Genomic DNA, 71,186 nt, shown 5'->3' with positions numbered 1-71,186 from the left:
TCTTTAAAAAAAAAAAGAAAAAGGAAAAAAAAAGTTGTTTTAAAAATTAATATTGTTTTTTTTTCCAAAAATAGTATTAAATTTATCCTTCATATTAGTGAATAAGGCTTTGGTCTTTATAAAACGTGTTTTATTTTTTTATTTATTTATTTATTTTTTGGGTAGTTTAACTTTTTCTTTTTAAAAAGATGACCAATTTTTACCGATGACAAATCTACTTATTCTACTTGTAGTACTACAACTTTTTGTCACAAATAATCAAACTATTTTTTTTTGTTTCCTCAAAATGTAAAACTTTCTAAAAAATAAATAAATCTAACTTTGACTTGTGATCTATTTTTTCTGGAGAAATTTGACTAAAGTCCATGCAGATTGTTCAATATTTTATAGCGGGCTTGCGTGTTTCCACGTACCCCTTGGCTCTCGTTGGACTCGAAGCAGTCCATGTAGTTGGAGCCTCGGACGCTCCAGGCGCTCAAGAACTTGAGCAGGTTGATCTTGACGGGCGTCTCCACGAAGACAAAGTAGTTTTCCGACATGCCGAAGCTGTGCACGTAGGCGGGCTTGAACCTCTCGGCGCTGGGGAACTGCACCACCACCCGGGACTTCTCGATGGGATCCGACTTGTCTGGGGCGGGGAATGATGTCAGGTGTTGTGATTTGGGTATTGGGACACCTGAACGCGACATCTACGGCAACCTTTCTGCGTGGGCGGAATCCTGACGATGTTGTAGGCCAGCGTGGCACCTTTGCCCATGCAGTTCCCGATGTTGTACACGGTGCCGTCCCTCTCGATGTGGGGGTGCGCCGTCACGCCGTTGATGTTGATGTAGTTGCACATGTCCACCTGCAAGTGTTTTTATTTTAACAAGAGGGCAGAGGTGTTTTGTTTTTTTTTCCCTCCAGGTTACGGTGCACACCTTTTTCAGCGTGTCCAGTGTGTCGGGGTCCACTTTGGTGATGTAGTTGGTTTCAGTGACGGCGTAAAAGTCTTCGCCCACCGGGTAGACGTTAACCAGGCAGTTGTCCGTCACTTCCACTCCCTTAAAGTAAGAGAAAAACCTACACACCAGAGTGAGTTTAGTTTTTGCTTTAGTATTAGTTTTATTTATTGTTTTTGTCTTCATACTAGTGCTGTCAAATTTAAAGCGTTAACTCATTGATTAATCACAAAAAAATGAGCGCATTAATCATGTAGTAACGCAAATTAATCGCACTCTTAATTTTTGACCACAGATTATCCTTTAGCTGAGAACGGATGTTAAAGGTAGCACAGGTTGTGTTTTATGATGTTTGAGCAAGAAACATAACTGCATGCATTAAAGTATAGCATGTAATAAATGTTTGCGGATGACATTCAGAATCAAACTATTGGGGTCATTTCTTTCCCATTTTAAATTATGCATGTAATTAACTGATAGAAAAAGAGGAAGATGAGCGTGCAGTGGATCAAAAAATGATGAAGATGTCCTCATAACATCAAATGTCGAAAGAATTTACATACAACAGGTGCGCTTCAAATTTGGCGGGCAAAAAATGTAAAAAGCCTTTTAAATGATGTGATTAATCGTGATTCTACGATGTACTCGTTTGCCAGCTCTAACTTCATACCTGGAGAAGATGTTTTTGCAAGGATCGGGATAAGCGAACGTGCCAAATTCGGTGATCACCACACGCTTCTCTGTGACGGCCCGCACGTAAGCATCCGTTTTGACGAATCTGCAAAACATCAAACGACTTTCACAGTAAAGGCGCAACACAAGCTGAGAACCCCAAAAGTTGGACAGGTCAGCCTTTGACCAAATGTAGACTCCCAAGGTTACATAAAAACAGCAGAATGCAGCTCGATGATCTTCCAAAGCAAGTGGAAAGCAGTGGTTCTTAAAAATGTTACCCTAACTGTCACCACCATGCCAACAGTAGTGTTGTAGGCCGAAGTATTCTTCAAAAACAGGACAGAGATTTTATTGCTAAAAAGCATATTAAATATTTGTAATGTTATTCAGAGTTTGAACATTAGGTGTAAAATAAAGCTGCACTTAAATATTGATTCAATTGAAATATGTTGCACATTAAAGTTTAATATTTTTTTATGTAAAACAAGCAGTTTTTAAACATTAAATACAAATGTGGAACTTAAAAAGTCAATACAACTGAACTGTTCTTTGCTAGTGATTCTGTCTTATACAACTAGAGGGAGCCCATGTGCCCCACTTTGAGATTCCCTTCTTTGGCTTTTTTTTTTCTTCTTTTTTTTGTGATACCACCTGCAGCAGGGTACCAGTGACAGCCAAATAGGATGTGTGATAACCATAGAACAGGAAATGGAAGGCCTCACAAATGAGACAAACTGTAGCTTATCAATCAAAGCTTAACTTCTTTCAAAAATAGCAAACCTTTTTTTTTTCCTTGAAAATATCTGACTTTTTCCTCGTTTTAATTCCAACTTTTATCAAGAGTAACTGTATGTATTTTTCTTTAGTTGTGTGATAATGGACAATGTTCAAAACATGATATGTGTCAATCACCCCTTATCACACTTGTATAGATTTGTGATGGTAACCATAGAACAGGAAATGGAATGTATTGTAACCAAGAGTAACCATTAACATAGAAAAATTAGATTCTTTTTTTTACTTTTGTCTCAGATGACTTGTTTTTGCATATGTTTTTGTTGAAAAAAAAAAAGTTCTTTATCGATTTTTTCCCCCGAAAATATGTATATTTATTTCTATATCACTTTTTCATTAAAAAAAATATACACTTTGATTGAAAACATGGCTGTTTTTTTCCAATATAGATTTTCCTCCAAAGATTACAACTTTAAAGTAATTTTATCAATTTTTATTTTTTTTCATGCAATGTTTAAAAAACAAACAAACAGATATGTGAATCAATTCATCATTGAACTTAATGCATTTTTATAATCGCGTGACCATTCAGAATATAAAAATGTGACTTAAAACATAACCTGCCTGCACTGTGAATAAAGTTTTTACTGCACGATAGCAACAGTTGACAATCCCTTTAAATTGTTCTTTGGAAAAAATGTATTCTTAATTCAAACAAACAACACGCCTAGAACAAAGTTTCGAAAATGAAGTTGAGGTCCAATTCTACAAATGTTTGTCTTCCCGTACGTCTTACTTGCGAAAGTAGCTGACTTGTCCGTTCTTGAAGTCAAACTTGTGCATGAGTGCCTGTCCATCAAAGAGGTGGTAGAAAGGCTCGTCCCCCACCTCGAAAAGACCCGGACCCAAACGCAGTAGACTTCCCCTCAGAAACGAAGGAATCCTTCCTGGGAGGGGGTGCAGGAAGGACATAAGCCAATCTATATATATGGATATATATATTTGAAACATGGACAGAATGTGAAATGGAACCTATGACTGTTGCTGGAAGAGGCTCGGCAAGCTCCTCGCATGTCTCGAAGATCTTCTTGTAGCCGCCGGCTGGGTGTTCAAATCTGTACGCATAACATTGCAGTCAACTTGAATATCTTAAATTGAATTAAGCACAATTCAATCCATTCAAAATGAATTAATTTCAGTTAAATTCCTCAAAAATGAAATCACTACAATTGCTGTAAATTCAATACGTACATTCAGTTTTAATTGAATGAATTTAGCAATTAAATAAATTAACTTCACTACATTTAAACCGATTACACTAAGTTACATCAAAATAAGTAACTTTGAATCAAGCACAATTTACACCCATAAAAATAAATTGACAACTACAATTTTAGAGATAGAAATATATACATGTAGATTTAGTGACTTATAAATTAGATAAAGCACAATTCAAGTTTTATGAAATTAAATTGATAACAATCAATTCCAACTGACCTGCTGACCATAGCGGGTCTCAGTGCTGGTGAAATAAATCAAAGCAAACTCTTGAAGTACTAGTTTGTGCTTTCTGGCCCGACTGGAGCTATTTATCCGTCTAGTGCCCCTTCGCAAGCTGCGTTTTCAAGCTCCTTTCCTCCCCTACCCCTCTTTGTTTGTGGCCAATCAGGTTAAAGTGTGAACAAGAATTCTATTGTGTCGCTGGATGTCTCAATTGCAAGCCTGCTTGAAGCCGGATTTGTGACACAAAACATTCAGAATTTGAAATCTGTTGCAATGGAGTTGCTGGGAACGTTATTACAATAAGTTATTTAGATTGAATAGAAAGCAAACTTTTTCTGGGGCTAAATCAACGTATTGTGTCACTCACTAGACCAAATTAACAACCGGATGAACCACAATTTCCTTCAGCTGAAAGAAAACAAAATGGTGGTCATTGTTTTCAGCAATAAAGAAAAGATTATTTCTGTTAGAAAACACCGAGTCACTGTCTTGAGAAACCAAAGGCCAAGTTCGAAATCTTGGGGTACTACTAGACTCAGACCTGACCTTCTGCAATCATATTAAATTAATCACTAAAACAGCCTTTTACCAGCTGAAAAACATATCCAGACTGAATGACTGCATGTTTCAAGCAGACCAAGAGAAGCTTATCCATGCTTTTATCTCCAGCAGACTGGATTATTGTAACGGTCTTCTGACTGGACTCTCTCAAAAGAACATGAGACAATTGCAGCTCATTCAGAACGCTGCAGCTTGAGTTCTGACCAAAACAAAAAGATCAGAACATATTACTCCAGTACTTAAGGATTTACACTGGCTCCCTGTCAGCTGTAGAACAGATTTGAAAATTATGCTACTCGTCTATAAATCACTAAATGGTTTGGGTCCTGAATATATCCAAGAAATGCTGATTGAGTACAAATCCAGCAGGGCTCTGAGATCGACAGACTTGGGCCAACTAGTGGAACCCAGAGTTCGAAGCAAACATGGTGAAGCTGCATTTAGCTGTTATGCTGCACACAGATGGAATAGGCTGCCAACAGAAGTGAAGACAGCCCCAAGTGTAAATTCTTTTAAATCCAGGTTGAAAACTTTGCTTATTTCCTCATAACTTTAAGGACTTTTAAACAGCTTTATTTAATCACGTTTTTTGTCCCTTTCAATTATTTTTAATGTTTTTTTTAAAGTTTGCTGTATAATGTTTAACATCGTCAATGTATGTTCTTATAGGAAATTTTGTAACCTACTTTTATTTTCTCTTCTTTGCTCTGAATGTTAACCACTGTTGAAGCTTATGTGTTGTCTTTCCTTGTGTAAAGGACATTGAAGGTCTTGTGTATGAATTGTGCTATACAAATGAACTTACTTTGCCTTGTTGTAAGTTTACGATATTTATTCCTCAAAAATAAACTTTTTTTTTTTAATTGTGTATTTTTTTTTTTTCTCAAAATTTGACTTTTTCTCTTGAAAATGGACCCCTTTCATGGGTACGTCACGATGACGTCATGGTGTTTACTGGACGGCAAAAACAACCACTGGAGGCAACGAAGTGCAGCTAGAAGTAAACAACGCTGGTTGTTTGTTCATTCTATTCTATTTCTATCAGTTTACTCACATATTAACTCAAATGGCCGTTTTCCATGTTCTTTCCGACGTGAACTTTCTGTGAAAATATGCTGACCGGTGTTAGAACCACACGCCACTTAGGTGTTTTTGCCTCCAGCTAAGCCCCGCCCTTTAAATTGTGTCACATTGTTTACAAACTTTGAAGGGGTCTATATGTCTTAAAAAAACATGGCTGAAAAAAAATTGTATAGAAAGCAAACTTTTTATGTGGTTAAGCGTCAACATTAAGTTTGTAAGATGGTGATTTGTATTTCTAAAAAATAAACTACTTCTTGAAGATGTGTATTTTTTTTCTCAAAATGTGACTTTTTTTTTTCCCCCCTCTTGCAAATATGTCTGTTTTCTAAAAACATGACTGAAAAAAATACAAAAAATTCTTGAGACTGACTGATTTTTTTTTCTAGAAAATCTGTGACCTTTTTCTTAAATATACCATTATAAAAATAACCATTTTTCAAAACATATCTTTTTTTTACTTGACCTAAAATACCCTACCCTTTAAAAATAAAATGATAATAATAATAAATACCACTTTTTCATATTTTTTTTCTTGAAGATATTTCACTTTTTCTGTCAAAGTATTAGATTATTTTTCTTCTCTAATAAACAATGTTCTTCTAATAAAATAATCTAGTTTAATTTTACGTTTTAGAAAATGTACTTTTTATTTTATTTTTAGAAGATGTGAACTGCCCCCATAAAAACCTTAAATGTCTTCATTTAACAGACAAAAAATTAAATGTGAGTTAAAACATTGCCTACGCAGATTTTTAGTTGGCTAAAGAAAATGGCTGCTTCAAACCCAATTGGCCGACTTGTGTTGATTTAATGGAAAAGGTTTGCTTGACTTTTTTTTTTTTTTTTGCCTATCTTGCCATGATGAACATGGCTAGTGAATTTTGTTGTCAATTTGTATAAATGATGCTGGACTGCATTTGTTTTACATTCTCCGAGCCCCACAGCACTCTCTGGTGCTTGGGTCAAAATAAAAAATTCTCACAAAAAAAAAGATGTTGCTGATTTGATAAATTTTGGCCAGGGGTTCTTGGATGTAAAAGCTTGTCTTAGTGCAGTTGTAATCTAGGTGTACAGGGAATTATGCTGGACAAATGCTACATTGTTCGTATACCGAGGGGGCCCGCAGTCATGAGTGAAGAGAGTTAATGACGCTTAGTTATTGTGCCACGGGCCTTTTAGGACAAATTTATGATAAATTATAATTATAGAATTAAGATAACGTTGGCACCAACATTTTTGAAAAACAGACAATTTATTTTACTTTGGTTTTGGCATGTTAAGGAACATAGCTGAAAATCAGTGGGGGTTTTGCTGAAGAGTACATACTAGCCGTAGACGTGCTACCTGTTTACTAACTGGTCAAGAACAAACTTAATAAAGAAAATAGCTTAAATTAAAATGATTTTTTTTTTTAAAAGTCAAAGAAATCAATGTCTACTTTCAATAATATGAGTAACAGCCAGTTGCATTGATTTAAGTGACACACTCCATTCTACGGAGCCGACAGGAAACAAAATTATAATTTTCCTTCCCTTCCTTTTACTTTTTTTTTAATGGTCGACGCAAGCGCTGTCGAGGGTCATGCACAACACAAATGTGATGCTGAGATGTGAGAAGAAAAAAAAAGTGATGCTCAAGCATTAATGGCGACCTCTGCAGGAATTTAATTGTAAATAGCATTTCCGTACGACAGATTTTGTATAACATGATTGCCATTAGTGCCAAAAAAAATGCATTCATATTGCTATTTGGTAGTAGCCTGTAATACATCTAACCGCTTTTTACATATAATATTTAATTGGGACGATAATTCGTGTCGGATGAATATTGTATGAAATTGTGTTCCTTAATTGTTGTTTGGAATTATGAATAAAAACAAAATGCTGTAATTTCTCATCAAAACGTCGTAAATCGATTCTGTTGCAAAAAAACAAAAAACGAGTCTTTGCAACATTCGGTTAGCGACTTAACTAGTCTAAACTTTGCCCTTGTAATATTTGACGCGATGTCAATGATAAAAACAGTGCGTTGTGAGACCAGTCAATCATGTCTGATTATAAGGGCTTTGCTTCGAAGACCGTACGAAGAGACGTTGCCATCTGAAAACAATCCTCCATTTTCGAGCTGCACGCACGTCGCATGCGTACTGGTGGCGCATTCAATGACCTCGGAATTTAGTCAATTTATGACGTCAAACCATAATTGTCGAAAGATGTCATTGAATTTGCCAATATTTTTACAAGGTGTAATTTTTCACTTATAGTATTTTTGAAACAGTAAGGTAATGGCATTGAGATTTACTTCCAGTTGTCTTTCAAATAGACATACATGAAATGCATTTCGTAACAACACAAACAAAGACGTTGTCATCAACACGTGCACCTATGAGCACGTAATCTGACGTTGTGGCACGCATAAGTGAACATTTTCGGTTTCAAAATCCTTCGTGAAAAAAATGTTTCCACGACTGTCGAACACAGCAGCCCAGTGGGGCCGCTCGAAATTGCGGTGGCCGATTGTGAATTTACCAATTCCGATTTTCCACTACAACTGGAACGCATCATATAATCCCCATTCCCCAACATGGCCGCGAAATGGTGGTAGGCTGTTGTTGTACCACTTAGCACCAGGGCGGTGAAAATCGAATTAATTCGCTGTTTGAATCACTCAACGGTCACTTGAAGTGTGACGAAAACAACTTTGTTGACGGTAGTGCTGTTTATTAAGTGGAAAAGATGAGTTACACCACGAAGGTAGTCCAGGTGACCAACGTGTCGCCGAGCACAACGTCGGAGCAGATGAGAACTCTTTTTGGCTTCCTGGGAACCATCGAAGAACTCAAATTATTTCCACCTGAGTGAGTGAACGGAGCGTCGTATCGTTTGTTTAATTCTACCGGGGATATCTTTTGTGGCTATTTTGCTATCTTATTGTCAAAGCCCCGCCGAAACGCGACACAAGGCCTAGCCCGCTAACGCGACTTGTGAAGCCTGGCTAGCTAACTCGGCTAAATGTTGCCTTCGAAAACCCGATTTATTTATCGTTTTGGGCTGAAAACATCCACATATAATCGTACCCGTGTGAAGTAAATATCTAAATACGCGGGCTTTACTCTTTGGCTGTAAAACGAACCTATAAACAGATTTATATCTAAAATATTTAGCTCAAGGTCGTAGTGAAACATGCACGCATTGTTATAAAGTCTGATGAGCACTTTTCCTCCCAATAAAATGTCAATACGGGAGTGCACATCAATAAATTCTGCATTGGCTTTTTGCGAGTCCATAGAGAACAATGCACATTCGACAATGACGTCATTGATGCAAAACGCCGCAAACAAAACGAAAGACAAGAAATGACAATGGACTAATGCGCGGTTATTTCAGCAATCCCATGTTTGCCTTTCGAGGTAGTTTAAAAAAATACTGTACATTGAGTTATTAGCATGACAAGATAACTCAAATGCGCAACATATGCTGTATATTAGGCAGAGCATTGGCCTAACACCAAAATGCAAATGGGCAAGTCTTTGGGCAAATTTGTGAATGTGTGGAAACATGTTACATTTGTATTTCACCGCTCCAAGTTGAATTACCCTGATAGGATATTAAATTACAATCTTTTTTCTTTTTTTTTTCCCCCCCCTCTTCAACAGTGACTCCCCTGTGCCAGTGACATCACGTGTGTGTTTTGTGAAGTTCCAGGAGCCCGAGTCTGTTGGCGTGTCCCAACATCTGACCAACACTGTTTTTGTGGACCGAGCACTAATCGTGGTCCCGTTTGCTGAAGGTTTGTGTCCTTGTGAAAACCTGCCAATGATTCAAAAGTCCGCTCAATTGTTAACCACATAAGTGCATTCGGATTACATGTAATGGAGATTTTGGCGTACTGGCCCAATGCAATTCTGACCAAAAGACTCCCATGGCAGTATACCAATTTTTTGATGGAAAATGAGTTAATTTCAAACTGTGGGTTCTGAAATCAATCATCAATTCAATCAATGCATTTAAGTTCTCCCCCCCGCATACCGGACTATCCTCTGTTAAACTTCTCTCTGTCATTTGTGTGTGGCTGTGTGTGTGTGTGTGTGCGCGCGCGAGTGTGTGTGGATTTGTAGTGAAGAAGTGAAAAGCAGCCCCCTGGTTGATGGCTGAAAGTGGTCCTCTGCCCGCCAACAGGGGACTGTAAACATTTGCAAAAGGCCAGGATGCATTCAAGCCCCACCCCTCTCTTATTTTGTCCTCTGTTGTCTCTCTCTCGCTCTCTCCACTTTATCTCTTATTAAATTAATTCCCATCTCTCTTAGGTGCTTTAGAGGGAAGCACTAGATAATACGTACGGTTACAGAATTGCTCAAACATGGACACATCCCACATTTGGAGAAAGTATGCCGAAGGGTGCACTCATAATTGGGTCTTTACCATGTTCAAGCGTGCTTTTAGATTTTAAAAGAAAAAAATTACATCGGGCGTCAAAAGTAATGTTGAAATTTTTCACTGATGTAAGGGCACAAGCATGGTGCGCTAAGTGAAAAAAGTCATAATTAACGAAATAGTCACAATGTTTTGACCCAAAACGTTTTAATTTAAGAGAATAATTTAATCATAAGACTATAACCATATTAATCTCTGGATAAATATAAGAAACTAGTGGAAATAATAAGAGAAAAGGTTGTAATTGTATTGGAGTAATCTAATTTGAGAATCCATTAAATATGAGAAAACAAAATAGTCAAAATGAGAGAAGTAGAATTTAATATTCATTTAGGAAAGTTAAGTTAGAATTTTATGACAAGTTGTAAATTTAAAGTTATCGTTATCAGTATCACAAGACCAAAGTAAAAACTGATGTTTTCAGAGAATAGTCAAAATATAAGAAATGGTTCTATAATTTTAGTAGTTGTAAGTCTGAGGGATGTGTGGAGGTAAATAAATATTTTAGAAAAAGTTTTACGGTTAAGAGCCGACATGTAATTATGCAAGTACCAATAGTTCATTTAAAAACAAACAAAAAAACATAACTGTACTTGATCAGAATGATAATTTTATGAGAATAAACTAATGTCCTTGAACGTGGGTTGGTACAATGTTTGTTATACTAAAACTTAGATTCATCATTAATTCATTATTAGCCCCTAAATACATATTCTAGGGTTATTTTACAATATGTTTTTTCCCCATTGCGGCCCTAAAATGATGATGATGATGATGATGATGATGACCCCTAATGAGCCAACAATTTGTGACTTGCGCAATGTCGTATGATGCAATGCAGCCATGGCTGGGCACAATATGTGACATTTGGCACAGTGAATGCACCGTCCGGATAGACCAAGAAAGCTCCAAATTAAGGATTTGTGTGTGCTAAAACGCCGTAATTAGTTGTAAACATACCGTCTACTTCGGCTCGACACTTTTATGCGAAACAGGTTTAACGAAGCATCCATAGTCGTTAAGAGGTCTTGCATAACATTGTGCATTTGAGACGGCCGCCGACATGACTCACTGGATGTTGCTACACTGCGTAACATTTAACAGTGGTCTTCTTTTTGTTGTTGTGTTTTACAGTTGTTTTTCCCTGGCTCAGCCAGTCCCGCAGGCTGAAACGCTCCTGCAGAAAAAACCACCCGACTTAATTTGTCTCCTGCAGCCATTTTCTCTCCCCCCCTCTTTCTCTCTCACTCTCTCTCCAGTGTGCTCTTTTTGTTTACATGTTGTCATGTGTGTGTGTGTGTGTGTCCACGATGTTTTAGAGGAATTGATGGGGGTTGGGTTGTGTTGGGGAGAGTGGAGGGTCACTTTGGGCTAAACCTCATCATTCTTTTCTGAAAGTAGTCAAATGGAGAATGACATCCAAATGCAGAAGACAGTCAACCAGAACCAAGACCTAAATCCAAAAAATCTGCACTCACAAAAGATGCCCTCTAAAACTGGCATGTTTGTAGTGCTTCTGCGAAGACCAGAATGCAGAGTTTGGTCGTTTAGATGGGTTTTCCACATCGTTTCACGGTTACAAAATACTGTTACAGTTGTGCCTTGAAATACAAGTCACTTGACTTACAAGTTCTTTTTGAGCGTTTTGTGGTGGTGGTCAACTCTGCTCACTCAAAAACAAGCAGCAGTTTGCATCTGGCATGGGCTGGAATTCGATTTGGACGCTATGATAACCCGAAGCAAAAATGTCATAGTATCACAGCTTTTAAAATTACGGTTCAAGAATGGCCTTTTTTTGAGTGGAATGGTTTTCATTTAATAATCAGTTGTTCAAACAATGAAAGAGATTAGTACCGGTGACAGCCAGTATTCGCGGTTATTGAAACCATGACTTTTGAAAATCCCAATAAACCGTCAAATCAGGAATCGGCGCAAGTCTATTTGTTAGATGGTGAACAAGTCTTCAAAAGGAGTTGAGCTTCTCTCAGACGAAACAAAAAAACAGAATTTCATGTGTATTGAAATCCAGCACAATCTGTAAAGCTTGCTTGAAATGTTTAGCTTAATGCTATCAAATAGTGTGAAACAGCATATTGTTGCGGTCCGGTGAAAAACACGCATGTCCATTTTCGTCATTTTGTACATTTATGGGATGAAAGTGAATGCAAACATCCCAAAAACTTATATCTTAAAAAAAAAAAAAAGATGTTTTTCACAGGACAGCGACGATAATGGTCTGATGACTAGCATTGGTGTTTCAGTGTTTAAGCAGCAAATATCGGGGCACATGGCGGAACAATGTGTGTAGACAAATAATGAACCTAACAGCACTCACAGGCATAAATTCTTTATCCCCTATGAAGAACTATGTCTGCAGCTTACTGTGAAGAAGTCTCCATGCATCTCCATATTTGTTATTTGTTATTCTGCCCCCAGGTGGCTAAGGCGCAGCAACATCAGGAGCGGCAGGTTGCTATTTAAGAAAAAAATATATATGTTTGTAGTATTAAAAAGTCTTAAAATGCATTGAGTCCATGATTGTAAAATCAAGGCTATTCCAGTTTTTTAATACTATTTTTCTGAATGTCACTAGGCTCATCTCTCCAAAATAAACTTTTTTTTAATAACACATAGACAATGACTCTTGTGGCGATATCACCAGAACCACCATTGTTGACGACAGCCACCTTTTTACCAAGTACTTCCGCATATTCCGTCAATGCTTTATGACCACCTATAACGAGAGAATCATCGTGAACTTGGTCTTAAATGTCATTTTTTATGGAATTCAGAAACCTGTGGGAACCCTACCGTGCAATCCGACTCCAAATTTGTAAGTCAGCGGCAAAATGGGAGAGCTCACTGGTGCATGATTTGAAAAATCTTGTCCAAATTTTCTTTTGAAAGATCATCCAACAAAGTCAAAGGGAGGTTGCAAACTATTTTTGTCTGACGTTTTGACATGATTTTTGCTTTTGAGTAGTTAAGCAATGCCAGGTAAGCAGAACAAAATGTTACAGCAGGTTGCTGCTGTCATGTGGTTTATATTTCACTGTGATGTACATTTTTTTTTTTCCATTTATTTTGGAGACATTGTCAGACTTCTTGCCAACCGCCCTAAAATTCTCTCTGTTGTTTGTATCTCCGATTTTTTTCTCTGTGTGTGCTTTTTTAGTAGCGAAGGCGCCGTGAGTGAGTCGCTTGTTTGAGTAAACCGTCTAAATGAAAACTCACTGCCCATTGGAGAAGAGCTGGGCTTGCTCACGTTTGGTTCATGACTTAGCAAACACGTTCAGGTGATACATTCTTGGCAGTGTTCATTGGACTTAGTGTGATTGTATTGCCAGCATTAGTTTGTGTCACTGCAATCATTGTGTTGGCGTCTGCACACCCCTGGAAGGTAAAAAAAAAAAAAAAAAAAAAAACACCTCTGTGTGAAGGCACTTAACTTTTTCTTGGACATGTTTGAGGCGCGCGCGCTCGCCGCTTCCCGTCGTGACGCCGCCATGTGTTGTCTTCAGGATCCATCCCGGATGAGGCCAAGGCGTTGTCGCTGCTGGCGCCGGCCAACGCCGTTGCGGGGATCCTGCCCGGAGGAGGACTTCTTCCCACGCCCAACCCCATGCCCAGTCCTGCTGTAAGAATGCAAAACGCCTCTCGTGCCGGAAATCCCGGTCAGTCTACAAAATAAGCTTCTTCTCTGCTCAGATGGGAGCGAACCCGTTTGCTGGTCTCAACATGGATGCCATGGCTGCGTTTGGATTCCCAGGACCCAACATGAATCCTCAGGTGAGCAAAATTTTGGCAGGTGTGGAAAATCATTTCATTCCACAACTGAAACTGAATAGATTCACTACTAATAGAGTGCAATGTTTATTGTGATATAATTTTAATTATAAGCTTGCACCAAACAAATTATATTACACAATCCAAACCATTTTTGCTACTAATCACGGTTCCTACTCACAAATTGAACCCATCCGCTGTTTTTTGAGTGAGAAACCATATTCCATGTTTATCTTGTGTTTCCTGGAAAGTCCAAAGGAGAGTCAAGATGGCGCCAAAGTCCTGTCTAATAGAAAAGTAGTTGCTACACCCCTACAGTCGAGAATTACGAGTCCAAGTGGTTCTTGTTACAACAGGCATTTCTTGCAGTTTAGCATGCCGTGAGAAGTGTACAAAATACAGAATGGATTTTGCTGCTTGTGAAGAAAACGTTTGCGTTAAGTGACTCAACTGGTGCCCTTCATTTTGCCTCAATGGCTTCATGACATCATTCATCAACAATCAGTTTCAAACAATGGATAAAAATATTGATGATAAAAAATTTACCTGCAAGAAAATCAAAGACATTTTATGGCAATGCTGGAAGATCAGAGTGACCCATTGGGTTGTCATCCCTAATGATGTCAACAGCCATTAGGGGGCATACTTCCTCTCCAGCTGCTGATTACTCAGACCCATTTTGTTAATTCTGATCGTTTATTCATCTTGTAAATGTTGTGCCTTGGCAGGCTGCAGACCAGCTGCTGAAGCTCATGGCGGATCCCCAGTAAGTGGACATAAGTGTTGCAGTATGATTCGTTTTTGTTTTCCCACGCAAACTAACCCGCCTTTGTGGTGTAGACTCAACCCACTGGCTGCCGGCTTCAACCTGAGCGCCGGCCTCAAAGCCGACGCCGCCAACAAGGAAATGGAGGAAGCCATGAAGCGGGTGCGAGAGGCGCAGTCGCTCATTTCTGCCGCCATTGAGCCCGGAAGTGAGTTTTTTCGTCTTCATTGACTTCAGCTGTTGGGACGTTTTCTCAAATGACGAGTCTTGTGTCGCTCGACCAGATGAGAGCCGGAAGAAGCGATCTCGGTCCCGGTCCCGAAGGAGGCGCTCCCGATCCAGGTCCAGACGCAGGTACATGTTGAGGAACACTTGATATTGATATTTTATTTTATTTTATTTATTACTTTTTTTCAAAATGTATTATTTATGTTTATTTTCTTTTTGATAATTTAAATTGTTGGTAACACTGGTGCAACGTTGCAGGCGAAGCGGCAGCAGGTCCAGACGGCGCTCGGTCTCCAGAAGCAGGCGGCGCTCCAAAAGCCCTCGCAGGAGGCGGAGCCGCTCCAGAGACAGAGGAAGGCGCTCCAGGACCAGATCCAGGTACGCGCAGCGAGGTCATAGACTTTATTGTTTACACACTGCCAGTAGTTATTGACTGAACTTCTTTTAACTTTGTGGCCAACCAAAACAGCAGCACCTATCAAGAGCCTTCTTGTTGGCTTTGCATCCAGACACAAAATGGATGACAGAACAGGCCAAACAGCTTTTTTTTTTTTTTTTTTTTTTTTTTGTCAGAGCATATTTCTCTGATACAAAAGCTAAAAGCATGAAATGTTCCCGGCAGAGATCGTAAGAAGGAGGAGGCGGTGAGGAGGAGGTCCAAGACGCCGCCCAAGAGTTACAGCACCACTCGGAGGTCACGCAGCGTCAGCCGGTGAGTGGCGGGGACGCTCACCAACTCGTTTTCGTTTCAGAGCCACGCTAACGTCTGCTCTCCTCTCTGCTGTCCTCCTGGCTCAGGAGACACAGACGCAGTCGCAGCGCCAGCCGCTCCCCGAAAAAGTCGCCCAAGAGGAGGAGCTCCAGATCTCCGTCTCCTCGCCGGTGAGCAGACAAAACACATCTGCGTCGTGCTTTGATTGGAGTTTGAAAGACGGATAACCAGTTGACTTTTGGTGTCGACCGCAGACACAAGAAGGAGAAGAAACGTGATAAGGAGCGAGAGCGCCGCAGCGACAAAGACCGAGGACGCGAGGAGAGAGAGCGCTCCACCAGCAAGAAGAAGAGAAGCAGGGACAAGGACAAGGACAGGGACCGCGACAGGGACAGGAAGTCTGACGGAGGAGACAAGGGAGATATTAAGGTAAAAGCAAGCAAAGGGCAAATTACTCTTTTTATTGGTGCCCATTTGAGATTTGACACTTATTGTACACAGCACCATTTACTGCAGAAAAAAATGCTTATTTTTCGCTCTTGTGAAGTTAAATACTGTTATATAATATTGTTAAACTAGAAAAAAATAAAAAAATAAAAAAATTAAAATTATTAAATTATATTATAATTATTAAATTAAAAATTATATACTGTTAGAAATATTGTTAAACAAAAAATAAAAAAAATGCTTATTTTTGTGCTCTTGTAAAGTTAAATACCGTTAGAAATATTAAACTAAAAATAAAAATAAAAATTGCTTATTTTTGTACTCTTGTAAAGTTAAATACTGTTTGAAATATTGTTAAACTAAACAATTTTTAATTTTTGCTTATTTTTTTTGCTCTTGTAAAGTTAAATACTGTTAGAAATATTTTTAAACTAAAAAAAAACAAAACAAATTTTTCTTATTTTTTGCTCTTGTAAAGTTTAAGTACTGTTAAAAAATTAACAAAAAATAAATAAAAATGTTGCTGATTTTTCACTCTTGTAAAGTTAAAAACAATTTTTGTTGATTTCCCACCTGAAAAATGTCTTTTCATCGGACCCAACCAAAATGTGATTAATTCTGTCGCTTTGCGGTTTCAGATCACGAGGGATTACGACGAAGAGGAGCAGGGCTACGACAGCGAGAAGGAGCGCCAGGAGAGGAAGGCGTCCGACTACTCGGACTCGGACTACCCGCCTCAGTTCGCCGACGGCAACGGCGACTCGCGGCAGGCCAACGGTGACGACGACGATGACGATGACGACAACGCAGACGCCCAAGAGGATGACATGGACGTCAGCGACTAAGCGCGCCATCTTCCACTCCATCCGCTCCATCCGGCTCGGCCCATCCGAATATGACATGTGATTCAACAAAGAAGAAGAAGAAGAAAAAAAACAAAAACATTTTTCCCATCGTGATTTGCTTCCTTTTCCACCCGTCACATTAGCGCATTGATGCTCACATTTAAACTGGACGTCCAAGTTGGAAGGTGTTGCATTTCGTCTCACGTTAAGCTACAATTCACATGCGTTATTTTTGGTAGGCTTTCCCTTGTCCATGTTAGCGTCTTGTTATTTGGAAATGTTTCTTTTATCAAGGATTTCTTTTATATAAATAACCGTTTGGTAAATGATGCTGGGTAGAATGAGTGGTTTCTTCGGAGCGGTGCCCTCTGCTGGCCATTAACCCCCACTGTTGGTGTTGGTTATTCTCCAAAAGGAGAATTTAACATAACTGATAATTATATGAAAACTAACCATTGATTTTTTTTCCCCCTTAATTTGAACATGTAATTCTTAGGCGTTTTTACTTCAAACATAAAAAATGTTGCTTCGAAAAATACAGTAACTGTCACATCTTTCACTTGTGGTTTTATTTGGTATTCTATTCATTGATACACAAGGTAAATATTAGCTATATTGCGGGATGTTGATAGACACTTGCTAAACAGCTGGCTGACACGCTGTCGTAGGAAAGTAGCAACACCATCGCTACAAGCTAGGTAGTAATGTCGTTGCTGAATACGGTGAGTGTGATGTCCACTTTTCATATTTTAGCTGACTTTTTAATCCTGGGTGCTGATAGCATCTCAGTCTTTGTTTTCATCCAACTTCCTTTCTGAAACATCTTAAGTTCAACAGTAGCACATTGTGGGGCTGCTATTACATTCCTGCCCGGCTGAAACCACACCTACTCAGGCTTTGAAGTCCAGCATGCTGGCTACTGACTCAATTCCAAGGTGTGAACTTTTACTACAGTAGGCTATGCTTGCTCAGCACAAGATGTCATGACTGTAAAATAATATACCCAGCACGTAGCAGGACATGTAGTTGGAGATATTGCCCAGACCGTTGCAGAAGAGAAACAAACAGAACACCTCCCATGACGGTGCGGTAATCTGCAGCATCATGAACACGAGCTGAATGGTTAAGGTGTAAAACAGAACTGGTTTGCGGCCAAACCTACAAAAACAGGCAAAAAATACTCAGTCGTAAACAGTCGCCTCGTACTGTGATCCGGTGAATAGTTTGTCCTCCGCAAGTACCTGTCAGAAATGACTCCGGAAATGAAGGACCCTATCAGGACACCCAGGAAGAAAATGGTGACGGTCAATGGTTGCTTCCAATTCTGACTGCACACCAAGTCATACTGGAAGTGAAGACACATGTTAGGTGTGTGCTGCTATTCAACATACGGTTTGAATATAGTTATTGATTTTTTACACAACCACGTGCCAAAGTTTGTAACAAAGGTGTGTGCAAAAAAAAAATACAAAATTGACCTCGGAAACCACAGTGGACTGGTAAACCTCAGAGTTATAGATCCAGCCGTCAGCACAGTCCTCCTGCTGCTCAGGTTGACGTCACGGCCTGGCAGCAGCCCGCCGGCTGAGAGGTTGCGGAGCACATCCAACCGATAGCGGCGGCAGCGGCTCAGCCGCGGCTCCCCGTCCACCACCTTGCAAAGTACACAACCCCAACATGTTTTGTATGAATGCTGATAGGTGAGCGTTCATGCAGCACGGCTACACAGTCAATTCTGTCGAGTAAATTTGACTCTATTTAGAGCAGGACCAAATAGACTCAGTTTTAGAGTAATATTTACACTTGGAAGAGAGTAAAATAAAGAATTGGAACAAATACAAAGTAAAAGTGACTCAAGGGCAGGAACGAACTCACGACCATCTTGGGAGACAGCCGATCTAATCCCTGAGCCGCGCAATTCCTGCTTTCTGTTGTCCATGATTGCATGGAATCTTCCTAACTCCAGGAGACCAAAAACGATGGTCGTTTCTCAATATGCATTCGTGTCCGTACTTACGTCCTTAAACGTCATCAGTCGCGGCCCAAGTACTGTTCCAATTGCAAACACGCAAAAAGCCATAAGGGTCGAGCAAAGAACGGACGGAATACCCGCATGTTCTTACTGCGAGCTTCCTGGTTCTGACTCATTGATTGATTGATTTTTATTCTCCACACTTTTTTGCTGCATAACTCCCACATAATACTTCTGTTGAGAGATTGTGTACTCAGCTGATGTGTAATGTTGCGCTTGTGCCACTGTGAGGCGCTCAAACATTTTTCTTTTATCTTTCTTTTACTTCCGTGTTGGCGTATATATATATATATATATATATATATATATATATATATATATATATATATATATATATATATATATATATATATATATATATATATATATCGTCGTGTCCGTACTTACGTCCTTAAACGTCATCAGTCGCGGCCCAAGTACTGTTCCAATTGCAAACACGCAAAAAGCCATAAGGGTCGAGCAAAGAACGGACGGAATACCCGCATGTTCTTACTGCGAGCTTCCTGGTTCTGACTCATTGATTGATTGATTTTTATTCTCCACACTTTTTTGCTGCATAACTCCCACATAATACTTCTGTTGAGAGATTGTGTACTCAGCTGATGTGTAATGTTGCGCTTGTGCCACTGTGAGGCGCTCAAACATTTTTCTTTTATCTTTCTTTTACTTCCGTGTTGGCGTATATATATATATATATATATATATATATATATATATATATATATATATATATATATATATATATATATATATATATATATATCGTCTGATTCCACATTACTTACAGCATTGACACAATTAACATTCCAAATGCATTCAAATCGTAGCATTCAGTTTTCAGCATTCCCACGCAATTTCTCCAGAAATTGCACTTAGTCTAGTATATTAAAGTATCATTTGAAATCATACATGGGATTTATCTAATTTAGGATTATATTGGGGGAAAAAAGGTTCTGGAAAGACACTGATGTGAGTTGCAGGTTTTGTTCTGATTCTACTGAAATTGTACATCTATAAAAATGATTTTTGAATATATGTGTGTGTATAGTAAATCATATTTAATCCATCCATCCATTTTCTGAACCGCTTGCTTCTCACAAGGGTCGCAGATCATATTTAATATATATATTAATAAGTTTATATATAATATTGTAAATTGCAGTTGTTAAACTAAGTGATGTAAAAAAGGACTAGATTTAATAAAGTTGTACTTTACACGTGTCATGTTTCGTTTTTTTGGGTTGGGTTTTTGTTTTATTTTGGTGAGTGTTGGTTGTCTGGTGTTCCTGTCTTTTTCCCCAGTCTCGTTATGCTTAACCTTGTCCACCTGCTTGTGTCTTCCCTTCCTGGTGTGTATTGCTGATTGGTTCCCCCTCCCTGCTGTGTCTCCCAGGTGTGTCCTGTTATTGTCATTAGTGTTGGTATATGGGAGTGGTGTTTGTCTCATGTTTGCATGTTGAGTCACAGTGGTGTCTTCCACCTCGCCAAGTCTCTGCATCTCGCCACGCCAAGTTTCCGCCATGATCAGTCTCCACGTCAAGCCCAGTCTACTCACTTTCCGTCTCGTCCAATCCTTCACCCTCATAGTTAATAAAGTTCCCTACATCATCCTTCCAGTTTGTTTTCCTGCCTGTTTCCTCCGATTTTGGGTCCATCCATACCCCCAACGTAACAACACGTAAATATGTATTATTTTATTTATGTATTCTTTTATTTATTATTATTTTGGTCTCTTGGAGATAAAGGTAGCGAGTTCGTTCCTCAACTCTTGAGTGTTGTCCCCCCCCCCTTTTTTTATTTTACTATCTTCCTACAATAAATCTTAGCCTACTCTACAACTGACTCTATTTTGTCCCTGTCTAAATACGGTCAAATTTACTCTAAATAGTCAAATTTACTCTCCAGAATTTACCGGTACAGTGTAGTTGTGAAAAGTCTTTATGACTAATTCAGTTTTGTATCCGAAACGTCAGTCCAAATAAAAAAATAAAATAAAAATCCAGGAATAGTCTACTAAAACGGCTGAAGTTATAAGAGGGTGTGCACACTTGTGCAACTATATTATGCAGAGTGTAGTAGTTGTACCTCAAGAGGGACCGCAGCCTCTCGCCACTCCAAGCTGAGGTTGGCCTCGGGGATCTGGCATCGGTGCTGGGGTGTGTCGGTGATGAACACCAGTGAGAAGGTGCCCGTCCCGTTGGGCAAGATGGAGGAGCAGAGCAGGAAAAAAAACCATCACCTGGAAACGACCCCACGTTCCCAGGAAGGCCACGCTGCTGTCATAGTTCTGCATGGTGCATGTGTCTTGGGGGGAAATCAATTTCCAAAGGAGAAATAACAGTGACTCTTTTTGTTGTTGTTTTTTAACCACCCGATGCGTCAATTGGACAGACTTGCACTAGAAATACAGCCTCCAAAACGTGGAGACCAGTTTTTCTGCTGTCTTGCTTGCTAAAAGCGCTTATGCCATTCACAATGGGACAAATATTTAAGCAGGATACAAATTAAATATGTACGTAACAGAAGCACAATCAATTAAAATAACAAAAAAACAACAAGATATGTAACCCTAAATCAATACACAAAATACATATTTTCCCAAATGCATTTAAATAAGTGAAAATAGTAATTGGTGATGCAATTGAATGAATTAACACCCACATATGAGCGCTCTACAAGAGCAAGTTCAGGACTTTGCATTATTTAGAATGTTATATACACATACATATACATACATACATACATATATACATATATATATATGTGTGGGTGTGTGTGGTGTGTGGTTTACACAGTGAAAACTATGAAACAGAAATACAGAAAGAAAGCAAAGGGTCAATATCAAATTTACAACGAAAAACTACTTAACTAAACAAACTTTAATAATACAAAATATAAGCACTTTCCAAAAATAAAACACATATACATATACACCACTAATTTTTACCTAGAAATAAACACACTTAATCTAATATTGAAACAGACATTGCAATCCATTAAATAGTTTGAAGTTTGAAGTTTATTGAACATATGCATATATACATATATAATTATATAAACACATAAACACATAAAGAAAGTTAAAAGTAAAAAATAAAAGAAACATCCAATAAATATCGATGTATATGTTCAAGGGAGTAGGAAGAAGTTGAAAACTTATCCAGTCCTACCCCTTATTCTTCATATCCTATCACTTATTTATAATAAATTACATTTTAATAAAAGAAAATATAATCCTACTCGTATTAAAAAAAATAAAATAAATAGAAAAATAAAAAAATACACAATAGTAACACACATATATACAAATTTCATTACACTCATATCAATACATCAAAGAAAAATAAGTAAATGAATAAATCATTTCTACAATCTTCTTAACTCATATCTGATTTAAATAATAATATTGAACTTTACTTTTAAACATTTTTTTAAATTCAACAAGTGAATTACATCTTTTCAGGTCAGTTCCCAAGTTATTCCACAAATTAACTCCTTTAACAGAGACACACCTTTGCTTAATATTTGTTCTTGTTTTGGGTTTTTTGTATACACTTGTACCCCTTATCTCATAAGGACAGTTTCTAATTTCAAACAACTGTTGAGTACTGTGGCAGAGTAGATTATTGTATACTTTATACATTATTTGTGCTATTTTAAACTCAACCAAGTCATAAAATTTCATTGTATTTAATTTAATAAATAGTGGATGTGTTGATTCTGTATATTTCGATCTATTAATAAACCTTATGGCTCTTTTTTGCAATTTAAAAACAGTGTCGGTATTTGTTTTATATGTATTTCCCCAAATTTCCACACAATAGGTCAAATATGGTAATAATAATGTATTATATAATGTATATAGTGAATTCATGTTCAGGGCCTCCTTGGTTTTATAGAGTATCCCTATGATTTTTGACATTTTCCTTTTAACATTTTCTATGTGTGGTTTCCAACATAATTTATCATCAATAACTACTCCAAGGAATTTATTTTCATACACCCTTTCTATTTCAATTAAATTCACCCTAATTTTAACTTGATGAGTGATTGGTCTAGTACCGAAAACTATGAACTTGGTTTTATTTAAATTTAATGATAATTTATTCATATCAAACCAATTTTTTATTGTACTTAATTCATACTCCACAGTAGTCAGAAGCTGCTTCAAGTTGTCTCCAGAACAGTAGAAAGTTGTATCATCCGCAAACAAGACACTCTTGAGTATTTTCGAGACACAACAGATATCATTCATATACAATATAAATAATTTAGGGCCCAGCACAGACCCCTGAGGAACTCCATGAGTAATCTTCAATTGTTTTGAATTTGTATTTTTAAACTGCACATACTGATATCTATCATCCAAATAACTTTTTATCCATTTATATGCTAAGCCTCTTATACCATATTTCACTAATTTATTCATTAATATAGAATGGTCTATGGTGTCAAATGCTTTCTTTAGATCCATAAATATCCCAACAGTAAATTTTTTATTGTCTATGTTGGTAGCTATTTCCTCTACAAGTTCCATGACTGCCATTGAGGTGGTCCGTTTTTCTCTAAAACCGTACTGATATTCACTCAAAATCTTATGTTTCTCAATAAAATTATCCAGTCTATATAAAAATAATTTTTCTAGAATTTTTGAGAACTGTGGCAACAATGATATTGGTCTATCGTTACTAAATATATGTCTATCACCACTTTTGTAAATAGGAATTACTTTTGCTATTTTCATTTTTGATGGAAATATACCAGTTTGGAAAGACAAATTACAAATATATGTAAAAGGTTTTACCAACATATTCTATAATACTTTTTACCAGTGTCATATCAATATTAAAATAGTCGATAGACTTTTTATTTTTTAATGTTTTTACAACATTTAATACTTCAATATCATTAACACCATTTAGGAACATAGTGGATGAATTATTTACAACGTACTTATCTATTTCATGTTTATTTCTTGTCTCTGGAATTTCATTTGCCAAATTACTACCCACATCAACTAAATATTCATTGAAGTTATTGACTATGTCTGAAATTTTATCGATTACACTGTTTTTATCTTTTATAAAATATTCTGGATAATTTATTTTTTTAGATCTATTTTTAATTACATCATTTAGTATTTTCCATATTTCTTGCATATTGTTATTATTCTGCTCTAGTAATGCATGGTAATGATCTTTCTTCCTTATACGTATAATATTTAATATTTTATTTTTATAGGTCTTATACTTTGTTCCAGATTCCATAGTTCTTGTTTTAAGAAATCTTTTATATAAAATATTTTTCTTTTTACATGCATTTTCTATCCCCTTTGTCATCCATACCTTATTTGGACCTTTATACTTCCTTTTAATTTGAACTATTGGACAGTGTTTATTGTATAAAAAGTTAATTGTTGACTGGAATTCACTATATGCAGTGTTAGGATCATTTTTTGAATAGACCTCAGACCAGTTATGCTTTTCTAGGTCCAGCTTCAAGGCAGCCATGGACCTCGGTGTTGTTAATCTTTTTTCAATTGTGTAAGTTGACAGCTTCATAATTTTTTTTATCAAAATAATCATGAAGAACTGCAAAGACCGGAAGATGATCACTTATATCATTAATAAGGAGTCCACTTTCTATTTTAAAATCTATTTTATTTATAAATATATTATCTATTAGTGTAGCTGTATCAATTGTTATTCTACTTGGTTTCGTAATGACAGGGAATAAACTGTTACTATACATCATATTTATAAAGTCGGTTGTTTTCTGGTGTCCATTAGGATTTAACAGGTCAATGTTAAAATCACCACACATTATTCGTGTTTTTTTATCATTTGTATAACTAAGAATTTCTACTAGTTTATCGTTAAATGTGTCAAGACATGACCCAGGTGTCCTATATATACAACTTATAATTACATTTGGTACACTTTTTATATGTACCTCAATTGTCACACATTCCATTACGTTATCCATGGCAGTTGTCAGATGTTCAACTTTACTACATTTAAAAACCTTATCGACATAAATTGCAACCCCTCCTCCTCTTCTGTTTTCCCTATTCATTGTAAACAGTTCATATCCTTCCATCTCAATATCATTTGTTATCTCATTTTCAAGCCATGTCTCTGATATGGCTATTACATGGAATTTGTTAATTTTACGCAAGCATTCTTTAATTTCTGCAACATTTTTATGTAGACTTCTACTATTAAAATGTATAATTGAGAGTGCATAACAATCATTATCTATATTTACATTTAATTGTTCATTTGTATAATACTCACAAACGATATCATAATTGTTGCTACCAAAAAATGTATCTGGGTCAAGGGTATTTTCTAGATCAGATATCTTATGTTCCGTATAATCAAATATTTTAAGGTTATTTCCCTTTGTGTACAAATTTGCCATTTTGCCATTTTGTAGATCTTAGTCAAGTATACTATACCCAGCATACTATATATTCTTTCAGTTTATTAGTGAGTTGCGTTGGTCATGATGTCTTGATGTGCTTGTTCGAGGGTGAATTATCAGCTTGTCATATCTTATGTAGGCAATCTCTCCTCTCTCTCGTGCTTCTTTCATTTTTGGTATGAGTTCTTTCCGTTTTTTCCTAACAGTGTCAGTAAAGTCCTCGTTAATGTATATTTTTGTACCCTTGAGATTTTTTGCTTTTTGTAGGATTTTTGTTTTGTCTTTGTGTTTTTCAACTGTAACAGCTATTGACCTTGGTCTGTTCCTCCCAATTTCAGGTTTGCCTTTGCGATGTACCTGCTCCAATTCTATCGTCTCCTTCATCTGTAGCTTCTCTTTAAACATCTTCATCACTTTCGCTTCGGTGTCTGTCCATGTTTCTCCCGGTGTTTCTTCTATAAACAGATTATTTCTCTTTGACTGTCCTTCCAGGTATTCCATTTTTTCATTTAGAATGTGTAAACTGTCACGTATCTTATAGATTTCTGTTTGCGTAGTTTTACTGTTTTCCGTGTTTTGAATTTGAGTCATTTTGAGCTCATCCACTTCCTTTTGTGTATATTGTAGACTTCCCTTTATTTCTTGTATTTCCCGGGTGATGTTGTCAAGCCTTGCATTATTTGAGTCCAATATTATTTTAACAAAACCTTTGAATTGTTGCTGCTGCTGACTTCGTAATGTATTGAATAGTTCATTTTGTTGTTGCAGTAGTGTGTTTACCTGTGTGAGTGTTAGATAGTCATCCTCCGGTTTTGAGTCCGGTCTTTGTTTTGGTGGCATGATGCGAAATCGGCGATGTAGGCCTGTCGAGCAGCGGCGATGGCAGAATCAGCTATGCCGGTCAGTCGAGCCGCAACAACGGTGCAGCCAACCAGGCAGGCCCGGCTAGCAATAACTCAAGACAATTAACGCACTTCGTTCCACAAACCAAGAGTGCTAAAAGAGTTGCAACAGTTAACTTCAGAGGTCCACATCCTATTTAAATAATGTGTAAACAGATGAACAGCAGTGATGAAAACCCAAGAAAATCGTCAAAAGCAAACTTACATTGAGATCCAAACAACAGGAACAAATGGAGGACACGTTTGGCATGTCAAACAACGACAGTGAAGCAGACTGTGTCACCTGAGCAGGTAAAATCTTTCAAACTTAACTGCTCACCCCAGGCTGACGGCACACAACTGCCACCCAGTGGCCATTTCGCATAACTCGTTTACAACGTCTACTAGACGCCTTTTAGACCGAAAAATGCTCGGTGGGGAATGTGCACTGTGAATTGCAAACATGGGTGATTAATTATGTGCCCTTCAGCAGGGGTGTATGAGGGTAACTGAGGCCAGAAGACATGACCACCGTCAAAGTAAAACAACTGTAACCTGAAGATGTTGTCGTCTCATATGGGTCAGAAGCGGGCTACTAATAGTTCCAAGTTTATACTGATTCCTGGCGCCTTTCCTGCTTAATAAACCACGACAGGACAGGATTCAAGCACGCCAGTCCTTTATTCAACTCCGTTTCTGAACGAGGCTCGCTCCGTTACACCTCTCTCCCTCTCTGCGCTCATGACGTGCGCAGTGCACAAAACACGTCAATGCATTAAAATATATATATATATATATATATATATATATATATATATATATATATATATATATATATGTGACGGGCCACTACTGGATGTGGCAAATGCAGCACCACGTCGCTGTTGCTTCATGTATCACAGACACTCAGGTGGATAGTTGTAGTTTCTTTTAATGTGAGATCACTGCAACACAGTGTGACAATACAAGGCAGTGGTGAATCGCTGGGTCTCGGGCAAGCGGAATCACGCCAAGACTCCTCGTAGCTCTCATTTTACATAAAGTTACTCTATTATCAAATAAAACAACAGTTACACATTTCTATTAAAGTGATCGTATAGTGGTATTTAGTTTTAACATTTCTTCTTAATAAACAACAAAATTCACATAGAAATACAATACAACAGAAAAAGAGCACTTTCACTCTCGTTCACGGAGTGTCCCTGAACGCATCACAAGCAACGTAAAGTGCGTCACGGCAAAATACAAAATAATGGCGGCCACGCTGAGTCGTGAGCTCGAGCCATTAATACAATCAAGGAAAACAAAACAGCACCATGAAAAATAAAACAGCAAAAGGAAAAACATTTACCTGCAACACAGTGTGACAATACAAGGCAGTGGTGAATCGCTGGGTCTCGGGCAAGCGGAATCTGTACAACAAACGACCGTTGGGACGTTACATCAACCGCCAAAAGTTTGGACGACAAAACGCTACTTTTAGAATCAACAGAAAAAGCTATGTGGGTTTACAACAATCAAAGACAACTAGGTGAGCACACCACACAGTATCATAAGTACAACAAATCAAAATTAATACAGTATAATTATTAATTGATCCGGACGCCCACGAGATGCGACTCACCACGCCAAGACTCCTCGTAGCTCTGAGCAAACGCTACGGGGCCGCCCTCCAAGTCCCACTGCGTGCCATTGCGTCACTTCCGCCATAATTTAATACTGAATATATCACTCCGTTACATACACCCCCCTTAAATTATGCAGAAGTGAGGCAACATCACTGAAAAACACAAGACAAACAAATTGTGGTTGACAGGCCATAATGTACGAAATAAAGTCAATTACAGAAATTCTTCCCGAAGAAGTGCGAAGGAATAGGATGGTACCAAATCCCAATCCCATCACTGACCACTAGAAATGCCATTTACATTTCTCATAACTGCACATATCTACGCCTCTTAATGGAGGTATTAAGCTCCCGAGTCATAAAAAAAACAAGCAAACAGTGACAAAATTACACAAACACATCATTCAAAACAAAAACGGACTCGCACAATACCCAGTAGCTTTACTACACCCAAACTAATTCTGGCACCCCAACCCTCTGATAGGACGACATCTCACATATAAGCCTACTAGGGGGTTTAACACTTCTACCACACCTTGTGAAAGCCACAGAGCCCTGTGTGTCTTGTGGTTGTGTGCAAACTACCTCCTCTAACTCAACCTCAACTGGGGAAGGGATGTACAAGGTAACAGGTGAGTCAAAAGTCAAATGTGTAGTGTCAAATACCGGATCCGTCAAAAGTTCAACTTGTGCATGAATATCATGGCTGTGCTCAGATTCAGCATGGGAATTGTGTGGCAGTACCACCGGTTGGCCTCCCTCAATCACATCCTCTTGACAGCCATCATCAGAGTCTTCTTCATCGGAAATGCACCCATTTTCTGTCTCCGCCTGGGCTGGTGATTGCATGAGCCAGTCCTTAGTGCGCTCCTGAGCATCTTCTTGATCATCAGATACAGAGCTCTTGACACTCCCACAATGTGCTTCCACCTGCGACTCTGAATCTGATTGGTACTCCACCTGCCCTGGGAACGTCAGGAAGTCAACTGGGAGCAACAAATTCCTGTGCACGACCTTCTCTCTGCCTGTGACGCCATCACGGATCCTGTAAACATTGATCGACGGCCTCACAGACACCACATCATATGGGGTTGAATCCCAACGATCCGCAACTTTCCTTCTGCCCTTCTCGCCACGGTTGGCTAGCAGCACCCTGTCACCAACAGCTAACTGCAACCCCTTGACTTTGCGGTCGTAGATTTGAGCGTGACGAGTCTGTTCCTTGGCTGCATGCTCTTGAGCAATCTTCGCGGCTTCATTGAGATCTCTCTTCAGGCAGTCCACAAATTCGTTGTGGCTGACAACATTGGCCTTGTCCAAGACATGATGGAACATTATGTCAATGGGCAAGCGGGGAACTCGGCCGAACATCAAGTAAAATGGTGCGAAGCCTGTGGTCTCATGCACTGTGCAGTTGTAGCAGAAAGTCAACATGTTCAGCAATTGTGGCCATCTAGACTTGGACTTCGGGGGAAGTGTTCTGATCATGCTTCCAAGGGTTCTGTTGAATCTTTCCGCAATACCGTTGCCCATGGGATGATATGGCGTCGTGTGGGACTTGTGCACTCCAGCCATCTCCAAAAGATCCTTGATGAGCCTGCTCTCAAAAGTTAGCTCCCTGATCCGAATGGATTCTTTTGGGGAACCCATAAATGCAGAAAAACTTGTCCCACAAGCAGCGGGCAACTTGCTTCGCTGACTGGTTCCTGCAGGGGAAGGCAAGAGCCAACTTTGAAAAATGGTCCGTAACAACAAGGACATCAGTGGTCTTTTTGTCGCTCGACTCTGCCGTCCAGAAATCAATGCACACTAGCTCCATCGGGGAGGAAGTACGGATGTTTTCAAGAGGTGCTCGGGCGTCAGGTTCAGGGGTCTTACCCACGATGCATCTCTGACAGTGCTTTACATGTCTCGTGATGTCCTCTTCCATCCCAGTCCAGAAGAACCGTTCACTGGCCAGAGAGAGTGTTCTTGAACAGCCCTGATGACCGGCAGCATCGTGCACACCATGCAGAACTTGGCGTTTGAGAGACTCAGGTACAAGAAACTGAAAGATCTTCCGGTTCATGAGGCGGTCTTTCTTCACTCTGTAAAGAGCTCCATCACGAACTTTCAACTTCTTCCAGTGCCTCAACAAGACAAGCACACATCTAGACTCGGCCGCTCTTTCGCGTGCGCTTGGTCTGTTATGTCGCTGAACATAGTAGAGGACTCTGCTCACTGTAGCATCCTGCTGCTGCAGATTGCGTAACTGGCTGTGGGGAATGACAACAGAGGGGTCCTCTACGGGCAGCTGCAGCGATGATGGACTTACTCCCGGTAGCCAGGAGACACCTCCAGTCCGATGGGCATCCAAGACTGCAGACACCTCCTCAGCACCAACAGCATTTCCGGACGACTGACCGGGAGCTTGTCTCTGGGGGACTTCTCCATCAGCAGAAACTCCAGAAGCATGAACTGCCTGACAGTTGGTAGTCAAACGGAAAGCATCCTGCACTGTCTCATTAACAACTCCTTTGACCTCCTCCAGCAATGACAGATATGGCTCTTTCACCAGACGATGACTCACACAAGACTGGACGAAGGGTTCACGACTCAGTGCATCGGCTACTATGTTCTTGGGCCCAGGAACATACTTCAGGTCGAAGTCGTATGCAGCCAGTTTCGCCACCCATCGTTGTTCGCAAGCATCTAGCTTGGGCTTTGTCAAAATATATGTCAAAGGATTGTTGTCAGACCATGCCGTAAAGTGTCTACCTTTTAGCCAGTGGGAGAACTTGTCACATATGGCCCACTTCAAAGCCAGAAATTCGAGCCTGTGAGCCGGGTAGTTCAACTGGGCTCGTGACAGTGTCTTACTAGCAAAAGCTACTGGTCTCGCGACTTTCTCACCAGGCTGGAGCTGGGAAAGAACGGCCCCAATGCCATCAAATGAAGCGTCAACAGCCAGGATGAAAGGCTTCCCAAAATCAGGATGGGCCAATGTCACACTGTGAGACAGATCATGTTTCAAGGTCTCAAAAGCATCACGACATTCAGTGGTCCAGTCCTCTGCTGTAAGCTTCACATGACTCGAAGGGTTCAAGGCAGGCTTCTTCCCTCGTTTACCTTTGCCACCAATTCTCGGCCCTGAAAGGAGCTTGAAAAGGGGCCTGGCCTTGATTGAGCAATCTTCAATAAAATGCTGATAATACAGCACCATCCCCAAGAAAGAGCGAACCCTCTTCTGTGAAGGAGTGACGCCGTCACTGTCCATCAAGTCTGAAACCTGCACCTGGTTTATGGCCTCAACCTTCCCAGGGTCCGTCTGCACTCCTGACTCAGAGATGACATGACCGAGAAACTTCACTGATCGCCGAAGAAAGTGGCACTTCTTTGGAGCCAGCCTGAGATTATGATTCTTCAAGCGGGAGAAGACCATCTCCAACCGTTCAAGTGCTATCTGCTCCGTTGGGCCAAACACCATGAGATCATCAAGGTAGCACAAAAGGCTAGTGAAGTTCTCGTCTCCGAAAATGGAAAGCATCATTCGCATGAACGTGGCCGGGCTGTTCGATAGACCTTGCGGCATCCGGTTGTATTCATGCAGGCCAAAGGGAGACGAAAAAGCAGTGAACTTCTTGTGTTCCTCAAAAAGGGGCACATTATAGAATCCTGAGGTGAGGTCCATGGTGGAGAAGAAGACGTTTCCACCAAGTGCAGCAAGAGCATCAGACTGATGGGGCAGTGGGTGTGCATCTCGCAGTGTCCTTGCATTGAGCCACCTGAAATCAGTGCAGATGCGCAAATCCCCGTTCTTCTTCCACACGAGTACCAAGGGAGAAGCGTACTCACTGGTGGATTTCCGAATTATGCCCTTTTCCTCCATTTCATTAAGAGCCATCCTTAGCTTCTCATATTGACTTGGCGGCACTCTCCGATAAGGCAGGCGGAATGGCCTCTCATCCACCAGATGTATCTTGTGCACAAAGTCAGATGCCTCTCCACAGTCCATCCGATTCCGTGAGAAGATAGACTCGTGTCTCTCAATTAATTGGCAAAGTTTGTCCCTCCATACGTCAGACACAGCACAGGCATCCAAGTCCAAATCATGCAGTCCAAGCTTGTCCAGTGCCATTCTAATTTCACCATTGGACCTCGGCTTTGCAGCATCAGTGACAGATTGTGAGAGGACTTGGATGCTGTCAGGCTGAGACAGGTCCTCGGCAGCTACACAGGGAAACACGTCTGCCAGCTTGGTGTTCCTCTTCAGCACGACTTGTTCACTAGTGGGGTTGATGACTTTCACAGGCAACCATCGATCGCCCCACATCGGTGCAATAACTCTGCCAACCAGAACTTTTCTTGGTCTGCACCTTGCCTGAGTTGGTTCAATTATGACTGTGCTACCAACTGACATGGGTGAAGAGGCAGGAAGCTTAGCCCAGACAAGATGCTCACTTTCCGGTTGTAACATCACACATTGTCGCAACTTCAGCGTGCCGACTCTGTCAGGCACAGCCCCGCCTCTCCATTTCTCTGTGTTGGAAAGTAGCGAGAAAAAGAGGTGGGAGTCATCGTCAATTTCACTACTGGGCTCAGACACGAGTCGCCAGTATCCTTGAGTCTTCCTTAACAGCTGGAGAATTTTCTTGATAGCATTGCTACCCAGAATCATGTCGTCTGTCTGTCCAGGGACCACAAACATAGGCACAGCCAACTTGCAATCATACACCACCATTTCCACATCACAGGTAGCTGAAGGTGTCAACTGATGACCTCCACATCCAATAATGACAACATCATCTGCAGCGTAACGTTTCATGTCCGGGTTGGATTCCAACAATCGTGCCACAGCTGACTCACTCAATGTACATCCTGTAGAGCCGCTGTCAATCATTGCTTTCAGGGAAACATCTGCTACAGTGGCGGTGGTATAGAACAAACTGTCCGACTTCGGAATCCTGTGTGTGCCTTGAAAGATTATAGTTTTACCTGGGGGTATGTTGGAAGTAAGCGACTCCAAGACAGAATCAAAATCAGCTATAGAACTACTGGGAGGGTCGCCAATTGAATCCACATCGTACTCCCCTGGATGTAGAACAACTAGTTTCCCGACTGAGGTGTTGGTGCGGACTTCGCCTGTGCAGGGCAGTTGCGTCTGGAATGATCGGACGAGTAGCACAAAAAGCACAGTCTTTTTTCACGGCAATGAGCGAGTGCAGAGTGCTCAGCACTGGCACAGACAGCACATGGCAAATTATTCAGTCCCTCAACCACTGGGAGTCTTGATTTACGTTTACTGGACACAGGGGTAACGGAAGGGGTAGCCTTCTCCATCAAAACCCTCTCCAACATAGAAATGACACGTTCGAGAGCAGCGAAGTCTGGTGCTCTGGCTGACTGACCTACTTGACTGTCGACAGGGACTGCTGCTGTCGGAAGCATTTCAACATTGTTCACGAAAACATGTTCACTGGGCTTCCTACCGACCACAGGCGCAGCAGTAGCCGCCAAATTCACCTCCGTTCGGTACTCATCCAGTATAGCCTGGACCTCAACTGCTGACCACTTGTCGATTGTTTTCGACCTGAATGTCATGGAAAGTTCTTTAGACGGGCAATTCTTAATAAACATTTGAGTCACATCAAGAGAGGAGCATTCCAAGTGTCTGCCCTGTTCACTGAGACGGCTAGTTGCAATGTCAGCAGCATGGTTGAGCCTCAACCAGTAGTCATATGCATCCTCACCAGCCTTTGGTAGCGTAGTGTAGAAGTCTGCTAGGGGAAGAGGTGAACAAGGGACAGTAGCAAAATGTTTACGAAGAAGGCCATAAATAGCATCCGGATTCTGGGTCACATCAATTGCACTGTTCCTTGCGCTCACTTTCACAACATCTTTGGCTCTACCCCTGAGGTGAATGAGTATTTCTTCTCCCTGATGCTCAGGAGCAACTTTCGCTCTCTTTATGTAATTCCTCATCAGCTCTTCCCACTCATGCACATTCACGGTATCTGTGTCATCCCCCTTGAAAGTTGGCGGGTCCCTCAACTTCCTATGTGGCACTAGTAGAACTTGCGATGAGTCTAGATTCTGTGTGGATGTATCAACAAGCGTGTCATGTACCACTGAAGTGTCATGCGTGGAAACATTATGTGCTGGAGTAAGGCGTGCAACAATACTATCTGCAAGCTGCTGTCCTACATGCCTTATTATGTCACTCATTTGACCAACTACATCAGGCGACTGTAGAACGGAATCTGTCGCGGGTGCAACAGTAACCTGTGAGCTCAATGTAGGTACATCACGGTGGCACTGGGAAGGAACTCTGCCCCCACTAACCAAAGTGGCCTCAGCTCGATCCTGTCTTTCCCCCACTCCATGAACTACACTACTATCAACAGGACTGCTAAACTGTAACACAGCCGGAATCCCTCTACCTCTGCCAATACACTTATTGAAAGGTGTACTCGATGTTCTCTGAAAAGAACTCATCTTGAAATATGCTACGAAACAAAACAGCACAAGGGAAGAAAAAAAAAAAAATCACGGCAAAAAAATATACCAATGGCAAACAGTATACAAGATCAGGAAAAAAAAACTTGCAGTGTATGAGCCAATACACTGTCCACCTAGTGCTGTAATGAAGAAGCCTTCCAGCGCTGTGGTCCCGGTCCGACGTGGAGAACCAACCTGAGATCAACGAGTCACGGCACCAATGTGACGGGCCACTACTGGATGTGGCAAATGCAGCACCACGTCGCTGTTGCTTCATGTATCACAGACACTCAGGTGGATAGTTGTAGTTTCTTTTAATGTGAGATCACTGCAACACAGTGTGACAATACAAGGCAGTGGTGAATCGCTGGGTCTCGGGCAAGCGGAATCACGCCAAGACTCCTCGTAGCTCTCATTTTACATAAAGTTACTCTATTATCAAATAAAACAACAGTTACACATTTCTATTAAAGTGATCGTATAGTGGTATTTAGTTTTAACATTTCTTCTTAATAAACAACAAAATTCACATAGAAATACAATACAACAGAAAAAGAGCACTTTCACTCTCGTTCACGGAGTGTCCCTGAACGCATCACAAGCAACGTAAAGTGCGTCACGGCAAAATACAAAATAATGGCGGCCACGCTGAGTCGTGAGCTCGAGCCATTAATACAATCAAGGAAAACAAAACAGCACCATGAAAAATAAAACAGCAAAAGGAAAAACATTTACCTGCAACACAGTGTGACAATACAAGGCAGTGGTGAATCGCTGGGTCTCGGGCAAGCGGAATCTGTACAACAAACGACCGTTGGGACGTTACATCAACCGCCAAAAGTTTGGACGACAAAACGCTACTTTTAGAATCAACAGAAAAAGCTATGTGGGTTTACAACAATCAAAGACAACTAGGTGAGCACACCACACAGTATCATAAGTACAACAAATCAAAATTAATACAGTATAATTATTAATTGATCCGGACGCCCACGAGATGCGACTCACCACGCCAAGACTCCTCGTAGCTCTGAGCAAACGCTACGGGGCCGCCCTCCAAGTCCCACTGCGTGCCATTGCGTCACTTCCGCCATAATTTAATACTGAATATATCACTCCGTTACATATATATATATATATATATATATAACAATAATTCGCAAGTGGCTCCGTACGTAACTACGGAGCCCCTAAGGTGACATGGTAGAAAAAAACAACAACTTTGCGTTCCCTCGCAAAACATTTTGCGTTCCCTCGCAAAGATTGCGTGCCCTCGCAAAAAACTTTGCGTTCACTCGCAAAGTCTTTTCGTTCGAAAGCAGTTGTTTTGCGAGGGAACGCAAAGTTGTTTTTTTCGCTTACCATGTCACCTTCGCTGCGCCTTAAACACTTCCGGGTCATCTTCCATGTGAACAATAGCGACGTGTAAACAAAGCAGTGGAAAAATACATGCTCCATCCTAGTCGCTTTGGGAAAGCTTTCCCATTGTTTTGTTTCATGTTTACAAACGTTCCATCCTCGTCGCTTTTGTTCACATGGAAGATGACCCGGAAGTGTTTACGGCGCAGCGAAGGTGACATGGCAGGCGAAAAAAAACAACTTTGCGTTCTATTTCGTCCCTCCCGACCGCCAGAAGGCGGTGCTTTAAGCACTGAATGTTCCTTTCGCGCATGCGCAGTTCGAGTAATGCATACCAAATTAGTCACCTGTGACCCCTGGGTGACCCTAGAAGGGTATAAGTTCCGGTGTCACCCAAGGTTCGTTTCCTCTCTTCTTCTCGCGTGGCGTATGCATACGACACATTTTCGAAGAGTATAAGAATTGGGATTTGTATTTATCCTCTTGACCGCGCCGCTTGGAGCCTTGTGACCGGATCGGTCGGAGCTGCGTAGTTCGCCCTCCAAAGGCTGCGGCGACGGTGTTTTTTCTTTCCTTCGTTCGTGACCCGACGTGGTCGCGTATTCTAACCTCCCGTGGGGTAAGGTTATTGACTACTTGTCTACTTTGCCGTCTAATTTCCGCGTTTACTGCGGTGTTTTGAGTTTTTTGTGTGGCTAGCCTCGCGTTAGCGCCCTGGCTACCACGGCTCGTGGTTTACCCTATTTTTTCCTCCGCTGGCTTTGGCAGCGTTAGCGCTTCTCTCGGTTTATTAGCGCCGCTTTCTCCGACGGTGTTGCCGTTTGGTTGTTGCTTTTCTTTTTGTGCCTTTGCTGGTGAGGGCAGCGTCAGCGTCCCCGCTCCCAGCTTACGGCGTCGCGCTTCTCGCTCGATTGTTTGTCTTACTTACTTTTGTGCGTGTCCCGCCTGCGGTGCGCACCTGGCTTCAGCTGTGCAGGTGGCGTTCGCGCCCCTTCTCTCAGCTTGTCGACGCTTTCGCGACTGCTGTCTGCCCCCGCCCTCCGTCGGCTGCTCGGTGTGCGTCTGCTGTGCAGGTGGCGTTCGCGCCCCCTTCCCTCGGCTTATCGCTGCTTTACCGGCTTACTGTTTGCCCCGACCCACGCGTCGGCTGCTCGGTGTGGGTCTGCTGTGCAGGTGGCGCTCGCGCCCCCTTCCCTCAGCTTCCCGCTCATCGCTGTTTGGGCCTCTTTGTGTTCACAATGGAGGACTCCCGTTGCTGCGTGGACTGTGGTATCCTCTTTGAGGCCTCCGATGTCCTGGACGATCGCTGCCCGAGGTGTCTTGTTTCTGACCGTGCCGGTGATGGCCGGGCCCGCAGTCCTGGTGTCAGTGACCCCAGTCCACTGGGTCATCTGTCGTCTTCCCAACCGAGGCGCCGGAAACGTCTCGGTGTGTGCTCTGCTGTACATGCCCCCCCCAGGAAAAGGGCGGCGCAGCGACGACTCGCTTCGGAGGTTGGGCACCTTCAGGCTGAACTGGCAGAGGTGAGATCTCTTCTGCAGGACCGTCACCCTCCCACACTTACGGGGGGGCCGGGACCACCTGCCCTGCCCATGCCGCGACCATCCACCCCGCCCATGCCAGTGCTTCCTCCTGAGGAGGACGCCATTTCCTTGGCAGCTTCGGCTTCCTTTTTTCATGACGACGACCGTGACCCGGGGTCTGTGGTTTTGGGACCAAACTCTCCAGCATCCGCTCAGAGTTCGTCCAGTGAGGCGGGGGATGGTTCTATACGGGCTGTCCTGCGCAATGCCTTGGACCTCCTGCATTTGGAGGTGCCTCCACAGGCTCAATCGGCGTCTGAGAGCGCTTTCTTCCGGCGCAGGCGCCCTTCCTCGGCCTTTTCTGTCCCCGCATCTGAGGACTATCTGCGGGAACTGCATGCTTGCTGGAGGGATCCTGGGGCTCTCTCCCGCCCTTCGGCTGATGGCCGTGATTTAGCATCGATGCACGATGCTGCTAGTGTTGGCTTGGACCGGATGCCTGCTGTGGAGCCAGCTGTCGCATCCCTCATTGTGTCCCCGGAGGAGACCCTTCGGCCATCTGTGCGATGTCCTCGACCCCAATGTCGTGTGACTGATGACCTTCTCACACGGGCCTATGGCGCTGGTGCACGTGCTGGTCGCATTGGGAACTCTTTGGCTCACCTCATGCTTGCTCTCTCTACATCTCTGCAAGCGGACAGCGTGGAGGCTGCTGTGTCCTTCAGTGATGCAGCCCTCCAGGCTTTTGCCCTCATGACTAGGGAACACGGCCGACTCATGTCCTTCCTAGTGCAGGTGCGCCGCCAGGTGTGGCTAGCGCAGTCCCCCTTGTCGGAGGCCTCTAGGAGGGCCCTCCGTGTTGTTCCTGTGGAGCCGGGGGAGCTTTTTGGTTCTGCCGCTGTGGGTGCACTGGAAAGGACGGTTAAGGCTCATGAGACCAGGAAGCAGCTTTCCAGCCTCAATAGGGCCCTGCCTCCCCAACAGGGTAGTCCTGGGGCACGCTCTGCTTTTCATCGCTTTCCTCAGCCCTGGCCTGCCGAGGCTTATGGCACCCGGCGACCCCCGCAGAGGCCCGCCGAGGACTTTCGCTCCTCCGCCCACTTGCCTTCAGGGCAACCACGGGCTGCAGGCCCCACCCGCCGTCCCTCTCGGGCCCCTAGGGGCCGGAGGTCGGACATTTTTCCCACCAGCGGCTCAGTTACTGGGCTGCTCGTGCCTCGGACCCATGGGTGGTCTCCATCTTGACACACGGGTACGAGCTGCAATTCCGACGCCGGCCTCCTGCTTCCTGTCGGGTCAGGGTGACTCATCGCCGACCCGGCAAAAGCCTCAGCTCTGGACCAGGAGCTGTCCGCCCTCCTGGCCAAGGACGCGATCGAGGCCGTGGACCCCCTGGCACAGCCCGGGGGCTTCTATTCGACGTACTTCCTTGTCCCAAAGAAGACCGGTGGATACCGACCGATACTGGACCTGAGGGGGCTCAACAAACATCTCAAGGTATTGCCATTCCACATGCTAACCACGAACGACGTCTTGCAGTCGCTCGCCCAGGGGGAGTGGTTCACGTCTGTCGACATGAAGGACGCCTACTTCCACGTCCCCATCGCACCTCGACACCGTTGGGTCTGCTGACACTGCGCCCACTACAGAGGTGGCTGAACGGCTTCCACTTGGACGCCAAGTGACACCGCCACCGGAGGCTCAGGGTGTCCCGTCGGTGCCTCCTCGCCCTGGCACCTTGGAAGGAGAGGGCTTTTCTATTGAGCGGCGTCCCGCTGGGTGTGGTCCCGGCCCGCCGCGAAACAGTCACCACGGATGCCAGCCTCACGGGCTGGGGTGCTGTCTGGCAGCACAGGACGGCTCAGGGAAGTTGGTCTGTGCGCGACAGGGTCGATCACATCAATGTGCTGGAGCTTTGGGCGGTGCACTTGGCACTCATGCACTTCTTGCCATACCTGAGCGGACGGCATGTTCTCATACGGTCGGACAACACCACGACCGTGTTTCACATAAACCATCGGGGCGGCATCAGGTCCGCCCGTCTGTTGGAGACTTCCCAGCACCTTCTCAGGTGGGCTGCTCCCCGTCTGGCCAGTCTACGGGCCACCTATCTGCCGGGGGTTCGGAACCAGCTCGCGGGCTCTCTCTCCCGTCGGGGTCCTCCTCCGGGAGAGTGGCGCCTCCACCCAGAGGTGGTGCACATGATTTGGAGCAGCTTCGGCACGGCGGAGGTCGATCTCTTTGCCTCCGAGGACTCGACCCACTGCCCACTTTGGTTTTCCCTGAGCGAGGCCACCAGCCCTCTCGGTCTGGATGCACTGGCGCAGCCGTGGCCAGAGTGCCTTCTCTACGCCTTTCCGCCGCTCCCTCTGATATTGCTGACGCTTCAGAGAGTTCTTCAGGAGGGGCACACGCTGTTGCTGGTGGCCCCCTTCTGGCCGGCCCGGACGTGGTTCCCCCTGCTCCGTCAACTGTGCTCCGGCGAGCCGTGGCGTCTCCCCGACAGGGAGGACCTGTTGTCTCAACAGGGAGGTCGTGTTTGGCATCCCGACCCTCGGCGCCTTCGCTGGTGTGTTTGGCCACTGAGCAGTCGACTCTGAAGGTGTATGTGGCAGCTATTTCTGCCCGGCATGTTGGTGCTGATGGCGGCTCCGTGGGGCGCCATGAGCTGGTGTCCTTGTTCCTCAGAGGGGCTCTGCGTCTTCGTCCCCGCCCGGCTCCTCGGGTTCCGGCGTGGGATCTGCAGTTGGTGCTGGACGGCCTGTGCAGGCCTCCCTTCGAGCCCCTGGCGGGGGCGGACCTTCTGTGGGTGTCGCGCAAGACTGCACTCTTGCTCGCCGTTGCCTCCGCCAAGCGCGTCAGTGACCTACACGCTTTATCGGTTAGCCCTGAATGCCTGCGATGGCACCCGGATGGCGCCGGCGTCACTCTGTGGCCGAACACTGCCTTCATTCCCAAGGTGTTGTCTGGCTCTCGTTCTAACCAGCCTCTACGGCTTAAACCTTATGTACCCACTCCTGCTGATGGCGGGGACAGGCCGGAGCTCTTGTGTCCGGTGAGAGCCTTGCAGTGTTACATTGACGCTACGGCGGACATTTGTACGTCTGCCCAGCTTTTTGTTTGTTATGGTGGTCCTACCAAGGGCTCCGCTCTCTCCAAGCAGCGCTTGTCTCACTGGGTCGTGGATGCCATTCACCATCCCTACCTGCTGTCTGGCCGCCCCCTGCCGTCAGGGGTGCGCTGTCACTCCACCAGGAGCGTTGCCACGTCTTGGGCCGCCCTGAGGGGTGTTTCCCTGGAGGATATCTGTGCTGCTGCCTCATGGGCGACGCCTTGCACCTTCTCCAGGTTTTATAGCGTGGATGTCGCCTCTCCCCATCCGCTTGGCGTGATCTTGGGTCCTGTTAGGGCTTCTCAGTGAGGTTTGTGTCTGAGATCCCTCGCGACTACGCCGGTATTAGTCATTCAGTGCTTAAAGCACCGCCTTCTGGCGGTCGGGAGGGACGAAATAGAACGAAAGTTACAACTGTAACTACGGTTCTATGAGTCCCGGACGACCGCCAGGGCGTCCTGTCGCTCGGAATCCTCGTGTTCACGCGAGAAGATTCCGTAGGAAACGAACCTTGGGTGACACCGGAACTTATACCCTTCTAGGGTCACCCAGGGGTCACAGGTGACTAATTTGGTATGCATTACTCGAACTGCGCATGCGCGAAAGGAACATTCAGTGCTTAAAGCACCGCCTTCTGGCGGTCGTCCGGGACTCATAGAACCGTAGTTACAGTTGTAACTTTCGTTCCCTCGCAAAACAACTGCGTTGCGAGGGACCTCGCAAACTTTGCGAGGGAACGCAAAGTTGTTTTGTGAGGGAACGCAAAGTTGTTGTTTTTTTCTACCATGTCACCTTAGGGGCTCCAAACAAAACATTATAAGTCAATTCCTAGTAAATAAAATAAGCGTTGGCAAATGTGTTAAGTACGGAGCCCCTAAGGTGACATGGTAGAAAAAAAAAAACTTTGCGTAACGCAAAGATTGCGTGCCCTCGCAAAAAACTTTGCGTGCCCTCGGAAAGATTGCGTTCCCTCGCAAAACAACTTTGCGTTCCCTCGCAAAGTTTGCGAGGGAACGCAAAGTTTTTTGCGAGGGAACGCAAAATGTTTTGCGAGGGAACGCAAAATGTTTTGCGAGGGAACGCAAAATGTTTTGCGAGGGAACGCAAAGTTTTTTGTTTTTTTTTCCCTACCATGTCACCTTAGGGGCTCCGTAAGAAACTGTAATTATGACCGTGTTTCTAATTATATACAATATATTTACTGTGCATAGTTTTTGTTTTTTTTGTACTGATGGAAACCCACTGGCCACTTCCATAAAATGAGTTCAGTTCCAATAATGTGTTTAAAAAAAATAAATGAAAATATTTTGGTAAAGAAAGAGTGTAATGAATAAAAGCACTAGGGCATCTTAAAACCGACTTTCTTAGTGGAAGTAAATGACAAAGTGAAATGTGATGCTGGTGCTTTATTGAAAAGGAAGGATGAGTGCCAGAAACTTCACAGCTTAGTTTATACAAAAGAATAATAGCAGACAAGCTACTGTCAGCACTGAAAGGCGTTTGAGGGGGCAAACCTTGTTTACCTGCGTTACCACAAAGTCCTCCTCAAACACAGTGCAGCTTGACGCCGACGACAGTAACCCTGAATAGTCCCGCACGCGCTACAATCTTTGACACAACGATGGAGAAGACGGGCCGAGGAGCTGGGAGGTAAACGTGAGCTAAACCTGAATGTGGAACATGAACGCGGTTTGGAGGTCATTTCAAAACATTCTTGCGTAATCGTTATTGTATTGCTACACACTTTTAAAGTCCATGAGTAGAGAGACATATACGTAACGTACATATATGTACAAATGCATAATTAAGCGTAAGGATATAATATAACAGGTAACGTTTATAGTTTGTTCAGGAGACAAGACTATTTACAAGATATTGTCAGGACACTTGAAGTAAATGAGAATATGAATCATAATATAGTGTGAATAGCAGCATGAAAACATTGGTTTGCCTTGAATCCAGCAACAAAATGGCCGCCCATCAGCTCTCCTTAAGCAGATTTCCTACAGTAGTGACACACTTGAGATGCAAAATAATGTCTTCCTTTTTCTCCATCGGGAAAAACAAACAAACACAAAAAGTGTAATTATCTCTATTTATAGACATTAAAGAGTAAACCAATTTGAGCATTTTTGCTGACCAAAACAGCAGCATGAAAACCGCCTGTGGGCTGAAATTAAAGTGCGCCGTTTTACCCACCACACGTAAACCAGTTCAAGACCCATCTGGACTCGATTCAGTACCCAATACAACGTTGTGTGCGTCCTTTCATTCCTTTTAAGCTGACACAACATAAATAATGTTTAATATTATTTCCAATACAGTCGATAAATATCCGCCCCCTCTGTCGCAATTTTGTGAAATACGGTAGGCCTGCATGTAAGCAGAGTGATTGGAAATGTGGTGCTGTGTTTGCAGGTGGTCAGAGATCCGGGAAGCGGCTGGGGTCTTCTTTAAAGTCGGGGGGGATGACGAAGTGAGAGGCCTCGAAGTGGTCGTGGTGGAACTCCTGGAAGGTGACGGTGGCTGTGATGGTCGGGAACACGGGGATGTCTGCGGGGTAAAAAAAAAGGACGTTTTTTGGGGGGTTACCGGTGGGGGGCAGACTTGCTGTAAGAACGGGGCGACCCACCAAGTTTGACGGGAAAACCGGGCGGCAGTTTCATCTGGACGAACTCCCGAAGCTTGTTGAAGTGCTTGAAAGGAGCGACCACCTCCAAAACGTTCAGTAAACTGAAACGACAGCAACACACCTTCAACTTGTCAACACTTTCTTTGGAATTAGTAAAGACTTTTTTTGTTTTTTTTAAATTCTTTATGCTTTTTGATTGTTTATTCACACTGCCTTGACACAACTTTCATTCACGATTTACTTTGTGTGCACAAATGACTTACATTTGGATATTCTACAACAATCACTTTTATTTTGGTAGGTTTCTACTTCCTGTTTTTATACACTGATCCGTAGCCATCCATGCAACCAGTATTGACCAATGTTGGGAAAAAACAAGGACTTTGATTTGTAAATTAGCGAAGTGCGCATCTCGAATTCAAGGTGCATTATGGGTAGCTGCGTGGTGCATTGTGGGAAGGCGAAACTACCAAACGGTCATTGAAAATGAATTGGTTCCAATGGAATTGGCTCTTAAAGAAACTTTACAACCTCTGGAAAGTTGCTTTTTTTTTTATTAACATGCATAGCGTGTGGTTTACCGACATCGGGGAAGTTGACTTGCAAGCTTTAAAGTGTACAGTTACGCAAAGATTGTCACCATTCTAATCTCCGCCATTCAAATTGATAGGGTAGTTGCTAGCCTCGTTTTTTCCCTCGCGCATGCGCAAACTTAATGCGCACTTCGCTTATTCTGTGACTGGTTTATTTTGGTAGCGTTCCACTTTATTTTTTTCCTCTCATTCCAACTGGCTTGATAGAAAGATCAGATGGCGCTGGTAACTTTTATGTTGTGTGACGGTTTTATTTTGGTAGGTGTATCCCAATCTCCAGTTTCGTTGGCTTGATAGGACTCACCTGGGGCTTGTACCAGCTTTTGTGAACAAAGGACTTTAATTTTGAATATCCTGTATGGTTTTAATTTGGTGAGGTTCGTACTTCCTTTTTTTTTTTCTTTTTAAATTACTCATTCCCTTTCGCTAATACTTTAATCCGGTCTACAACTGATCAATGTTTTTGAATAAAGATCTTGGATTTGGATATTCTGTTGCTGGATTTATTTTTCCAAATTTCTACTTCCTGATTCTTTTCATTTACTCTAATTTATACAATTCATATTGTTGTTAAAATTAGGGATAGACCGATTATCGGCGCCGACATTCAGCATTTTAACGAATATCGGCATCGGCCATTTTGAAGAATCATATGGCCGATAAAAGATCCATTTAAAAAGTGTTCAGAGAAAAAGAAATAAATTAGGGAACTTGTTTAAATTTTCAATGCTTCTGACCCTGGCAACACTCTGCACCTTCTGTTTTTGTCTGAAATTAAAACTAAGAAGTAAGATTTTAATACTTCAGAAAATTTTAAATTTTAAAAAACTATTTGCTGTAGCAAACAATAGGGAGCTATTTACTTAAGTTTTTATTTTTGAAGACATGCAATACTGCCCTTGAAGATCCCTGACCTTTTTTGTTCGATTTTTAAAACAGATGTCTATTGACTAAGATTTTTTTTTAAACTCCAATATTTTACAAACCCTAAACATTGTGCAATAAACATATGCTAAAAAAAAAAAAAGTGCAAGAGTTTTTCTTTTTAAAATTTTTGATGCCAATATTTTCCCTTTTAGTGAAAATGAATATCTCCTCCAAATATCGGTTATTAGCGTCTTTGACGACTAATAATGATCTTATTTATATATCGCCAACCCCCCCACAATATCGTGCTAATTATCGTATCGTGACCTTCATATCGAGATATCGTATCATGATGTTTGGATATCGTTATATCCCTAATAAATACCGTTTGGACTCACTACAAATACAACTGAGCTCAGTGGGACTTTTTCAAAGTCCGTCTATATTATTGTATTCCCTCGGTGGATATCAGCGCAAACGTACACTACGATTACTAAGAAACACAGCCTAACTTTAGATTATGATGAAAGTCCCTGTATTAATTACAATCTAGTCAGAGCTATCTCATACCACGCGTGTCAAGTCAGGGGCGCGTACGTACGATTCGATGCCCAGAGGGAAGTCCTGGCTCATGGCGACGGTGGCCTTGAAGTGCTTCTTGTTCTCCTTGCACATCAGCTCTCTGCCCACGTGAGGAGGCCTGCGTCCACAACGAGCAGGCGTCACAACATTGATAACAAAAAAAAAAAAAAAAAAAAAAAGGTCACATCACGGCTACTTACTTTCCGTGTTCTGCCGTGATGTACTCCTCCCAGGTGATGGTATTGGGGGCCGGCGCCGAGAGGGACTGCCTCCTCACGGACTGTGAGGGGAAAAAAAAAGTTGGCTTTTTCATTTAAGAATAAAAAAATAAATAAATAAATGGAGCGTCAGTCACCTCAAAGTTGTGCTCGCTGATGCTGCCGCCTTTGCTGAGGCTCTCCATGATGGCTTTGTTCCTGAGGACGTCCTCTTCGCTCAGGTGTTCGCGCCGCTTCCTGGACTCCAGCACCAGACCGTTGACGGCGTAAAAGTCCGCCAGGAAGTTGCCCACGCGCTCCTGCAATGTTGTGCATCAAAGTGCTCAATCCAAAATGGCCACAAAAAAAAAAAAAAAAAAAAAGCTTAAAGGGACACTTTACTTATTGATCCATTTTTAGCAGCAAAAAGTTGCTACTTTTTCAATAATTAATTTGGTGACGTGATTATTTTTTTATGTACATTTAATAACTTTTAAACCATTGTTAAAATGAATCGAACGCCGGCATGTTTGTTACACGTGACTAAATAACCCGGATGTTTACGTCACTAGTGTGTAAACGCTACACTATGGAAGCACTATGCAACGCAGCCGTGCATCTAGCGTCAAACCCGGAAGGATTAAACCTTATCGCTTCGAGCCAACACGACAAAATAACACTACCGAAGGAAAGTCTGCCTTGGATGTGAAAGTTGTGGCGCCAGATGGTCTTTTCGGGCACAAAATAAACTTTGACGAACGAGTGAATCAGGCGGGGGGTGAGTGGTGCTCGTGCGGGAGCTGCAGGAATGGACAATCCGCTAATGAATGTGTGCTGTCTGGAAATGAAAGAACTCGAGGATCGGTTCCTTGCGGACAATCTCAACTGCATCCTGGAACATCAGACATTCAACATGGCAATACTAAATAGACATTCTCAGGATAGCTTTGGTTGCGATGAAAGATGTGAAGAAGAAAAGTCTTGGAGGAGCAAATATCCAACAGGTAAAGTGACACACAGTACGAGCAATGCAAAACGTGTGGAACTGACGAAATATTTCAGGAAAAAGAAAAAATAGTAAAATTAAATGTATCGTCGTTACAGCACCCAACCTCCCCTAGCTGTTTTTTTTTTCTTTTTTGCGTAGCGTCCCGATGCGGTCAGGCCAGCCGCCACTCGAAAAGACGAAGTCAAGCCAGCCGCCCCAACGATTGTTAATACTGTGCATTACGGTAACGTGCCGACGTGCCCCTGCGTTGGCCACCTTCAAATGAATTATGAAATAAAACAGTCCGTGCAGTATAATAACCAATGCCCCCCCACCCCCGAAACATGCCTACCTTTCGCTTTAAATTTGCTTCGCTTCTCCGAGATCTTTCAGTGGCCGTAGTAAGACCTCGATTTGTGTCGGCTGTTGTGAGAGTGAAGGCTCCGTGTTGCTAGCAGTTGCGGCTCCTCCATCGGCTTGATTATTTCCCACGTCTGGTTCTTTAAAGATACTCGGTACTGCGTTGGGCTTTAGTATTAGGCGTGTGGCGTACCCCATCTCAAATTGTAACATATATTCGAAGTCCTCATGCCTGAAATGTTCGCTGCGCACACGCCTGCTTGTCCTTCGGGAGGTTGACAGCACTTAGCAAACAAACCATTGTCTACTCAAGTAGCTTTTTTTTTTTTTTTTTTTTTTTGGGGGGGGGGGGGGGGGGGGGTCTCGCGGGTTTTTCCTTGCCGACGCCTTGCAAAATTTTGCAATACAGTAAGGCATAACTGACGTTTGTGTCTTCCTCGTTGTTATGTCTGCGTGAACTACTGTTCCCCAAGCGAGTATACACACTAGTGACGTCACCATTTGGGGGCGTTGCAACACGGAAGTACTTCTATGTTGAAAAAAGTTAAATAAATCAATATAGGAGTGTATTCTTCAGCTCTTATGCATGTTTCGTAGCTATACTAACTATTTACTGCCAATCAAGCCATACATGTAAAATTAAAGGAGCCTTCCTTTAAATTTTTAAAAATAAACTATATATTTTAAATGTAATAATAAAATAAATTAATAAAATACAAAAATATTTTAAAATTAAATAAAATTAATAAAATAAAACATTACCTTAAAAAAAAGAAATAATACATTAAAATTTAAATTTTAAACCGTGAAGGAAGTGTCTTACAGTTTTGTCCTCCCTGAAGAGCCAGCCACTCTGAGTGCGGGAGAAAGTGATGGACTTGGTGGACAAGGTGGCCGAGTAGACGTCGCTGCTCATCAAGATGTCCACCTCCTCCTCCGTCTCCATTTCAGACTCCTTTGAAACACGCAAGACCTTTCAATTGCCGCAGCTTCTTCTCGTGCAGGTGAAGAGCGTCTGACCTCGTGATGTATTCTTTGGTACACTTTGGCTTCGTTGTCCAGGACCACAAAGGATTGCGAGGGCGGCGCGTCACCGTTGAAGATGAAGCTGAGGTCTCCGCGCTGACACTTCATGTCGATGAAGTCGATGAGGGTGGTGTCCAACCTACCAAGGGAGCGCATGCTTGTTTGTATTCAGTAGCGTGCGTGCATGTTTCAACCTATTTGACGACATTGCTCCTCTGCCATCTTCTGGCCATAATCATTATTTTTATTTTTTTTTTCCAAACCAGGGCAGGCCAAGATTTTTCTCTTTAGTAAAAATGTCACCAACAACAACAAATTCCATCGCTGGAGCTCCTCAAAGGCTTCCTGCTCAAAGAGTTAATTCTCATACCACATACAAAATTTTATTATCTCATTATAATACAGCAAGAAGAACCATATTTACCATATTTAATATTATAAATAATATGCAGTACTCTATTTACAATTATTTGTGGAAAATTATAAACACTGTTGCGTGGTAGCCTATTATTAATACATTTGCACATTTTTTTTTTTTAAGAAAAAAAATGTGATAATGGTATCTTGTATCTACAGTATATTATTTTCATGGCCATTACCTGATATTGATGCCCTGCTTGTAGATTTTACATGTATCAGACGGAAGCATCCGGGACAACAGTGGAACTGTGATAGAGAAATTATGCTGATAAATCTTTACAGTATTTACATAACTTTACCGATATTGAAACAAAAACACTCACCCCAGCTTTGAAAATCCCAATGCAGCTCCAGATAAAAGTCACCCAGCTACAAAAAAAAAGAAAAAAAAAAAAAAGCATTGAATGAGGAGTGCAAAGATTAAAAAAATAATAATAATCAATACATTTTAATTATAATTATAATAATAATAATAATAATAATAATAATAATAAGAAGAAGAAGAAGAAGAAGAAGAAGAATCATAATAATAATAATAATCATAACAACAACACCAACAACAAATGATCTTTTGACATGCTCACCTCCCTGAGGGCTTTCAGTAACTTTGGCCTTTTGTCCTCCACACTCTCCCTGGATTGTTGTTTGAGTTTGCGCAGTATCGCTGTGACTGCGGGACAGGAAGTGAAAACAAATGAACCTCTTGACGCGCGCCCAGAAGGCCAACGTTGGATGGACACGGTCAGAGAGGTCGTTCGACAATATTTTGTTCAACTTTACAGGTGTCCCACAGGTGTGCTGTGGCTACAATTACAGGTCACCTGAAAGAAAATAAGTAACTAATGGAGGCAATACATGACATTTTGTTACATGAATGAGTATATTTTAAAATGAATACCTCTCCGTCTATAACTTTATTAAGAGGACAATCCCAGCGGTTACTAAATCACACGGCCTGGCAAAGCTACGGACGGGCAGCTCCGCATTAAGCTAATGCATCTCCAGATGCATTGTGGGAGTGGGCACAGAGGACGGTAACATGCTGACAGGGCACTTCTTTGCGGCGACTAAAGGTGAAGATGAAGGACAAACTTGCTGATTTTTTTTTTTTTTTTTTTTTTTTTTAACCACACCCTTGGATTGACTTTTTCCATAAAAATGGCTTCATTGGTATGCAAGTAAATACGTGCGGCAATTGGCGAGGCACATGCAAAGCGGCTACATAAGCAGTGCCGGCATGTAGGCTGAGGAGGCCACTTTTCAATTATTCACTCGGGACTAGGGGTGTGAATTGCCTAGTACCTGACGATTCGATTCGTATCACGATTCACAGGTCACGATTCGATTCGATACCGATTAATCCCGATACGAATTTATAAGTCGATTGTTGCGATTTTTTTTCATTCAAATTTAGAAAATACTAATCAGTAAGCTTGTAGAGTGTAAGATTTATATGAAAATGTATTTATTTATCTGAAATGTCAGTCTTATAGAGGTTGTAATCTGTTTCATGTTTGAACAGCATTAAAATAAAATATTAAGGCTTAATGTTCCGTTCATATAACATACTTCCATGCTCAAGGTGTGAATCCTAAAAAAAAAAAAAAAAAAAAAAAAAAAAAAAAAAAAAAATCAAATCGATTCTGCCGATTATTGAATCGATTCGAGAATCGCGCGATGTAGTATCGCGATATATCGCCGAATCGATTTTTTTTTTTTTAACACCCCTACTCGGGACTTTTCTATCTTTAATGGCTTGTACAAGCTTCACAGCATGAACAGAGAGGAGGCATTGCAAACGCTGTTTACACATAATGCTTCGTGACGACAAGCACTAAGCCGTCCGTCATTTGGGCGGCGCGCCAAAGCCGCCTGGATGGCCGACGCCAGGATAATAAATGCTCAGATCAAATCCGCCAACTAACACGCAGGGAGAGGTCCAGTTCTGGAAAATGACTTTGAGTCATCCCTCCATTTCTTTTTGTAGAGCGTTTGACATCACGAGGGTCCCAGGTGAGGTCGCCAGTCACCCACAGAATATGTCAAATTGTCAATATGAAGAGTATTTGATGAAGTGAAGCTACTCACTCATTTGTCGATCACCGTAGCTGATGGCTTCTGCCAGAGGGCTCCATCCCTGTGCATTCTTCATCTTCACTGGTGCATTGTGGGCCAGAAGAAGAAGGGCACATTCTAAAACGTAACATGGAAACATATCAATTATTGATTATGAATCAATATTATTTGATGATTGTTCATGATAAAGTGTGACCTTGCTTGTAAATTCAGAAAACGTTTTAAGATGGCTACAGTTTACTCTGAAACAGATTCCTTTATTTCCTTTGTTCTAGTTAGTCTAGTCTTGAGCTACAGATTGTCAGCATCTGCTAATATCATTTAATGCTCTCTTACCTTTGTGGCCCAGCATCACAGCCAGATGGAGAGGTGTATTACCTAAAAGGAAAAAAAACAAAACATATTCAACTACTAGAGAACGTGAATGAGAATATTCCGGGGGAAAAGGGAAAAAAAAAATAAATCACAAATTTACGAGAAAAATACTTAAATATTTGTGATATTAATTGGCAAATATGCAAGAAAAAAATTATCACAAATTTACGAGATAAATATTCGATTTGTGATATTAATTGGCAAATTTGCAAGAACAAAAATCACAAATTTATGAGAAAAATACTCGATTTGTGATATCAAATGGCAAATTTGCAAGAAAAAAAATCACAAATTTACGAGGAAAAATACTCAATTTGTGAAAAAATTAAATGGCAAATTTGCAAGAAAAAAAATCACAAATTTACGAGAAAAATACTTGAATATGTGCATTAAAAAAAAAAAAAAGAAAAAAAAAAACCTCAGAAGCAAAAATAAATAAACATAGCCTATTCGGATGTTTGTCACAATTGTCCAATTTGCCCAAGTGTGCAAAAATGCCTACGGTGGAAGAACTCGTAACTTAAATTATACTTTTCGGTGGGGTTTTTAAATAAGCAGATAGTAATTGCTTGATCAGAGATGAACTATTTCATGTTAAGTATTCGTACGTTGAAGAGGCAGTGCAAAATGATGGCGTATGAGGTCAATGTATACAGCCGTGGGTCTTCTGTCCCTCCGGATAGGTCTGCACATTACTCAAGATCGCAGCCTGTGATGTGACCTCCACAGACGGTGCCTCCTCCATCCCGAACGTGTCATTATCTCACAAAATTTAAAATTTTAATGGCACAAATATCAGAGTGTCGTAAAAAGAATTCTTGCAAATTTGTTACTTTATAATGTCACAAATATTCGATTTTTAAAAAAAAAAATATCTACATTTGTTGATAAAATTTTTAATTTGTTATTGGAAATGTGGCATACTGACAAATCTGGAATTTTTTGTTATGTGACCAATAGTTTTCCCTAATAAGCAGAACAACTTAAAGTTGGAATGGTTTGAATGGGTCAAGATATATGGAAGGAACCAGTAAACATGGAAATTACCTTCATTTATTTGCAAATTCTGTCATGGAAAATGTGGAGTAATTAAAATGTGGGAATTTTTGTACAGTAGTTTGAGAAACAGTTCCATACATGTGCTAATTCCAGAATAAGCCCAAGTGTTTGAAAGTTTGACTTTTTTAAATAGATAATGTTGAAGGTAAATATCGTTGGTGTCGGGCCGAAACCTTGTACAGTACCTCCAAAATAGTCACTTTTAAGGAGACCCGAAAAACGGATTGTTTGTTCAACCATTAACATTACATCGTCACACTTTAGATTGGTCAATAATTTGTAAAAACAACACGCACACATGTGGACCGACCACATGAAAGATGTCCTGAATAGTCTGAACATTTTGAAGTTTGAATGTTCAATGGGAATTGTTAACAAGGGAAGGTGGCACGGTGTGCAACGCAGGAATTTGGGGAATAAAATGAAGAAAAAAAAAAAATAACGCATCCAAGATTTTTCTTTCTTCTTCTTCTTTTTTTTTTTTTAAATTGTAATAGGTGGTAAAAGTGTAAACGGGGGAGAATAGACGGAACGTGTGAAATCAAGAATTTAGCATAATAAAAGAAATTGTCATGAGGAGAGGATAAAAACAGTGAGCTAATGTAATCGTTCCTACCGTGCACGTCTTTCTGAGAGATGCTGTGGGTCCTGATGAGGGAGGAAAGTCGTCTCACATCCCCTTTGAACACGCACTCATGCACGGGGAAATCCTCGTTGGTGAGGATGATCGGATTCTTATTGTCGTCGTTGACAATAGACGCGTTGCCGTTCAGGTTGTTTGCATTCAGCTGCTGGTGCTGGTGCAGCAGCGCCGACGATTTGACCGGTTTCAGGAAAGCCTTGTTGGACTTAAAATGGTGACCGGTCCCGTTCGGGATGGTCCCGTTGGAAGTCTCGTCGAATGAGTCGACGGCGCGGGCATTTTTGTTGCCTTTGTAGTGCTCCTTGCGCGAGGCGCGTATCGTCTCACCTGTCATGGTGGGTTAAAGAACCTCAAGTAACCGAGATACTAGCTAACTACGCTCGTCGGCATTAGTATTACAAGAAAACTAGTCGAAAATTGTCGAAGAGAACAAAATAATTTTGAAATTCCGCTGCTTTACGACGGCCAACGACATTAAACGAGCACCTACATGGGAAGCGCTGCTATCGCTCTTGCTAGCCAATAAAAAATATAGTGTAGGGTGGGCGCGGCGATAAAACCCCAGTAGCGTTTAATATTAAACGGCGCACACATTAAAACAAAACATAGCTAACGCTCAACCGTAAATAATTACACAAACGTCTTCTCCGTTCATTCTTCAAAGCATTTTTTAATCGCTAAGCTCGCTTTGCGGCAAATATCAAACAGACCAGACGGGATGGCTCGAGAAACCCAAAGCTACTATCGCGAGATCCGCCGTGAACGCGAGTCTTGGCTGACGTCATTTTCACGCGCCATAATAGTATCAGAGCAAAGCTAACTCGAGCAAGCAAGTTGTTTTGTTTTTGTTGTTGCCAGAATGGCCACCGTGAAGAAAGGGAGAGGAAAGAAAGTTGTAAATCAAGAGGAACTCCGGCGCTTGATGAGGGAGAAGCAAAGGCAAAAAGAAGAGAAGAAGCGCGTCGAGTCTCCCTTTGCCAAGTACAACAGCTTGGGCCACTTGAGCTGTGTTCTGTGCAACACGCAGGTGAAGTCCGAGCTACTGTGGCCCGCTCATGTGCTTGGGAAACAGCACAAGGAGAAGGTGAGCGAACTCAAAGAAGGGAAACAAACGACGCAAAGTCAACCGGTGAAGAGAAAAGTGACGGATGACAAGGAAACCAACGGCAAAAAGGCCAAACAAGATCCGGGTGCAAGTCAGTCTGCTGGGGCGCTACCTGCAGGTTTCTTTAAGAAACCGGATTCTGTCAAGAAGCCTGCAGGTGTTAGTCTGCTAGCGGGAGTCTATGATGATGATGACGATGAAGAAAAAACCGAGGTGACTGGAGAAGCAGGGACGACCACCACCGCTCCTCAGCCGCCGGAACATACCGGACTACCGGCGGATTTCTTCGACAGCTCCATCCCGTCCGCCCCAACAGTCTCCCACTCTGGCTCCATCGCCAAAGCGGAAACGCCGGAGAAAAGCACCGAGAAGAAGGACAACACTGCCGAGGCGCTGCCCGAAGGCTTCTTCGACGACCCGGTGCGGGACGCGAAGGTGCGCAACGTGGACGCGCCCAAGGACCACATGGACAAGGAGTGGGAGGAATTCCAGAAGGCGATACGGCAGGTGAACACCAAGTCGGAGGCGATCGTGGCTGAGGACGACGAGGAAGGCCGCCTCGAGCGGCAGATTGACGAGATCGACGAGCAGATCGAGTGCTTCAAGAGGGTGGAGATGCTGAGGGACAAGAGGGACGTGGTGAAGAGAAGCTCTCGGCCAAGGAAGGAGGAACCCATGGAGACTGAAGTCAGCATGGAGGAGGATGACGAGGAGAATGAAGAAGAACTGCTTGGGCTTTTGTCTCAGGACTGGAGGGCCAAAGGGGCACTGGCTTGATTTATGTACAAAACACCCAACTGAACTTGTACTCAATGTATTGTTGACATTAAAATTCACGAAACCGCTAATTGTCTTTAAAATCAAAGACCACAATCAATTTTTTTTTAAACTGTTTATTCATTGATGTTCACACAAAAACACAATCGCATAGTAGCAGCGTTTACATCAGAGATGGGGAACCAGTCCTCCAAGGGCCATACTTAATAAATGGTACACTTATAAAACATGATCAAATAAATATGTGGTGAGCATTTGTGGGTTAATAGGCTGACGGTTCCCCACCCCGATCTATACCAACACGTTTCATAGTGGCCCCCGGCCATTGCATTCCCAGCAAATTGTCCGCGTCATAGTTGACAATTGTCATAAATAAATGTGTACATTTTACATAAGCAACTTGGATAGCACAACTTAAAATATACAAGTTTTAAGATGAGAATTCTAAGAAGTCATCCGACACACCTTGAACAAAATGAAATGAGATTTTTTTTTTTTTTTAATGCACAATTATGCTGCCCATAAAATGCGTCTTTGAAACGAGTGATGTCAGTGCTTGTACTACCTGTTACGCATTGAGCTTGGTGCATCTCAGGGGTGGGGAACCTTTTTTTCTATTTTATCAAGTCATTCATGATCCATACCTTAATGATACAATAATCAAAGAAATATTTATGATAATATATGCTAAGCATTCCTGGGTATATGGTATGTTTGACCCACATGCTGTTGGTTGCCCACCCCTGCTCTACTGCATGCTATGCCTCTTTATTATTGCTACATAAATTCTTAGTGTTTCCAAGTGAACATAGCCCTTCAAATCTTGTTTTATAGGGAAAAAAACAAAGAAGAGAAAAAATATAATCAAGATATCCGGATACATTAAATATATTGACTGACCAGGATTCGGATCAATCGAGTGTTTCAGTTAAGATAGGAAAAGTGGCTAAAAACAAACAGGCTGGAAGAATCGGCTTCTAGTAGTCAAGTTTGTAAACATTCATAAAAGTCTATAAATACATTTCACGTTTGTACCAGGTGAGAGCGCAACGATTGATGGTGTGAATGACACTTCTAAGTGGGACATTCTGTAGCTGAATGAATCAGAGCTCAAGGAGGTTGTGCTGAATCGGACAGAAATGGAAGATGACAATCAGTTCACACGCACAAAAAAAAAAAAGTGCAGCAATTACAGAGAGCGTGCGCCAGACCCCGCTGGGCTTCCTTCAATACTGTTCACTGCTGTCTGTGGGTGACTCGCTCACAACCCAAAAGCGGCTCTCAGCTCCGTCAGGGAGTACCTCTCGTCGCCGTCGCTGTCGAAACACCTCAGGGCGCGAGCTTTCGGGGCCAGTTGCCCGAGTTTCCTCCACAGCTCTTCGTACGACAGGCCCGCTGCATCGCCAGTGTCCGCGAAGATTTCTTTCAGATCTTGTGCACAAAGACACACATACACACACACATATATATATTAGGGGTGTTAAAAAAAAATCGATTCGGCGATATATCGCGATACTACATCGCGCGATTCTCGAATCGATTCAATAATCGGCAAAATCGATTTTTTAAATTTTTTTTTAGGATTCACATCTTAAGCATGGAAGAATGTTATATGAACGGAACATTAAGCCTTAATATTTTATTTCAATGCTGTTCAAACATGAAACAAATTACAACCTCGATAAGACTGAAATTTCAGATAAATAAATAATACATTTTCATATAAATCTTACACTCTACAAGCTTACTGATTAGTATTTTCTAAATTTGAATGAAAAAAAATCGCAGCAATCGACTTATAAATTCGTATCGGGATTAATCGGTATCGAATCGAATCGTGATACGAATCGAATCGTCAGGTACTAGGCAATTCACACCCCTAATATATATATATTTTTTTTTCCCCCCAAAATGCAGGTTTTGCATCTCATTTGCATTCTTAAAGAGGAAGTCAACACAACCCTTTTTCATTGACAATATGTTCTATGCAGTCCCACTGGTCTAAATATGGTATTCTGGTTAATATTGTGTTAGTGGAATATGAGTTACTGGATGAAACAAAATCCAGCCATTTTTTATCCACATTAGGGGTGTCCGTTTTGCCACTTGGTGTCAAATGACAATGACATCACAGTTGCTCAGGTAACAACCAATCACAGCTCAGCTTCAGGAAACAGGTGAGCTGTGATTGGTCGTTTCCTGAGTCCTGAGCACCTGTGATGTCATCTTCAGTTGACAGCAAGTGGCAAAATGGCCGCCTTTGAGATGGATAAATATGGTTGGATTTTGCTTCATAACTCATATTACACAAATGTAATATGAACAAACATGTCATATATAGGGCTGGGTATTGATTCAGATTTCCAGAAACGATTCGATTCGATTCACAAGGGCCAGATTTGATTCACAACGATTTTCGATTCAGTTGAGGAATTCATTAACTCATTTACTCCCAATAACTTGTAAATACGTTTTTTTGTTTTGTTTTTGTTTTGTTTGAAGTGTCCCAAAGACGTATTTTTTTTTTTTTTTTTTTTTTATGCTAGAGCATACAGAAGGCTTTGCAGCCTCTCAACAGCAAACAACGGTTGCAGAAATGGTAGTTATTACACAAACGGCCAGCAGGTGGTAGCAGAGCAAAGGAGATCAACCAAGGCCATGTTGGAAAAAAAAAGAGCTAAATTACTCACAATTCTAAATAGATTAGTGAAAATTGATTAAATTTAGCTATATTCTAATGCTAATTGTTGCAAAACAGAAACAGAAATATACTTTAAAAACAATTATTATTGATATATTAAATGGTTTTATGTATTGATATTGGGTTATGAAAAGGCGTATCGATACGATATCGATATATCAATATTTTAAACACAGCCCTAGTCACATATAACATATTGTCAACAAATGTTTAAGGCTGACTTCTACTTTAAGTATTTTGGGTAAATGCTAATTAAACTTTCAAACTTGGTTCCTGGATTACAGCGAGCTACTGCGTTTGTCGTCGTTTTACACACCTTTTAAAGTGACACCAGGAAGGAATCGCATCTTTTGGCATTTGATGTCGGTATCTCTCTTGGAGCGGTTCGGGGGAAGGAGTCTGCTAGTCTGTGGATCAGGAATTGGCTTGGTGTTGTCTATCAATATAAAAATGTATGGTAAGATAGGTAAAAATCATCGAGCAGTTTTATTCCGCAGTGACAACGCAGCACCTGGTTTGCTTGTTTGGCTCTCGCTCATCTTCTCCGTCGTTTGAGTCCCGCTGCTGTTGGAGGGTTGAAATTCTGTGTCTTGCAGCTGGAGAAATAAGGGGGAAAAAAAAGAATAATTTGAAATATCTTAGCATGGGCAGTTTTTTTTAAGTTTTTTGAATCTTGTAAACATATATTGTGGGCTCAAAAACATAACATAAAATACAAAACAACCTCTAAGGTTGTATAACCTCAAACTTAGTCGGATATTCAAACTTTTTTTTTTTCCCAAATAAAAAAAAAATTGAAATACGAACAAGTACATTGAATTATAAAAAACAAAACAAAAAACAAAATCAGCAGTGGCATCATGCCCTTCAGAGTGCACAAAGAAAAAAATCTGACGTTTTGTTTGGAGCCATTCTCCAAAGACGACACTCTGTGCTGGAGCTCGACGACGCTGGACAGGAGCATGTGGATCTGCTCATCGCTCCACGTGTGGTGTTTGGCCTCCGTCTGGTTGGCCTCGCTCACCACTTTCCTCAGGTCACTTATGTCCTGTCACAACAAACACACGTATACTGTTACTATACGGCTATTTTTCTGCAAGACCACAGGAGGTTCCGAAAACGTAAAGAGAAGCAAACTGGCTCGAGAAGGAACAGCATTTGTAATTTGGCTCTTAAATTAAGCTCTACAGCTAAGCTTGGCGTGAGGAATCAACGTTTTGAGTATTTTGGCCAAGGCGGAGAGGCCTGCGCTCCACATAGAACTACCACAAGAAATGAAGTGTCAAAAGATCAATCTGAAACTAGGCCAGCATCTTCCCATACGCGCCAAGTCTCCATTGTTTGTTTCAATCGGACAAAACAGGAACAGTGAACACATTCCAAGTCTGCTTCATACCTTGTTGGCTGCCAAGTGACTTATATTCACAAGATAAAGCCCAAAAACAAATACAATCTCACAGTCCCCAATGTCATAAATTATTTAAGAGCTGCGTCAAACGACTAAATGATTACTATTGAGGCTGTGATACAAAAAAAAAAAAAAAAAAAAAGTGTTTTCATCATCTATGTCATGCAAAATTTTGGAGTTTTCTCAAATGTTGACCTACTTTTTTTTTTTTACTCGGAAAGTAACCTCCCAAAATAGACTGGCACTTGTTCCATGTATTATTAATGAAAACACGAGCATGATGGCGCAGTGAAACGAGCCCGGTCTTAACCTGGCGTCTTCTGCAATGGAAACTGCACCAAAGGCACATTATGCATGTGGCATAAGAATATTGTGATACATAAATAAACATTGGCAGCATTTTGGTTTGGATTGCAGCCACGTACAAAGTCGATCTGCTGACATCTCGGTCATGTGCAAGCCCTCGTTATTAAAAGATTAATAGGCAGAAGGAGGACAGCAGCTGAGGAATGACAAGTAGAGCAGATGCTTCACATGGTGCAGACCACACTCAGAAAATCATTTGCAACTTAATCATTTTTTTTCAATGTTAATATTTGAATCTTGTGAAATTACAGCATTCTCTCCCTTGTAATAGATGTTTATTCTCAGGAAATTAAATAATAAGTTTGCAAAATGATGGCGTTTTCACACAAAAAGTCATTATGCTTATTTACTTACTCTCATCTTGCCACTTTATCATAACAGAGCTCCTTCTCATAAAATCACATTTTCTTTTGAAATACGTCATAGTCTTGTAAAATTATTACATTTTTATCTGTCATTTTTAAATATGATAAATCATAAAATTATGAGAAAAAAATAATTTGTGATTTCTTTAAATCATAAAACCTTCAATAACACAAAATTCTAACTTTTTTGTGTTATTATTTTTTGCTCTAGGGGTATGATTCCTTTTGCTTTAACTCGTGTCCAAACTTTTTCATTTGAGTGCCACATACAGAAAGTCAGAAGAACGCAAGGATCACGTAATGTTATGAAGAGAAATTGTTTAGTCCTAAAAAAAAAGTGTTTTTGCATATTTAGAAAAATGCTACAGTATATATAAACCAATTTATTTGTAATCCACCCATCCATCCATTTTCTGAACCGCTTTTTCCTCACAAGGGTCGCGGGGGTGCTGGAGCCTATCTCAGCTGGCTATGGGCAGCAGTAGGGGTACACCCTGAACTGGTTGCCAGCCAATCGCAGTTATTTGTAATAATAGCACCTAATTTTTTCAACACACTTCTTACTTAGACCATTTGAGAAAAAAAAATATCTTAATTTTAACTGTGTCAAATGCCATGTTTAGTATGTCACAGGCCCCTGAAAAATGGATGGTGGGCCGTAAATGGCCCCCAGGCCGAAGTTTGGATGCTACTGTTTTAACTAAACTGAATTATAACTTTTTCACTATTCCATTAGTCGTTCTTTAATTGGCTGGGCTAGGAGTGGCATCCATTTTGTCTCAACTTCAAAATACAGTTGCTTCTTGCAGAGGTGTTAAGGAAATGAAGTCACCGGACAATTCATTAGGTACACCAGTAAATTCTCCAGAGCTCGACTACAAGTAACATGATATTGTTAAATGAAAACCCAATTTGTGTACAAATTTACCATTGTTTCCTTAGAACCGTCCGAATTCTTCTGAGTTTCAAGCGCAGTCTGCATGGTCTTCACGTCGTGTTGAACACTTGTTAGTGTGCTTCCGATCGTAGCCACGCTCTGAAATCCAAGGAAAAAAAACATCCGTCAAATAAACACCAACAATGAAAACATGTATTTTGTAAACTCTTACCTTTTGAAGTTCTTCCACTGTCGTGGGCAGACTGATTAAATCGGAGGCCGATTTCAAATTGGCCTTTAAGTGGTTTACGGCAGAGTCCAACAAAGTGATCTGCAAGATGGCAATGACATCTTTTCAAATGTGAATTCATAATACCTCCTCTTTTATTGCTATTATAAGGGATGGGTAACTATTTTCACTTTACTGAAAAAAAAAAAATGTGTGCGTGTAACTGTTCTTACTTGTCGTTGGACAATGTCAAGATGACAGCTCACCTTTCTATTGATGGCTGTGAGATTGAACCACAGTTTGCCCAACCCTTTGTCTCCATTCTCAATGTCATCAAGCTCCCTGTCCTTGTTTTTCAGGTCCTCGCTTAGTTTTGGTATTTCACTTGAAGACGCCTTTTGGCTGGATTCCACTGTGAAATGACATACATCACAGCAGTGTTAAAGGGGTTCAACGTTCTCCATGAGCATCACAACACAACAGCAGCTGCGTGCCAGTGGCTCTCACTCCTGCGCAGTTGTTCCTTCATCGAGTCCAGATCTTCCTTCAAGGCAATCTGCATCCATATGAGTCCAGCGCAGGCCATGACACAGGCGGCGAGTATGATGAAGAGAAACAACGGGTAGCACACAGTGCAGCATTGACTGTAACGGCGCCTGTGAGCAGACAAAAGCGGCAGCATTAGAAACACTGCTACGCATCTTTAATTATTCATGGGGAAGATATTTTCAGAGGTTTGTTACGCCATGGGGATTGTTCGTTTTCATTACGTCTTCAAAGCTCCATAAACTACAAAGTACTAGAGGGCCACTGAAGTGCACAATAGATTGTTATAAGTAGAAATGACATAAAATACTACAATTTACAAAATTTGATGTAAACGTATAAAAGTAAGATTTAAGTTTATGCTTTTATAATTTACACTTAGTCTAATAAGATTTGGCAGCTTTCTCTCACCTTTATTCTTATAATAACCACACAATATTTCATAAAACTACTACTTGATTCGTTTAATATTCTAAATGAATTTAAGAAACAAACATTTTTTGAAGTTAAAAAATGATCATGCATTTAATTAATAAATTACCAATGATTTTATCGTTGAATATCACAATATTCCGTCATGTTTTGTATCATATAATTTTGTGTTCATTCTTCTTAAAGGGATACTTTACTTCTTTAGCCATTTTTGGCAGTCAAACATTAATATTTTGCACACATATTTTGAGGTTGTGTGGGTTGAGCCATGGGAGGGGTCCATTTTGAATTGTTTGTTTACAAACAAACAGTTTGTTCACAAACAGAAACAGTCAAAACTTCAGACTTCACCTTTAAATCCCCACTTTAGTATTGTGAAATTGTGTAATTTAAAATTGGTCCTTGTAAAACCACACCTATGTTGTACATATTGTTAACGGTCAAATATGTAGACAATTCCTTGTTATTCTCTTATCAATTGTATTTTTCTAGTAAATACATTACAGCTTTATCTTGGAAAATGGCGAATGCTCTTTTCATAAAATTACAAAATCATTCACACAACTCTTATACAGCACTACTTTATAATTAAAAATGACAACTTATTTCTCAAAATATTGCAACTGTTTTCTCATAATATGTCACTTGTTGGGTTAAGTAATATGGCATTAACAAATACAGATCATCGTCTGATTTTAATATATTTTTCCCGTTTACTCAAAAAAAAAAAAAACCCAAAAAAAAACCTAAAAAAACAAAAACAAAACAGATGGCTAACAAAATTGAATTGAGAGATTAAAATAAGACGTCGTTTATGCAGAGCACATCAATGGTAATGTAAAATCCTTGCCCAATAAATGCGAACGATACTTTTTTTTAAAATTATTATTTTGTTTAATCTGAGTTCACTCTTAACTGCAAAAATTATGTATAACTTTTCTGTAAAACCATTTTAATATTCTAAAAAATGTGTCACACATATTTAAATTATTTTTTTTTTGGTGCTGTCATGTGGTAATATGCTTGTGAAAGGACTGTTTACACAGATTCTATAACATGGGAGTCCGTGTTGTCCAGTATGCTAAATGTTGCAACAAAATCAAACATGATCTTATTCCCAAATTTGCCACAAAGTGAGCACTCACTTGCCAAAGCTCGCTCCGCTGCTCATGTCGTTGAACTCGTCGTCCTCCGAGCTAGACTCCGACTCCGAATCCGGCGGCTCGGTTCGGAGGAGCCGGTGACCGGAGCCCTTCTTCGCCTTCTTTCTCTTGCTGTCCCCGAGTCCGATGAGGGCGTTGAGCTCCTTCCTCTTCTTCATTTTCTTCTGAGGGGTCAGCGAACCTGTCGCGCTCGACTTAAAGCCGACTAAATCCAATGTTTTGTCCAGCTTGGTGGCCGACTTGCGGTTGAAGCTAAGCTAACGCCAGAGTTTCAATCACGGAAAGAAGCTGAAGGAAATAAACACGCCGGAGAACGTCGGTTACTCTGTCAGACAATTACCGCGTGATTGTTATTTATCGAGCAACATATCCATCATGTGAATAAAAATCCCCGCTTTAGTAACTTTAAATGCTAGCGCTCCCATTAAAATCCACCGGATGACTAACTCGGCTACATCTGACACCTTGCTAACGCTAGCCAGCACCACTACAAGTGGCTCACGTTAACTGAATGGAATTTAAAGTGACTCGCGCGCGTGACGAGCATTTTTGTGTCAATGGTGAAGGACGTATGAAAACAGAAACGCCATATTAAACGTCAAAATTCTAAATTTGCTGCGACGTCTTTCGAGACGTTGGTCGGCCTTGCTGCATGTACAGTAAATTGTTTAGCTACGACGTTGCAGTAAGATCAAACCTGATTGGTGGAGTGATCAGATTCTAACTTCCTGTGTTTCAATACAGCCCCGCCCACCTCTATGCGGCATTTTAAAGTCAACTCACGTACATGACAACAAATAGAATTTTTAACTTTTAATTTTAAGATGAGGCTTGACCTCTGAAGTTAATTAACTTTTTTTTAAGCAGTAAATTTGTTGCTTAACAATAGCAGTGCAAAATTATTAAATTATCTAACCTTGACTAACGAAATGTTATAACTCAAAGGACGGTTGGTGTGGTGATAAATTTCATGTTAATTGGACATGTTTGGTGAGGTGCTGTGAAGTTGTGGGTTTAATTTAAATGAATACTTTACTAATGTTCAAATTTTCAGCAGTAAAAAAAAGTTAATATTTTTTCTATCATGAATTTGATAACGTCATTATTTTTCCATGTACAATTAATAACTCTAAAAGCGCATTTTGCAACTTGCTGTCAAAATGACATCACGGGTTGAGGCCTCAGGTAACATCCAGTCACGGCCTCACATCTGTCCGAATGCTACCTGTAATGAAATAAATAAAAACAGAAAAGAGTTTAGTGACGTTTGAGATACAGTGTTTATTTGAACTTACTAAATGAATTAAATTCGAAGAATTTCAAAGCGGCCTATGCATTTTTCCATTTTTATCTAAACGGCCCTTGCAGGAAAAAGTTTGGATGCCCCTGAGCTAGACGGTCAATCGGACGGACTCCAGCTTACTTGGCAGTTTCCTAAAGGGACATACTGTAGAGAAGTCATTTTCTTAGTATTTACTTATTTATATCCTGAATGCAGTGCTTTGTGTAAATATTGATTTTTGCTGCCATGTGGCTGTCTACAGCAGGTCATCCCACCGACTGTCGGTGTGACCCAGCAAGACTCTTGGGTTGAGTGAAGGCGAGAGTCCACTGGCCTTTAACTCCTTTTCATGAAAATTGCACACCCACTGGCCTGCTTTCTGCTGGGGAAAAATATATTCCTTTATAACCCCTGCCGACCCCCCCTCCCCAACTACTGCAGTGAATTACTAATAATAGTCACCCGGTATGAAATTCAACACACAATAGCCACGGAATGCTCCTTAGCGTCTCAGTTTGAGATGTGGCCCTACTGCTGATGCTTTATTATGACCAGAAAAAAAAGAGAATTCCTCACATAATAATAATAACATGGTGCCCACACAGAGCTAATATTATCATAGCTTAGCAGGACTAATGTGTCAGTTCTGCTACACCAAATTAGTGGGGGATGATGTTATTGTTTTGAAGATTATAGGGGGACAAAATTCAATCAGCGTCGGAACGCCCGGCGAGGGGGACATGCGTCCTGCTGTGGCTCGTACGCATCCTTGCCAGCGTGACGCCTGCGGATCAAAGAAGCGCTTGTGTTTCATTTTTCTCTTTTTTAAAATCTCAGGGTCATAAGGCCTTATGTCGTGTCACTGAATGTGATTACAACAAAAACAAAACACGCGTTCTTGTGCTTTGCGGAGAATGTAAACAGCCATGCATTGAATTGGAATGGAATTGTCTGCTAATTGAAGGCTTTGGTCTGACACGGAGGACTTTGTGAATACAGATGATCATCAATTGGACGCAGAGACTGCGGTCGGAATACTAAATTTTTCTTCCGCTTGCCAAGCAATTTACCTCTCATTCATCACGTCTAGATTTATTTTGTTGCATGAGGCGTGAACACTGGTGTGGAAAAATGTATGTTTTATGGCTGTTACACTTGGGGAAAAATGAAAAAAAAAAAAAAAAGTTACGACTATAGGCAGACCAATAGAGTTCATCCATCCATCCATCCATTTTCTTGACCGCTTATTCCTCACAAGGGTCGCGGCCAATAGAGTTCATTCCAGCTCTAATTTGAGAAATTTCAAGTCAATCACATTTGTTTAAGTAAAAGACTGAAAGTGGAAGTCAAGTACAAAAATGTCTTTACAATACGTTCGAAGCGGACCCAGTAGTCTAAAAACAGTATTCTGAGCAATATTGGGTTTGTTTGTGCAATATAAATTGAAAGAATCAACCTGTTTTCATCCATCTCAGAGGGCGGCCATTTTGTCTGGTACTGCCACTTGCTGTAGACTAAAAATGACATCATAGTGCCTAAGCCTTAGGCACTATGATGTCATTTTCAGTCAATAAATACTCGACATAACTTCACACAACACAACGTACGTGACAGTATGCCGCTATCTCCCCACATGAAATTATACAGTGAACTACTGAACTGTATGAAATGCTTATAAAATAAGATTAAATACATAAATAAAGCAAAATTGTGAGAAGGCAAGCTTGCTGGAGGTCAAAATGTGTTTTGAGGACCAAAACAAACAAAAAATTATCATCTATCGCCACTTTGGTTGTTTACTTTTGACTCGAACGCTTTCAGGTCGGAACTAAGTAAAATAAATCCGACCTTCCTCGAATGCAGCATAAGCCCTGAGGCACTGATGTCATTTTCAGCCAGTGGCAAAATGGCCGCCCCGTAAGATGGATAAAAACAGGTGGATTTTGCATCTTGGGGGAAAATAGTACATATTGTGAAGAAAATGTTTGACTTGACTTGCACTTTGACCAATTAAACTTAGCTTAATAACAGTGGTCCCTATTAGTGGAATTCTATGGTTCAAAGTCTTTTTGAGCAGTATACTCAAGATGGATGGTAAGAAATCAGAATCATCTTTCATGTCAATTGATGTTGCTTTCTCCAGTGTGTTGTGGCATCAGCAGGGGGCAATGTTCTCTCACTTGAAGGCTTGACTGTCGTCAAGGACAAATGTGCTCACAATCACAGGCTCTGGAGGCCCTGCAAACTAGATCAGTTTCTCTATTAGGCTCACTTCGAGCAGCCATAACGGGGCTTGTACCGGTGAATATTTCACGCTGAGCAATAGGGACGGTATGCATACAAATACATTCGCACAAGATGTACCCGTTAATATAGAAAAAAGGTCATGTACCAACGCCATTGTGCCGGAATCCAGTGCCGGTGGGTTAATGCGGCGGGAGTGACATTAAAAGCGTATGGTGTCACTTCAACAATACAATACACGGCATGATAACAAGAGTGTTTATCACCAATCAGCCAGTGACTGCGTGGGTTTATGTACTCGGCTAATGAAAGGAGCCAGGGGGAAGAATACATCAGCGATCTGATTGCATTTGAAACATTTTTTGTGCTCTTTAAATCACTTCATTTAATCAACAGTGAGCCTGCAATAGCCTTAACCACATTGCAGCTAAAACGGCAAAAAAACGCTTAAGCTAAACCACACCGCCTTTTCTTCATTAGATTCACAAGTCAGTTGAAGCCTATCGCAGCTGACTTTAGCCAAGAACGTCGGCACACCTTGGACCAGGGTTGCTCTAACAGTTTTTTTATTTAAAATTTTAAACGATCAGAAAAAGATAGATGAACGGTAGATGAAAAAGTTTTAAAACTGACCTAAAAGTGTCAAAAAAGTGACCATTAAATGTACAAAAAGGAAGAGGAAAAGCAAAAATTTACCATAAAATGTTCATGAAATTGCAAAAAATGTTAGATAATTGAATTTATTTCATTTATTTATTTAAAGACAGAAAAGAAAATGTTCAAAAAGTAACCACAAAATGTCCCAAATCAAAAGGAGGCAGACAATTATCATAACGTGTTGGAATTGCCCAAAAAAAAAAAAAAAAAGGAAATACATTTTTAAAAAGGGAGAAAAGTTAAAAAATTCAAAAATAACTATAAAATGTACAAAAACAAAAGAAATCCTGAAAATTATCATAAAATGTACACAAAATTGCCAAAAACTCAGAATTTATTATTTTTTTTAAAGGCAAAAAACATTTAAAAGGCAACTATAAAATGTCCAAAATCAATTAATCAATAGAAGAAATCCTACATGTACACAAATTAAAAAAAAAGTAAGAAATTTTGATAGGAAACAAATTCATATAAAAAAAATAGTGTCAAAAAAAGGAAGGAGAGAAAGAAATTGATCATATGTCCATTAAATTACCAAAAAGTGTCAGAAATTTGACAGGAAAGCAGAAAAGTCTAAAAATGTATGAAAAACAAAGTATGAAATATTATCACACCCCACCAAAATAAATAAATAAATAAATAATAAATAAATAAATAAAAGACGAAAGGTAGTAAAAAATGAGTGTCAAATTAATGAATGCTGCATATTTTTCTGTTATGGTGCAGCTCTTATTATAGGTCTTATTATAGCTCTTAGTCACTCAGTACATTATAATAAGATTAACACACTGTTTCATTCATCACAATGCTCCAGACAGATTTTGTTGTTGTTGTTTATTAAAATGGATCTTTTGACAGGAAAGGTTGCTGACCCCTTGTGTAAGCTAAAACACAGTTGGCCGAACCTTTGTGCTTAAGGGTCCTTTGATATTTTTTTATGTATTTTTTTACAAAAAAAAAGAAGAAAATAAATTGTACTGCAATAATTAAATGTAATGATAGAATAATAACAATTCTCATTTAAAGCAGCTAACAAGAGTGGCTAGCGGGAGAAACTTGCAAAAGCTCGTGGGCGTAAAGCAGACGGGGACATGTTGCGGGAGTTCGAATCACGGAACTCATCGTTCGCAAAGTTCTTCTCCGTCAGGTATCCATAGCAGAAAGATGGCAGCAAAACATGTCAGTCTACTGTAAGTCACGGTACGACCTATGTTATATAATTAGAGATTACTAGACCTAATATTATAGATAAAATTCCATGTTGATGGGATAACACTTTTTTTTTTTTTTGCACATTATTGAAATTAATAGTGGGTTTATAAAATTAATTAATTATTAGTTCACCACTAGATGGTACTCAACAATACAAACGGGTCCTTTATTTTTGTAAATTATTTATAATTCATTTAATTTTAATTAATTGGCCAATTATTCAGTAAAATCGATCAACTAAAAAATTGTTTGTTTTACTATTTTTTCCCCCCAGTAAATTGATTTGAAACAGTTCATTTTAATAGTGAAATTACTCATACACAGTTTTTACATCTTCCAATTTATAGGTACCAAATAATAATAATAATAATAATAATAATAATAATAATAATAATAATAATAATAATAATAATAATAATGATAATAATAATAACAAATTCTTTAATGCAATAAGAAATTATAAAAATTGTACTTACAATAAACAGTTACTGTAGCTAATGAGATAAGTAATCAAAACAAAATAAAACATGAATACCTGTAACTACATTTTAATTGACCACTGATAGTGGGGGAACCGAACTGAATAACACAAATATTACTGGGCTCTTTATAATGTAAATGCTCAGTGGACCGGATTAGAGACACTAAAAAGACACTGAAAGGTCAAGCATTTGAATCTGTCCATTTCTGCGTCTAACTGAGGCTATTTTCAACCCTTCATTAAGTGTACCTGCTATGCAGTTTTTAAACAATTTAAAACAATCCCCACGTGTCTTAATAATAATCCTGTGACGTGCTCTTGACTACCGGGTCCCGTATACCGCTGGACCAATGGCGAGGCTGGCTTTTGTTACCATGACAACCAGGGGGCAGACTAGAGTGTTTACGTCTACTTGTGTAAGTGGAGCCCAGAGTGTGGGGAACATTTTGGTGGGAATCAGTTTTCTTTTTCTTTTTTTTTGTAGCAAAAACTACAGTATGTGTCCTACTGCAATCTTAAGGAAGAAGAGGTGAAGCATTACCTCCACAAAGGCCAGATAATGAATGGAGTCCATAGTTATTTTGTTATTTTGTTATTTTTCCGCCCCTCTCTACTCGTCGACAGGCTAGTTCCCGCTTCGCGGAAGGAAAAAAGGTTCCCCGCCCTCATTTTAATCGATACCCTGGTGCAGGAGCACTAATTCATATCAGATGATTGCATCTTTGATTTGAAGCGAGCTAATCCGTCGTCAGCCGCGGTTGAAAGAGGATGAAGAGAAGAAGAAGCGGCAGCGCTGGAAGGAGAACAGAGGCTCGGCTGATATACGATGCTCATTTAGCACAAAGAAAATTGGGGCAACGGGGGGTGTAAGGCATTTGAAGTTTGGCAGATGAAATTAAAAACAGTTCACGCGAGCTCCTCAAAGCTTAACAACAAAGGAGGAGGAAGTGGATGATGAAGAGGACGATGGCGATGATGATGCAGCTCATCCGGGGAAGGAGAGGAACAATTCTCTTTTTCATCAAGTGCTTATGTGTGTGGTGGAGCTCAAGTTTGCATCTGTAATTGTTGTCCTGGTGGGCAGGGGTGGACTTGCCATTAAAAGCAAAACAGGCTTACCTGGAGCCTCCATATTTCCCCTGGCAAACATTTTAGGAAATTATTGTTTTTGTTTTGATTCACAGTCTTCACTGCCACCCCAAGTTAAAATAGATTTGACACTTTTATAGCCGTCAATGACAATGAAAGGGTTTTTCGCACACTCTAACACCAATGTGTGATATATGTACTTGTGTGAAAACCCCACTACATTCGAGCACAACACATATTTGCGTGCGTATGGGAATATTTAGCCAGCTACCGAGCGTGAACTTCCTGTTAAGCAGTCAATGAGGCCGAGTTATACATTTCATCGTCTTTGTTACTTCATCGCTGGCCTCTCATAGCGTCACACCAGCATACGAAGGGAGTTTGGAGATGAAAATAGCGCTTAGCGCTAGCTAGAAGCTATGACGACGCTAGCGGATGGCTTTAAAATTGGTCAAAAAGGATAAGCGGTTCAGAAAATGGTTGTAAAATGGAAAAGAACACTCTGGGTTCTGCCGTTCGACAGTGTACGGCGAGGAATCCTGGAGGTTCAAGTAAGTTATCTTAAACTAAAGGTTGATGCTACGTGACCGTTAGAGCTAGGGATGTAACGATAAGCGCGATATCGTGATAGTAAATCTGCCACAATATCGTCGTCGTCATGTTCACAATATTTAAATGCAACAAGTCAGGTTGATTTCCATTTGTGCAGTTTTTGCACCTCTTTTTAGTGCAATTTAATTTTCATTAGGGATGTTTTGGTCCTTCTATGTTTAAAACCTACACTAATTGTCAGATGAAGGGGAACTTAATGTGCCTGTGAAGCAAGTCAGTATGTGGAGGAACTCAATGTGTGCGTGCATTAACAACATAACATAATAATAATCCATCCATCCATCCATCCATCCATCCATCCAACTGCTTATTCCTCACAAGGGTCGCGGGGGGTGCTGGAACCTATCTCAGCTGGCTTTTGGCAGTAGGCGGGGTACACCCTGGACTGGTTGCCAGCCAATCACAGGGCACAACATAATAATAATAATAATAATAATAATAATAACATAACATTGATGTTATGTACAAAAGCACAATATTGTGTTGTTTTTTTTTTTAGTATGAGCTCATTTTTTTTACAATATTGTGACCTTTTTTTTTTAAATATTGCCAACCTCCCAACAATATCGTGATAATTATCGTATCGTGAGCTTCATATCGTGATAATATTGTATGGGGGCATTTGGTTATCATTACATCCCTAGTTCGCGCGTCGGTATTCTCTGACATGAAGTTTGGTAAAGTGCTTAAGACAACATATAGTGAGTGTAGTGGTGTAGATGAAAGTGCACTTTATATTTGCTATTTGGTAAAATTTGATTATTATTAATTTTTTGGGACTATGATGTTTTTTTTAATTGCAAAATTGGGGTTCAAGCTGACCTTGATATAAATAATTACATAAAAGTAAAAAAAATGGAGACGAGAGAAAGAGTTTTTTTTTTTTTTAAATTGTTATTTTATCAAAGCAACCAAAGATTTCAATCTTTTTCACGGTGACACCAAATGTGGATAACCGACAAGTTCTTGCTATCGTAACCGTGGTGCTGTTGCCATGGAAGATGCCGTCGAGATGAAGTGGAGAGCGACATTTTTTTCCCATCAAAAATGCATTAAGTTGGCTGAAACAGTAATGTTGATTCATGACCTCAGCAATTAAAGTAAACACGTCGAGATGATTCATTTGCTACATAATAATCCTCAAGAGGCATTTTAAGGAGTTTTGCTCAGGAAATAAAAGAATGTTCTCAAGTTCACACTTTTTAGTGAATGATAAACGTTATTATTTCAAGTGATTGTAGTTCGTGGATGTGGCAGCCCCATGAATGGTTTTGCCTTGGGCTACCGCATGACTAAATACGCTTTTGGTAAACAATGATAAGCACAGTTCTGGCCTTGATTTCCTCACAATGGAGCTATTTTATAAAGAATAATCAGATTTTACAGCTGCAACACGCTGCTGGCACTTGTCATTTTTTTCATAGTGGAACCAAAGATTGACTGGTTTATACAAATATTGTAATTACTGACATAAAAAGAGTTCTTTATTTATTTTGTAATATTTTATTTGTCTTTTGTAAGAACAGGACAATATTTTGTGATTTAAACTTTGGTTATTAAAATGTTATTGTATTCTCATGAAATGTTCTTTTATTTGTAATTATGTTCCATTATGTCGTGTGGACCAAATATTCTGTAATAATTTGGCATCTGGTGTACCTTGGCTGATG

The 71,186-nt window shown here is 41.0% G+C and overlaps 5 protein-coding genes across 6 annotated transcripts in view; 2 read left to right on the top strand and 3 right to left on the bottom strand.

The window, feature by feature from the left end:
- rpe65a (retinoid isomerohydrolase RPE65 a) overlaps nt 1-4,007 on the bottom strand; it is a 7,913-nt gene extending 3,906 nt beyond the window's left edge. The window contains exons 1-7 of the mRNA XM_077519090.1: nt 3,849-4,007; nt 3,384-3,466; nt 3,148-3,298; nt 1,612-1,719; nt 921-1,062; nt 700-847; nt 414-628 (exon numbers count right to left, since the gene is read on the bottom strand). Coding sequence (XP_077375216.1) covers nt 414-628; nt 700-847; nt 921-1,062; nt 1,612-1,719; nt 3,148-3,298; nt 3,384-3,466; nt 3,849-3,859 — 858 coding nt within the window. The 5' untranslated portion in view covers nt 3,860-4,007. The remainder of the gene's footprint in view (nt 1-413; nt 629-699; nt 848-920; nt 1,063-1,611; nt 1,720-3,147; nt 3,299-3,383; nt 3,467-3,848) is intronic.
- A 3,979-nt stretch (nt 4,008-7,986) lies between these two features.
- LOC144017461 (uncharacterized) lies at nt 7,987-17,044 on the top strand. 2 transcript variants are annotated; one of them, XM_077519067.1, is made up of 12 exons: nt 7,987-8,355; nt 9,154-9,287; nt 13,453-13,568; nt 13,640-13,720; nt 14,446-14,483; nt 14,558-14,691; nt 14,768-14,837; nt 14,970-15,089; nt 15,334-15,423; nt 15,510-15,593; nt 15,678-15,852; nt 16,509-17,044. In XM_077519067.1, the coding sequence occupies exons 1-12, from the start codon at nt 8,234-8,236 to the stop codon at nt 16,713-16,715; spliced, it is 1,371 nt and encodes a 456-aa protein (XP_077375193.1). In that variant the 5' UTR covers nt 7,987-8,233; the 3' UTR covers nt 16,716-17,044. The 2 variants fall into 2 exon arrangements, with proteins under 2 accessions (XP_077375193.1, XP_077375203.1); XM_077519077.1 differs by lacking the exons at nt 7,987-8,355; nt 9,154-9,287 and adding an exon at nt 9,298-13,227.
- Nucleotides 17,045-41,543: 24,499 nt separating this feature from the next.
- On the bottom strand, nt 41,544-53,340 carry LOC144017440 (ankyrin repeat domain-containing protein 13C-like). Its single transcript, XM_077519029.1, has 13 exons — nt 51,944-53,340; nt 50,230-50,271; nt 49,906-50,010; nt 48,402-48,487; nt 48,141-48,186; nt 47,997-48,063; nt 47,392-47,536; nt 47,195-47,326; nt 45,182-45,343; nt 45,027-45,106; nt 44,846-44,944; nt 42,785-42,885; nt 41,544-42,705 (listed from the first exon to the last, which is right to left on the bottom strand). The coding sequence occupies exons 1-13, from the start codon at nt 52,302-52,304 to the stop codon at nt 42,575-42,577; spliced, it is 1,557 nt and encodes a 518-aa protein (XP_077375155.1). The 5' UTR covers nt 52,305-53,340; the 3' UTR covers nt 41,544-42,574.
- On the top strand, nt 52,066-53,923 carry znf830 (zinc finger protein 830). The gene has a single exon (XM_077519054.1). The coding sequence runs from the start codon at nt 52,830-52,832 to the stop codon at nt 53,850-53,852; it is 1,023 nt and encodes a 340-aa protein (XP_077375180.1). The 5' UTR covers nt 52,066-52,829; the 3' UTR covers nt 53,853-53,923.
- A 35-nt stretch (nt 53,924-53,958) lies between these two features.
- Nucleotides 53,959-62,661, bottom strand: efcab14 (EF-hand calcium binding domain 14). The gene is made up of 9 exons (XM_077519043.1): nt 61,922-62,661; nt 60,306-60,454; nt 60,065-60,210; nt 59,802-59,900; nt 59,621-59,728; nt 57,449-57,601; nt 57,065-57,149; nt 56,870-56,989; nt 53,959-55,283 (listed from the first exon to the last, which is right to left on the bottom strand). Exons 1-9 carry the CDS (start codon nt 62,095-62,097, stop codon nt 55,114-55,116), a joined length of 1,206 nt encoding a protein of 401 aa, XP_077375169.1. The 5' UTR covers nt 62,098-62,661; the 3' UTR covers nt 53,959-55,113.
- Between the last annotated feature and the right edge of the window lie 8,525 nt (nt 62,662-71,186).

This window comes from Festucalex cinctus, chromosome 1 (assembly GCF_051991245.1).
Source record: "Festucalex cinctus isolate MCC-2025b chromosome 1, RoL_Fcin_1.0, whole genome shotgun sequence".
NCBI classification, from domain to species: Eukaryota; Metazoa; Chordata; class Actinopteri; order Syngnathiformes; family Syngnathidae; genus Festucalex; species Festucalex cinctus.
This window is presented reverse-complemented; position numbering and strand designations above follow the sequence as displayed.

Excerpts from the sequence above, each read along its gene's own strand:
- LOC144017440 (XM_077519029.1), bottom strand. The coding sequence starts at position 52,304 with ATGACAGGTGAGACGATACGCGCCTCGCGCAAGGAGCACTACAAAGGC. Across the intron at positions 48,488-49,905 it reads CTACGGTGATCGACAAATGA|TCACAGCGATACTGCGCAAA; the intron begins GTGAGTAGCTTC and ends CCTGTCCCGCAG. Across the intron at positions 42,886-44,845 it reads TTCCCTCTGGGCATCGAATC|TTTACTGAACGTTTTGGAGG; the intron begins GTACGTACGCGC and ends CTGTCGTTTCAG.
- znf830 (XM_077519054.1), top strand. The coding sequence starts at position 52,830 with ATGGCCACCGTGAAGAAAGGGAGAGGAAAGAAAGTTGTAAATCAAGAG.
- efcab14 (XM_077519043.1), bottom strand. The coding sequence starts at position 62,097 with ATGAAGAAGAGGAAGGAGCTCAACGCCCTCATCGGACTCGGGGACAGC. Across the intron at positions 57,150-57,448 it reads AGAATGGCTCCAAACAAAAC|CTGCAAGACACAGAATTTCA; the intron begins GTCAGATTTTTT and ends TTATTTCTCCAG. Across the intron at positions 56,990-57,064 it reads GAGCCAAACAAGCAAACCAG|ACAACACCAAGCCAATTCCT; the intron begins GTGCTGCGTTGT and ends TTATATTGATAG.
- LOC144017461 (XM_077519067.1), top strand. The coding sequence starts at position 8,234 with ATGAGTTACACCACGAAGGTAGTCCAGGTGACCAACGTGTCGCCGAGC. Across the intron at positions 15,594-15,677 it reads AGATCTCCGTCTCCTCGCCG|ACACAAGAAGGAGAAGAAAC; the intron begins GTGAGCAGACAA and ends TGTCGACCGCAG. Across the intron at positions 15,853-16,508 it reads GAGACAAGGGAGATATTAAG|ATCACGAGGGATTACGACGA; the intron begins GTAAAAGCAAGC and ends TTGCGGTTTCAG.